Below are 71,897 nucleotides of genomic sequence, written 5' to 3' on the forward strand. Positions count from 1 at the left end.
TGGGCAAATTATTACTGGCTGGCTGGCGAACCCCTTCTGTATGTATATACGTACACGTCGGCTTCCCAAAAAGTAATTTATGGATTCGGGACAACAACGTGGCGTCTGTTGCGAAATACGGGGTACCCCGGGTAGCCTACTTTCGCGAGAAACATTTGCAATGTTTGTGGCTATGAAACGTAATTGGAGATTGTTTGCAGCAGATGGGAACGTAGAGAGCTGCGCGTGTACTTGATAGATATTTAAACACTTTTCTGGGCGAGGCAAGGAACATTTTCGATGTACCTACGCTGCTCGGTAGAGTTATAAATTGTTTGGTTGTACCAGCGGTTAAGAGATACCCTATGTAAAAGGAATAGTCGAAACTCGAGCTGCCGTAAAATTCAGTACATCGTTAAGCCCGGCCGTTACCTTATCCCAGGAAACAATTCGGTCGACGTGTCGTTCCTTGAAAATGCCAGGAAACTCCTAAGATATAACCTTCTTTCGTGGTTTTACCGCCTACTAGACTGCCGTTAGGGCTTCGATCGTTCGGGAGACATTTTTATACACACCCAGTTCTCCTCGGGATGTTCTGTTCAGACTCCTTCTGGATATTTATGTCTCGGATTAAAGGATCCCATTCGGAAATTATAACACGCAAGATGGTTCGAATGGAACAGGTGTGGTAAATTCGCGAGGAACAATTTTGGAAAAGTTAGTTGCCTGAATTGTCTTCGTACCACTGTAAATAATAATTGCATAACGAAAAGTGCGACAGCTCTGACTACCTGTGCCTTTAAAACACTTCCAGAGATACTATAGCCTCTTAAGTTCCAGGAGAATCTTCGAAACTTAGAAGACCTTTCGAAATCTATAAGCACTTAGTCTATGGAAACTTAGAAGTCTGAAACTTCCATTAGAACTTAGAAATTTACGGTAACCCAGCTGCAACTTAAGAGTCCGCTTACATGTCGTTACTACACCGATATCCTCGAACACCATCGAAGATCTCACCTGTGTTAGCTCCCAATCTCATCGCCAGCCACGCGTCACATTGACAGAAGCAAGAAATTAGTCTGAACACCTTCTCGCCTCGGCTGTATCGCCCAGCTCGCTGGAATGAAATCCGCTTAACGTCGTGATCGAATTTCCGCCACGGAGCATCGGATAGGAAGCGAAACTCGCCGCTTCTTCCATCCGTGTAGGTACGTAGTGGCGTTCTCGTAACAATCGGAACAGGATACACCATTCATCGCTTCGGCGCTGCACAAAAGGTGGGCCGGTGTCAGGGTGGGGTGGAAGGAGCAAGAGATGGTGTAACGCCTCGCTGGTCGCCGTAGTTTATCGTCGAAATAACGCCAAGTGTCGGATAGGGGCGGCTGATTGCGCTCGAAAGAAATTGAATTTCGCTGGCAACCGTGAAGAGCCACTGGTGTAGAGGGCCAATAATGCCGGGGGTCACGGCTGATCGGCCGATCAAACGAGTGTGTATCTTCATGATTTCGTCGGTGGTAACGACGCACGGCAGTCGGCCAGGTGCGTCGCAAAAAAAAAGGGGTGAAAAAACACGGGCGGAAAATCGAATTGCGCGGCGCGAGGAGCGACGGCGAATACGGGCAGCGAACGGGAACAGGGAAATAGAATTCTCACCCTCTGGCAATTAAATCGATCTCCTGCTGCGTGATCATCTTGATTTGCACACGGAGCGGGTGTTCAGCGAATCTCGATCCCGGTTACCGTTTTGAATATCGTATTAGTGGTATCTGAGGATTGTTAGTGTAGAAACGGTGGTGGACCATGGAGATTAGAAGGCGGTATTGTTATAGGATAATACTACTGGATTTCATTCGCACTTGATGCAGTCCAAATCGAGTCTCATTATGTCAAGATGATTAGATGGGGACGAAGCGATCGCTCTCCCTTTTTGGGGATAATAAGAGAGTATAGAATTCTGTGGTGAACGTACTGTGTCACGTGGTATCCCCGGCCTCAGTTTCGGCGCTACCAGATTGTAATCGCGCTTAACACGCCTCGCATTATCGCGAGTGCTTGATTAAATGTTAAGCCGACTGTTTAATCAGGGCTCGCGCGAAACGACGTGTGGAATACGGCTCGTGGTTTAATTAAAGTTAGGTATAAAGCAATCTTTATGCGTACCCCGTTATTAGTTTGATTACCATGAAAATAATCGCGGGAGCAGGCGCGCGTAACGAGGAATATCGAGCTTAAAAGGTACGGTGGCGCAAACCAAAGTATTTTCATTCCTCTAAGTATAATACGCGTTTGCTAATTACATTTTCCAGAAGCAACGAAAGTTCGACGATGGTAAGAGTATAGAATATTAATGCAGTTATCTAATTCCCGCGCAAGATATTATATATCCGGAATATTCGCGAGCTACTTCCTCAATGGCCCCCGACGTAATACTTTCATTTAAACGCTTAACGACATCACAGGGGTGCACGTAACACGATTAAGCGCCCATCCACCAAGTCCTCCAGCGCATTATCCTCTGTCTCTATGAATAAATCCGTGCGCTATCTTTCCAAGATTAAAAGGCTCAAGAATGCAGGTCACAGCGTCGCCTCTATTACGAGAACCTTTCAGACCTACATACTCCCTTTAACCCTTATTGCGACGTAACACCCTATCGTCGCAAAGTTCATTTCCTCCGGAAGGGCAGCGCAATTGCCATTCTCACGCGCGCCTCCGTGGCCCGTCATAAATTTCCAAGTACGTATCGGAGGCTCCGAAATTCTGGGCAAAAGTTTATAGAAAATCTTGAGGATTCTGGGACAAAGAGATAGAACGAGGCGCGCATACAAACTTCTGTACGTCTCCCTGGATGCATCGATACTCCGGGATATTTGAAATGTATGAACCTACAGTAGGTGGGATCGTCCGTGCGACGAATGAGAGTTATATCACGATTTTCCGAGCAATTTTAACTTACTCGCGCGAGCATGTATTTTCAATGATCGTTCATTCGATACGTGGGCCATCATACGAATGATTTATTCTCCCCGCACCAGTGTTACAGGATCACCCTCGTTAGCAATGACGATAGAAGGAAAAATCGCATTCGGCGAGGTATTTAGGTCGCACCAGAACAGCTCGCGGGAAAGCACGCGCGCGCCGCGGGACCACTCGCATAAATTATGCCCCGAAACCAATTCGATCATCGGTCGAAAGTCATGCGCGGCCAATTACGCGATTAACAGGCTGAAAACGGAATTACTCTCGCGAGGGCGAGCACCGTCAGCCGGGATTCGGCTCGAAAATTCGACGCACGCCGCGCCGCCCCTCCCGCTCTCGCGCCTCCCCTGGCCCCGCTCGATATCGTTATCGGCGGGCGTCGCTGGAAAAACCATTTGCATGCCGCGCGTCACGCGGAATCGGCCGGCGTGAAGCACCGACGCGTGAACCCCCCACGCTGATTACAGGCCCCTGTGTGCGCGATAAATCTGTACGCTCGATTTATCGGTGTTTACTTAAATTTCGATCTCGATTTAAATCGCGCTGGCCAGCTATTTGTTCGGATTGACGCTCGTAAATCATACGCGACAATCGAGCGAGACTGGGGCTGGCGAACCGGCGAGCTCCAACGTGACCGGTCTCCTCCCGGAGCTGTCGTCTGGACGTTCGATGAAAAGCATTCCTGAGAATCTTACGAAGAGAAGATCTAGTTATCCAGAGGGAGGGCAAAGAGCGCGATACCTTCTCGGTTTCCTTCTGCCTGGAAACTGGAAACGCTCCTCGCGTTCGGGGTGAGAAGAAGGAAGGAGGAAGGAGGAATCCGAAATGGTAGGGTGTCGAGTCGCCCGGTTCGAACGGATCTGGAAATACCTCGGAGCTGGGGCAGGTCGAGGCCCATAAATCTGAAGCCCGTACGATAAAACGCGCTGACACGGCTCGGCGACTGTAATTGCACCGAGTGCCTCGTAAACCGTGCATTTACATGGGGACGCGTATACACCCCGTAAACAGTGTACGCGATGGAACGTCGCTCACGGCGAGCAAACTTTTCTGCTAAAGTCGTTGGCACATGCACACGGTTCAGCCCCATTTACCGTCGAACTTGGGTTGCTCCGCCAATAGCTAGACCCCAGCCCCGGTCCCGTGGTATCCTGTTTACGCGACGGAGCATCTGCTCCTTTTATCACTCCATTCGTGCTTTCACTTAACCCGCAAGCTTCTTGGTCGTTGCTTCTTCTGGCAGTTCCTATCCTCCTGTTTCTGTCCCGTCCTCTCTATCCCACTGCTATTCGAGAATTCATTCTGGAATTGAAACCCTGCCCGGTGCACATACGCGGGGGCCGCCGAGGCAGCGCGCAAGTTTAGGCCGTTTACACGCGACGCCGCAGAAACTGCAAGGCAAATGTAAGCAGCGACATTCGGGCGAGCTTTGAATCGCAGTCGACTCAGCTAGCGAGCGGGGCCGGCTGTCAAAACACTGCCATTTCTCACGGCGTTATGCGCGGTCCATTTAAGGGGGCATGTCGTCAGCGTCCTCGCCGCCTCGCTCCTACACGCTTGGCTTCGTTTCACCCCCTTCGCCGAGGCGATATCTCCAGCGATTCGATACATTGATTCACGTTCATCCGCCTCCTCTGCGTTAGCGAGATTTCTGTCGAATTATTATCCTCGCGTCTCGGATATCGCTGATTGCTTTCTGGCGATACGCTCGAATTCGGCGGACGTGTCAATGCGGGGATGATTTATGAATGATTCAGTACGAAGTAGTCCTGGCAGGAATTTATGCTTAGAAAGGGATTACAAGTGTCGTTCGTTGAAGTTTTTCAGTAGAAACTGTCCTCAATGGTCAGACATCCAGTGCACGGCATGGCCGAGGAAGATTTGATTAACGTGGTGTACAAAGTTCGTCTCTCTTTCTCGAGAATACAATCCAAACCGTGTTTCCCCATAATCCAATAGCCAGAAACGAAGTATATTCGTCAGGCGATGCGTTTAAGGGGGTAGGTTACCTTCGGCAGCCAAAAATCAGGCCCTTTTTCAAACGCATATTCTGAAGTAAGAAATGAATGTAGAGATAATTCTTGTTTTAATTTTTAAGCGTCATTTCGTTGAGTTTAATGCGCAAAAAGAAAATTTCAAATATATTTATAGGGGAAAAAGTTATAAGTATAAATGTGAGAGCGTGTACGCGATGCACCGTTTGATGGTGAACACGATTCCGAATAGGTGAATTACCTAAAACACAAAGTAAAGGCATTGTTATAATCTGCAAGACAGTCTCCATCTTGTGCAGGAGGAAAAATTTTGATAAACAAATTAATACAATTTTTGTGTTGATGTTTCTGATTCTATCCTTTTTTTTGTATGGAAAATATTTATTTTTTTTTTTTAAGAATTTAGTGTAGGAGTTCGATAGGTTAGGAGACGCACGGGGACGGCCTATGGTGCGAGTGAAACCCATAGGTGGCGTCGGTTACGTAGTCAGTTTCGTCGGGTGTTAACAGCATCTAGGAATCACAAAATTTCCTGCACACCGCCGACTCCGGTCCGACTGTTTAAAATGCAAATATGAGCAAACAAAAGGGGATGAGGTGGCCAATTGGTTCACCCCCGGTAATTCCCAAGGATCGTGGAGACGCAGCGAACTTCGAAACGAATAAATTTCCGAGGCGTGTGCGCGGCGTTAAGCCTGCATTCGAACTTAATCCGTAATTTAAGTTGCCCGGCCACTGGGAGGGCCCGAATGTATCGATTCGGAGTCGACGCGGCCGCGTGACCCTCTAACGATCGAAACTTGAGAGAAATTCTGCGAACAAACAGCCTCACCCCTCCTCTCACTCCCCTCTAACCCCAACGAACCGAGTTTCAAGCTCCTCTCAGCGAGTTCCTTTCCATTCTTCGCCCCCCCCCCGCCGGGATGCTCGGAGCTGTGTCGCCAGTAGAAATTGCAGCCCCCGTAGCCAATTTCTCACGGTTGATTTGAATCGTTAATTGGAAGCGCTTATCGCCGTCGCGGCGCGTCGTTTAACGAGCTTCGTGAGTCGGCGCAAACGGCCTTGTACGTGTACAACGTAATCGCGAAGTCCCCCGCCGCCGACTTGCGGCTAGCTTTCCTCCCGCTATCATCCACAGTTAATTACTGTCCGCCTAATTGTCACCCTCTCCGGGAAATGGGTTCGCCTATTAGTCTAGAAAGCCTGGCACGCGAAGGGCATCGAGAACCCCGACGAATTATAATCCCTCCCGTGCTACCGTCTAGTCGTCTCTTTCACCTTCCTCGGCGCTCCGCGCGCGGTAAATGGAAGCGGAATTATTATTAGCCGAATGGATGGATCCACGTTTTTTATCCCCCCCCGCCCCTCCTCCTTCGCCCAGAAAAATAGCCAATTTCCTTGAGTGAGCTGTGCACCGCAACGGTATAACGTCATCAGCGTTACTTTTAAAGTGTATCGCGGTAATATGTAAATTTTCGAGAGTGCACCGATAAAACGTATAGCTCCGCGCGCTCCTCGCGAGTTGCAGAGATACAGGATCGCTCCTGTCTGCGCGGGGATGCTTGAATTCTGATTGGAGACCGGTAACCATTCGCCTCTCCAATTTCGATGTATCCTATCGCTTTTTGATCCTCGTTTTGGTCCACTCCTATCCTATCGTTCTCCCAATCATACACCTCTGAACATTTTCGCCATAGAGGTAATGACGTCGCGGCAGCCACGTCACTCTTTCAATCGAGCGATATCATTAGTCCCCTCTTCGCGAACCTCCTCCCACAGATCCATCCCTCTCAACCTCGCATTCGACTCGCTCCGTGCCTGAACGTGTATCGGCCGTGTCTGCCGGAGAACCGGGGCGATATCTATTTGCACAGCAGCGGAGTCTCGCGCCACGAGGACTGATTACGACGTGCAGCTTCCAGACCCGTGATCCCGGTCGAAAGGTTATTAAATTCTAATGGCTTCTCGCTTCCAGGACCCGTTACCGGCAAGTTTATCGGGGTTCGTGCGACCCGTCCGAACTAAGTTTCCGCATGAACTTGGCGGGACGCGAGCCCCGTGTCTGCCGTACGTCACCGGAAGCTCTCGAGGCTCGCCGGATAATTGGAGTTTCGAAGTCAGCCGATTGGCCCCGAAAGGATGATTTATCGGTGTCCCGGCAATAACCGATTCGTCATTAGCGGAATCATCTCAGACGCGCTTTATCATCGATTAAGACCCCCGACTCGCGCGCTAAACCGTCCCGCGTGTTATTTAGTGCCGCGTATATTATCCGGTTCCCTCGATTGGCTCGTCTTCCTGTGTACGTATCCAGTAATTTACTTGGGAGCGCGTTTCGTGGATCGTTGCCAGTTTGAGGTTTAAGGAAGCATTCCTGGAAGGACGGGCGAACAGTTCGAAGAACTTCATAATAGAATAAACATCTTGGGAACTGCAAGTTCCTTCGTTAACAATCCAATGATCAACCAGTAATTGCGTCCGGGCGAGCGGACTGGCTGCTCGATGGTTCGGCATGATTCAATTTGAATGCAGCGCGATAGGACTCTAGATCCCGATCGAGACTTCGCTCGCGTCAGCTGTTCCATCTACCGAGGACCGTAATCTGTCGAGCCTGTTAACTGGTACACAGCAGCTGAGATGAAATTACCAAAGCTGCATGTCCGTCGGAGTCCCCGAGCCAACGATCTTCGCGGAAGAAGCTCCGAGAGAAACTTCGACTGTTCTTCGTCCGAAGACTTCCCTTGATTGCAGAGCGACTGCCGAATTCAAAATCCCAAAATAGAAAAACCGTTCAGCTCGTCCAATATTGGCTCTCCCTCTGTTCGGCGCTGTTTAAAGAAACGAACTTTATCCCTAGTTAACTAGCAGCTGATCCACACTCCGAAGTAATGCTGGGTTTAGTATAATCTCCATGGCAGACGACTAGATGGATCTCTCTGTAGAGTGTCGAATTCAGAGAGATCTTCACAAGAATCGTTCTTTCAGCAGGAAGCTCTTCTCTCTTCAGAGCCATAGAGAGGGATCTACGATCCACTGAACATAGGTAACTTCCACTTCAGAGTAATTACATACTTGGATTCCCCTTCGAACGGACGCAAAGACCCGATCTACTTTCGAGTACACAATAACTCACTGATCGGAACGTATCCTCAACTGTCCGTGACCGCGTTACTCCTCGGGAACAGTAAATTCGTCGGTGTCAAGGAAGACTTAATGGAAGAAGCGTAGCTGGTAACGCGTCTACCTCCTCTCGTTCTTTTTATTTCCCTACCGCGTTCCGGACCATCTAGCCAGGGCTATAAAACGCTGCTCGCTTCAACCCTTCTTCACCCCCCCCCCCTCCCGCTCCGCGCGCTCTCCACCCACGGCTTTCGATCTTGCTCGTTCTTCTCGCACGGTCCTCTATCAGTCAGCCTCCATCTTTCTCCCTTAACCTGCATCCAGTGCCGTTTTACAGCGACGTTAGCCCGTCCGGTACGTCCTCGCTTCACCCTATCCCCATCCCCTCTACTTCGTTCTCTTTGGTGGTTTTTTTCACCCTTCGTCGCCTCGCATGGGAGCAGTAAAGTCCGTCGAGCAAATAGCGAGATATTCAAGGGACGTTCACAAGGGTCGCGATACCGTCGCCCAGCTGAAACTCCTAGTTAACCCGAGGACCGAAAAACCACCCTCCCTCTTGCGATGCCCGACGGCTAAGCGATAAAGCACTCGGTGTAAAAAAGATTTCAACGTCCCCCGGTCGGAAGAAATGGCGCAGCTCTCCACTGCTTCTTTGCGAATTAAACATTTTTTCCAGTTCCATGTCCGACACGGACTTTTCGTGTTTAAAACGAAGGAATTTATGGTACGGGGGTGATAAAAAAAATAACTCTGCCCGTTCCTCCAAGTTGCAGCTACGTCCCCGTTACGCTACTACTTCGTCCGACTTCGAGGAGCGTTCTGACTTCGCCTCGACCACGAGTCTAAACCTAAGTCCACGTAGAATTCCCATAAAATCGTGCCCCTATAAAAATTACTTTATCTCCTGTCATCTACCGCGAATGGAACCCCCGAGCGATCGATTCCATCAATACCGTTCGCACGAGAACCCACCGTGCACGGAGACTTGCCGACCGAAGTCGACGTCTGAACAAGATTTCTCGAAAGGAGCGCGAAAGGCCGAGAACACCACGAGCCGAGCGCGATCGATAGAGGGGCGTAATCGAGAGGCAGATCTCTTCGAGCGTCACGGATTGGATGGCACCCCGGTGTTTCGTTCCGAGCACGGAAAGAAACCCCGAGGAATTTTCCTCGGCGAGAGTGTACACAGCGCGCGGGGGCTATCGTATCGCGTTCCACTTACCTCTGGTCTGGTTAAGGGAACGGTTGTGTTCCACCTCCCGGTGGATAGCGGCCACCCCCTCGTCGAGCGATCGTGGCAGCTCCGTCTGTGGCATGTGTTAAACCTACCTGGGGAATTCTTTACGTGCAGCCGTGTGTTGGACCTCTTTGCATGCCATCTTCCCGATGCATGCACCACCCTAGCTTCTGCACAGAGCCTTGCTGCCCTCCCTGGCCGCAGTTTCGTTTCGCCCACGCAGCCTCCCGGGCGGAGGGGAAGAAAGATGCGCATTACGAATGTAGAACTCGAGATTGCGGGCGCACGGGGGGGAAAGAACGGCCCTGTCTATGGGGCAGCAATTAATTCCCAAGGATAATTAGAAATTCCGCGGGGAAGGAATTACGTGAACGGCAGCACAATGGCGACGAGTTTAGCGGCACGCAATTTCCGATGCGAACTTGTCGCGTGGGATTACACCATTGTTCAAACGCCTGGGATTGTACGCCACGAGTTGATGAATATCTGCTTCAGCTTGTAAATCCACAAGTTCTTTGCTTGATAAGTGACCTGCGCGGATGCGCGAATAGTTACCCGGCTGCAGAGTAAGGATGTATGATTGATTCGACCTACTGGAGTCCTGGAGCGCGCCGCAGGAGCAGTGTACTCGCGCAGGGGAGTGGGTCGGCGCTTGGTCAGACGTGCCATGCAAAATACGAAACTAGAACCGCATCTCCCTGTAACTCCTCAGTGGTTCATTATTCTAAAAATTGACTTCGGTAAAAGTTGGCTACCTTGATAAGAACTTCGCCATAAAATTACGGTTTTAACAATTTCGTTTAAGAGTCATTCAAGTAAGACTCCCCAACTTTTAAACAGAAATGTACTCTGCGTTCTGCTTCGATCCTTGCAAGCTCGTTCCACGGGCGACTTTTAATACACCGATGGTTGGATGCGCGAACGATTCCAAATGAAATGTGTATAACACGATCCGGCTGGTACTCGATGGAAACAAGTTCCGCGGAACTGGGTGGAAAGTTCGCGCGAACCGACTGCGTGGAAGGATTTTTTTCCCGCTCTGTCCGATCCGAGTTTTACTTGGCCGATTCGCCGGTACTTAGTGTTCTTTTGTTCGACGAGTTGTTTCCCCCGGTTCTATCCGTTTGGCCCGAAAACACAGTTCTCCACGGTTATCCGCGCTTCTGGTTCCCGCGAGCGTTAAATCTCGCCGGGGCGCTGGCAAAAACCTTGGAAAAAGATGTCTCGTCCGCGGTCAGTTAGCCTTAATTTGGAACGCGGCCAGTTTGGGGTTATTAAGAACCGGCGGACCGTATCCGTGCCGCTTAAAGTTTCAATTTTCATACTCTCGCGAGCTCGTGGGCTCCAAGACAGGCAAACATTTTTCCACGCTTTTCTGCAGCGTCCTGCACGGAGGGTGCAAAAAGTAATTCCACGAGACAGAACGACATCGCGAGAGAGAAATGAATTCTGTTTTAATTTTGCGCGTAAGTAGAAATACAGGGTCTTGTAAAAAACTGACATGGTCCAAGCAGGGGCGTGATCAGGGTGATTATAAACGTTACGTACCTTCCTGGCCGGAGTGATCTAGCCCTTGATTGGCGAGCTGCTAGTGGATCACGTAACCAGACACGAACTAATGAAACTCGTTGGTTTTTCTAGCCCGTCTCGGTTCGTTGGAAAGTTTCCTTTAACGAGGCGATCGATGACGATTCACAGCGAGCTCTCTGGATGGAATCGAAGGTGGAGACCCCGAAATGTCTACCCTTCGAGGTGCACCCTCGTGGTGCCGTAGGTTAGAAGATTCCACGGGGCTGGAGAGGCTGCACTAGAATTCACTTGGTCCCGATGTTTGGTGCTCCGTTCTGGTTAAGGGATCGCCGCCAGGAGCACAGAGGACGCATCGAAGTGGCAGTAACGCGGCGTGAAAAGGTGTCAGGTAGGTCCTAAAGCTCCTTTCAAGCTCGTTAGTTACTTATCAGCGGGGCAAAAGGGTCGCGAGGAAAGTCGGAATAAAGGCTCCTCCAGGAGGGTTGCGCGCTCTGCAAAAGCCGCCGTCCGTCTTCCGGGGATCCTCTCGTTCCCGTTGGCCGTCCTCAAAGACAGAAATCGCGACAAAGGACACGGAGGGAGGCTGAACTCGAACGGAACCGGGTTGGCGAGCTCGCGGAGGCGCTGCCTGCCCGTCGGAAAGTCTTCTGGAAACAGCTGCCAAGCCCTCCTTTCAACGCTTTTATTTAGTAAACATCGTAATGACATAGTATGTACAATAATATACCTATCTAGTCTAACGATATCACTGCGATTACAGATTCTGTCCGTGTTATCATTCTCCCTCTCCTCGATTCTTACGCTCGTCCGCTTCAGCGCCGTCGATTAAGAGCTACAGGTTGCCGAGTGTGTCCGCGACGCGTCGTTTTCGTCGCGTCCCTTCGAATCTCTCTTCTCCAACGGCCGTCTCGCGCTTGGCCGACCTATCATCCGTCGTTGATGCGATAATCGCCGAGGGACCAGCCGAAAGAGAGGCGGCGCGAGGGCGAAGCGGGGCTGGTTTTTGTGCGAATCCGATCGCTCGTACCGATGTCACTTTTCGTTTCTCTTTACTGGGCGAAAACGCCGCCGGCGCGGGAACAAAGTGGCGGACAGGAGGACGCGGCGATTTGTGCACGGTCACCGGAGCGAAATCGAAACCCGGGGTACGACGATCCCTCGCAGCGAATTCTATTCGCGGGTGGAATTCGATTCACGACGGGCCCGGCCAGCCGGAACGAACAAAATCCAAAGAGTTTGTTTCAATGCCGGCTGTTTCTTTGCTTGCTTTGCCCCCCACCCTTCTCCACTTTGTCCCGGTTTGAACGTGCAACATTTACCCCGTTTCGCGTTTCATAAACCCTGCAAAGCGCGATATTTCAGCCTGGAAAAACTTGCGGAGCGCGGATGCGCCGGCTACCCTGAAAGCCAGCCTCCTTTTCAAGCATTTTTGTTACCCATTCAGAAGATACGAACTCTGGATACGTCTTTCGAGGGTCCTCGTTTCCTTCGTCCGATTACCAATTACCTCGCGGCGTGAATAGAAAGTTGGTTACATGCCCGCGGCGCTTCGAGTCGCGAGCAACGGCGGAGGCGAGCATTTTCTTGATTGCGCATCCAGCTCGGTGCTTGAAATTTCAACTGAAATCGAAGATGGAATAATAGAGGTCGTTTTTTGTTTCAGAAATGATGGATTCATCTCGTGCGCGTAATATACAGGAATAACCGGACTCGAAAGACTTCAATAAAAATTGATTGTAACACCGGGAAACCCAGTTACAATGGGGGGACGATATTTGGCGGAACTCTACCTTGTCGAAGCTCCGAAAAAAGCTTCGATACGAAAAAACTGTGGAACGCGATGAAGCTGTGTTAAACTTTGAAATACGCTGCGTCCAACCCGCTTTGTTAACTCCTATAAAAAAAAACAAATAACAGAAACGCGCACCAGATTCCCAGCCCTTTGAAACTTCGAATCGATCACCCCGATAAGTAATAGGATTTTGTGCGGAGTTAGTTAGCAGCGAACACTATTATCAATCGTTAGCGAATGAACAAAACTTCTGATGGGACAACCTACCCTCCCAGTCTCCCTCGAACGCGATTCTTCGCGAAAGATCCGAGGCTTCTGCTTAATGGGCCGCGTTTCATTCGTTACACGTAATTTCGGCTGGGGGAGAAAAATCCCGAAACTTTGACACCTCCACCCTCGGTGTATGCGACTATTTTGTCGAGTTCGCGGCAGCGAGGTGTATCGACTGCTACCTCCACTTCACCCTCGCGAAACTTCCAGAACGCTGGCTGTTCTCGTCGGATCTCGGGGCCGACCCTCCCTTTTCTCACCTCTCTTTCGACTCGCTTTCGCGATGCCAAGTTGGAGAAACGACCGCCACCGTGGTAGGAACACAAAAGTGAGGAGTATTCGATCGGTTTTGCTGCGGCTACGAACCGCAGCGATACTTTCGTGTCGGGCTATCTGCGAGAATATCACATCGAAACACACACAGAAATAGAAAGTGGAAACTGCTCGTCGTGTTTGGCGTGTCGCGCACGGAGTGGATCCGGGCGTAGGTGGTCCGTCAAACTTCCCGCGATCCCGCGACCCTCTCTGCTTTGCAGCCCTTTTGCACAGTGTCACGTACGCAGAGTTTCGACGGGAAGCCTCTTGGAAGGAAGGAAAAATGTACAAAGTAGTAAAAAGTTTGTCAGGGCTCAGAGAGGGGAGAGTTACGTTGAAGCTCGCGGCGCATGGTTTGATGACCACCGATCGGGAGGAACGATCGAGATTTCCGAACTCGGAGGGTGACCATCGCTCAATGTTCGCTGCTTAATCGGAATACCTTACAACACAGATTGCATTTTAAATAAATCATCATACTAAAAAAGTAACACCCGATCTGTACACCCACAATTGTCTGGGCTGAACAGTCAGCTGATCTCACAAGTCGTTCAATATTCCCTTGTGCGAGCATCGTGCAAATAGAGTACTATAAGCATGCGGAATGTAAAATAGACTGCACCGTTCCCAATACGAAGGACTTCCAATAAACCAGCACAGAGGACAAACTATACAAAGTGTCGAGCAAATCATTTTCATTGCCGTGAATGAAAGCAGGGTATGATTTTTGCAAGTGTAGCGCCAATTGTCTGAGCGATGGCAGCAGGTTCACCTTTCAGGCCGCCCCGACGGTCCCTCCCGAAGAAGTTTCGCCTCCGAAATTAGCGGGTGGCCAGGCCAGAACCACTCGGTCCGCGAGACTCGATTTCCACGCGGTAAACGCGATTAGATAGATCCGCTACAGATCCATTGCACACCGGTATCTGGTGAAAGAGGTTGCCGCTTCCGCGCATTTACGCTCGTACAGCCGGCGCGTGACTATCATCACCCGGCCACAATTTATAATACAGACGCTATGTACAGGTTGAGTGTTTGCTCGTCGACGCTAATACCCGATCGTCGAACTGCAAACAGATCTGGCGCACGACGACGTTTGATCGCGGCTTATTAGGTTTCCATTCGAACATCCTGATGTATGTCCTCGTGCACACGCGATTAGTCGAGTTTGCCGAAGCGCGTTCAAGCGTGCAAGCGGAACGACGCTCGCTGTACATCAGCTTCCTCCTCTTTAAAGTCACTACGGAACTTCCCCGTCGCGTTTTCCATACGCGCTCCTTGCTTCCGAGACTCGTCTGCAGACTTTACCAGTGGAGCGCGGCTTTGAGACCGTCGGACAGAATTTGAAAGAATTACTCCCGCCGTACACTCCCCGAGTTTTGTAATTGGTTGTTACAATAGTCTGCCTGTTAACCTGCCAACAGTGGAGAAATTGAATGATCGTTCGAGAGCAGTGATGCTAGGTGTTTGGCAGTCGTTATCGCGTCGGAAGAGTGAATGTATCATCCGTTTCTCGTTAGCATCGCGAGAGCATTTTATTTGCCAAATAACTGGAGCCAGTTAACAGGTTACAGAGACTGTTCAAGAGCCCGATGCTAATAAAATCGAACGGTGCAACGTGCCAGGAATAATTTGTAAAATTTGTCGACCTATTGGTGCCGACGCCGATCGACAAACTGGACAAACGAGCACAGTGAACGAAAATTAGAACGTGACCTACGAAATCCGCGTGCTCGGGACGCGGCGATTGCTTGGGACCTGGCGCGTGCAATAATAATTCCCCCCGTAATTGTTCTCCAACGTTTGCAATTCTGACTGTTAATCGGCTGGAAGGGAATTGCGAGGGTTTTTCGCCGCGATGATGCACGCCCGTTCATTGAAAGCTCCATCAAAGCCCGCCCCGAGTATTAACATTTCTATCATGCGGACCGTCGATATTTCCAGGTCGCGTTTCAGCGTTGCTGTATTTACTCGGGGAATCACAGGATAATTCGAGGCAGTAAACGCGGGCGTTACATGTCGCCTCTGCTTCCACCGCGGAGGCGCGAGACTCGACGGTTTATTAATCGATAGGGACTAGAGATTCCGATTCCACCCGCGGGGAAACTTTCCTCACGGTTCACCGAGTGCCCTCGATCCAACAACCACGGGGCTCGAGCAGTCGAGTCACGTTTTATTTCCCACTGGATGCTGTCTCGCGCTCCCCGCATCATCGAGATTCGGCCGATCGTAAAGCGTACCGCGAGACGGTCGTTCCTCGCCTTTACGCCTCGCGTAAATCGGTTCCCCTCGATACGAATTACCGAGGGTAGCGCGTGGATTCCCCCTCCGTGAAAGGAAACGAGGCGCGCAGAGGCCGGGCCGATCCTCGGCGGACTTCTTCCGGTATTAGCGTCGACGTTCCCTTAACTAAACGCTCCTCGACCGAGACGCGATTGTGGTCGAAGCTCGGGAGACGCGTGCCGTTCATTTCCAGTCTAAAATGCTGGGGACACGATCCATTGAGACCTCTGTGTCATCGGTGCCCCGTCGCGACAGCTCAGAGGGCATCGGTTACAGAGGAAACGCGAAAGTTCTCGGTTCTGTAATCAGTTGAGGGCGAGCGTACGCTCTGCCGCGAAATTCAACCCTTTGCCTGCTCGCCACGTCCTCCAGTGATCACTGACGAACCAGTGAGCGTGTATGGAACTTATCGACGAATGGAAGTTTGCGATGGCTCGCTGTCGCCAAAGTGTGCGAGAGGAGAGGATCTAGGCGTCGCGCCGGTCGGTGGTTAACGCAGAGAGCTAATTTTCGCCCGCGGGATCCAGTAAATTGAGCACGATCGTGTGTACTACCGATCCTTCCCTCCATCTCGTTGATCACGACGAATGGTCGCGTGCACTTAACGAGAGCGTACCCCCCGACCAGGCTCGAACTTGGTCTAAACGGCGTGACGGCGATGCTTCGTGTCGTTCGTTTACACCGACGATATGTACAAAATGATCAGAGACACCAAAAGACAGCTCGAGGATAAAATGGGTCCCGCCGTTCCGGTCTGCATCGCTTCCGGTCGTTCGCCTGCAACAGAAAAGCCGCTCGTTCTCAACCACGCATTTAGCTGCAGCGCGACAGGCAAGAGAGGTTCGCGTTCGCAGGTGAAATTCGGCAGAGAATGCTGGGGGACGACGAACATCCTTCAGCTTCGCGCGGCCCGTTTTACAAATGCCTGGAGACGCTGCTGCCGGAGTTCCCGCTCGTCGTGTTCTTTCCTCGTTAAACGTCGCCCGTGGCGAATGCTTTATGCGAACGATTGAAATGCAATTTCCGCCGCGCCCAGACCTCGCGGGGAGCTCCTCGACCCGTGAACGCTGGACAAATTTGTCGCCAACGATCGACGACCCTCATTGCCCGACCAGGAAACGTCGACCCGGCTCTCAAAGAACAACGGCGTACCGCCAGTGCCGAGGGATTTTTGCCGTTAACAAGGGGGAAACTTTCATCCCGAGTTGTTCGCGTAAATACGCTCGGAAATAGGACGCGGCCGGAGTTTCCGTGGAAAAATCCTCGCGAAGAATTCCGGGGAGCGTAATGAAAATCACGGGAAATTTCGTTCGACACTGCATAAACGGAACTATTCCGCGCTAGCACGATGACAAACATTCGCCGGGCCCGCCGAAGCTCTCTCTCCCTTTAGCGGCGCTCGCTGAATACACACGCGGAACTTCGCTGATGCATAATCGCCGTGTTCCGGTAAGCCGATTGCCGGGTCCCGGATGACAGTGAAATTCGAAATTTTCGGGAGCTCGCGCGCGGCGAAAGGCAACGGGGCGAGCCGAAAAGACGCGCGCGGTAGGTGATTTATGCGGCCGGCGAGAAGCTTGCAGTCGCGTTATCATTCCGGGGCAAATGCTCCGCCGGTAGACGCGGGGGAGGCCGTTTTTGATGCTTCAATCAACCGCGAAGCTCGTTTCCGTTAACGATAGAGCCCCGGCGACTGGGACGTCGGTTTTACTACTCGGAATTGTTTCGTTCCGTTTTTATAACTCCCTCGCAAATCGCCGTCGACGTTTCGCCCGTGTGAACCGCGAGAAGAGACTTGGACCGTAAATAATTCCGCAACGGTTGCAAAAAGAGAATCTAGCGACATCGTTTGTTTGAAAAATGTTGTCCCTTTGCGGCACGGTACACTGGTGCAGTCGCTGGAAAGTGTACCGTACATAGTTAACAAATGTATAAAAAATTCTGCCCCCGGTTTTTACATTTTCAATTCAGCATGGACGTTTCCATTCGCTTCTTTCCGGGCTATAGTCCGTGGCACGTCAAATGGTCGCTCTAGACTGCGCGTGCATCTTACTTACCCGCCACGTTTGCTTAAAAAATCGAAGGGCACAGCGATAGGGTGGTAGCTAAAGCTTTAGGGTACTAGGCAGTCCTTCCTGTCTAAAATGAAGCGTTTCTGTTTCAATTAATTACAAAGAAACAAATTGAAACTGAGACTTGTTCTTTGGCACGAAGTTTATTAACATTATAAGCTTTAAAAGAACTTGTTTGTTTAGTCAAAAATATGTTTACAGATGGATCATTAAAGAGGCTTTTTAAAAAAAGTTTCTTTTGGTTTGCAGTGATAAATCAAAAGCGGAGGTTCCAATCGATACAAAAGAAATTCGAGAATCATCACAGAATGTGTAGTTTCGGACCAGACCTAAATTAAAGTTAATGAAAACTCTTATTCTTTATGAAAAGAAACTAAAACCCCATTGAGAACCCATTGACGAGGTTTTACCACCCCGCAAGCCCCAAAATATGAGGTCTTAGTTTATTTTTATAAAGAATAAGAGTTTTCATTAACTTTAATTTACGTCTGGTCCGAACTACACATTTTGTGAAGGTGCTCGAATTCGTTTTGAATCGATTGGAACCTGCGTTTTTGAGTTATCACTACAAAACAAAAGAAAGTTGGTTTAAAAATCCTATTTAATGATCCATCTATAGCGTCATATATACTGAATATTTTTTACTAAACAAACATGTTTTTTAAAGCTCATGATGTTAATAAACTTCGTGCCAAAGAACAAGCCTCAGTTTCAATTTGTTTCTTTGTAATTAATTGAAACAGAAATGCTTCATTTTAGACAGGAACGTCTGCCTAGTACCCTTAAGTTTGTAAAGCTTCCGTAGCTACCTGGAGCGACCATTTGACGTATCTCCTCGCACATAGTCGCTTCGAAGGGAACTCAGAGAAAGACCGCACGCAGGTTTGTCGCTGGCGACGCAGCAGCCAACGGCCACGCTTAATCGGGGAGCCCCATAATCGCGGGTGCAAACACTCACCATTCAGGACGTGAACCTTGATGGACGCCGTATTGGCGTTGCTGGGCGTGCACTTGTATTCCCCAGAGTCCGAGGGCTGCGCCGTCTGGATGAGGAGCCACGAGGTGGTTACGTCGCCACCCTTCTCGGTTATCACAGAGACGCCGCCCCTGGGACTGTCGTAGCTCAAGACTTTCTCATTGTAGTACCAGAAGATGTAAGCTGGCGGCTCCGAGCTGAAGTGTATGGCGCACGTCAGGTTTATCGTGCTACCCGCTCCCACGTACAGATCTGGACCACCCAGTATCGTCGCTGTCGGCACTGCGATAAAGAACGAATACTCCTTCTTTCTTTTCCTTCCTCCGCCACACACGTCGACCCCCACCGCGCCGCTCAACCGCCCCGTTCGCGACACCCGCTATTTCGGGTCGATCCTCGAGCAGCTCTCGCACGAGGAGCCTCTCCGAACCGATACTCGTCGAGAGGGCCGAGGATGGTTCAGCGATCCGTGGGCGTTAACGAGCCGAAGCTTGTTACAGGGCCCAAGGTCATTGTAATTGAAATAATGAGGCCTGTGCCGCGGCGATGTCGCGCGCTCCGCAATTAGTCCTCGGAAGTTTCTCTCCGCGGCGTCGTTAACGGCCGATCCGACACGTTCTAACGCACCCGCGCCGTTATTTCGCGGGACGTTTCGAGAGCAATCGAGAACGCGAAGGTGGGGGGCCTGGCTTCCGATTGACGGCTGATATTCGGTGCAGCGGGCGGTGCTCGTCGGGAATGAATGTGAAGGTGAGCTGGGATAAAATGAGGGTGACATCGGGGGACTGAATTCCTCGTTTCTATAATGACTGTGGATTGATTTCATGCAGGAGATTTCGTGGAACGAGAGGTCTCCGTGTGTCGGATTAGTAAACTCGGCCGCGACAAAGAAGTTCCTCGATGATTCTCCCCCTCGTTGCAATCGATTAATGATCGTTGGAAGAGACTTACCGACGACGTTCAAGCGAAACTGATGCGACTTGACGGGGATGGTGGAGATCTGACACTCGTAGAGTCCCTGGTCTCTCTGCTGCGCCCACTTTATGCAGAGAGTCCATTCGGACCACTCGCTGTTTTGGCCTGTGTTTTGTCCGAGGTGCACTTGGAACCGCTGGTCGCTCGTGTACGTGTACGCCCCCGCCGTTAAAATGTGAATGTCCCTGTGCCTGACCCAGGATACCTTTGCAAACGGAATTTCAAAGAGGGGTCAATGATGGTTATCGGCAGAGGGGACGGAGCGATCCGAGTGCTTTCAATAGTCGCGTCTGATCGCTAAGTGAATTCGCCGATAACAGGCCGCGTTTGAAATTCGTCCGATGCCCATTCTCTTATTTAACAGCGTATCTAGAGTCCACGAAAAGGGCTGGGCATCCAGGCGATATCGTTATTAGCGAACGAGGAATTTGACGAACCTTCGCGGCATAAAATGGGAGGCATTCTGCTGGCTCGAGCTGAAAAACAAGCTCTCCAAGCGTGAGCGACGAACAATCTCGAGAATATATTCCGTGAAATTCTTCATAGTGCACCGAAGGCGACACGAATCAATGTTTCACGTTCGTCTCGTCACTCGGTGCCGTTAAATATTTCAAGAAGCGGAGGCGCGAGGTCAGAGAGACTTGCTTCGCTCTCTCCAGTATAATACATAATTCGTCTCGACGAAGGGGACATTTAAACTTCGGCCCTAGTGAACTTTGACGTCTTCGGGGACGAGGACGGTAATTTCATCAGCCGTGTGTGTGCTCGCGGCGACGAGAAAGTAATCTGGTAAACTCCGGGGGCAAGCCTGCCACGGCGAACTAAGCTGCCGTCGCGCGGGTTTACCCAGATTCCGAAACCGTAGCCACCGAGGCGACCAGGTCAGTCGTCCGTTTCAGAATCTGTCTCTACACCGCGAGGAACGATAACGCGCTGCTAATAGTCACTTTCCCGCTCCATCTTCTTGCGCCTTCCCCGCGAAATAATCCCGCGTAATCCTCTCTGCTTGGACGAACCGGGGCAGTGGTCGAAGCCCCTCTCCCGGGGCAATTATTTCGTTGCCTATTGGCGCGAGAAATGAACTTTTACGTCCAACTATTAACCGCGGCAACGGGCGAAGGTAATCGGATGATTCGTTCATCCGGCTGCGTAAATTCAATCGCTCGAAAGGCAAGGCCGAAGCACGGCTCGCCCCGGTGTTCGTATTTAATCAGACTCTGATAAAAGGGGCGCCCTGCCCTTTTGTCTACGGACCACTCCAATGCCAGGATCCATGGAGAGCCAAGTTCCTTTAATTACGTTCTGAACAGGGGACGCTCGGACATAGCGACAGAGGAGGTCCCCTTTTATTCGTTCGAGCTCGACAAAAGTTCGAAACTTCCGGGCGTTGAAGTTTCACGTTCAGCTTGAACATCTTTGACCCTGCAGCAGCTCCTCTTGTTACGACTTTGTCAGCTGCTAAAGAGGCGAGGTTTGCTGGGAAACTTGCCCCGCAAGGCTGGCAAACGTGCACGCGCGTAAACAATCAAGTTTCATTGGATCGCTGGCCAGCGGCGTGCTCGAGATTCGACAAAAACCCTTCACAATACCTGTCACAGCAGCGGCCGGTATTGTAAGCTCGACGTTGGAAATTCGGGTAGGGAAGAGACGCGGTGGACAGCGAATCGATCTCAGTCATTCATCGACCTATCCGCCATAATTCATCCCCCGATGCGAAGCGGAAAAGGCAGCTGTCTGCGACCATCTCGCCCGTGTGCACGCGCGCGCTCGCGCTGGCACCACTTAGCTTATTTACTCGGGCAAGTTTCCGTCTCGCAGCGTCTGGCTAGCTACGTCTGCCGCTACTGCGCCAGGGAACAGAAGCAGTTTAGCGCTCCCGAACTCGGCCATCGAGACTGCGAGGCGGCTGAGACACCAGGGGGGAGCGAAACTACGGGAAGACGTCCAAAATGATGAATGCCGAACGTTAAGCAAAACTGCTGCTAGCGTAACTGCAAATGGACCCGCGTATTGTCTGCCGCGCGAGCTCGCCAGCAGCCCTCCGCACGCTACGATGATCCGCGCTCCTCTTTTTGCCGTTGCTTCGGCGGCGTCTCTGGATCCGTTGAAACGAGAACAGATAAAGATGGATTCGTTCGTGACACGGGAATACTGAATTACCCTCCCGAAGGGTCGCGGGGAATAGGTTTGCAAATTCTAGAAGACAAGTCCGCGGGAATAATTCGACGAAAGCTGGGTCCTTAATTAAATACGACAAAGGCAACACGGTGTCGTAAATAGGGTGTTTCGTAGAAACCACCCTGCTGGAAGTTTGCAGAGAGCAGCACAGGTTGAACAACCACGTCGACAAAGCCAGCTATCTTGATTGCTCTGAATCTTCCGCAGAGTTTGCCGAGCGAGGTAACTGGTATCAATAATTCCGCGCGGGAAGGAATGAAACGCCAAAAGTGTCAGGGACAGCATGCAAAACGGCGAGAATCACGTATCGAGGAAATCCGTGTGACCCAGCAATTCGGACGTCGGGCAAATGGAATTCCACGGCTGACGCGGAACAACGAATGAAATTAAGGTACGTCTGGCCCCGACTGTATAATGAATTCGCTTAATACGGTTTACACACTCGGAAATGCCGAAATTGAACAGCCTCATTTCCATGCTCCCCCATTCCCGGTCCCGTGCCCCTCCCTCCCCCGCGACCTTCGTCCCGATCTTCTCGCGAGCTTCCCCCCGAATCGCCGAACTTGGCCGAGAGGCTGCACGAGTTCCCAGTGATCGAGGAGTGGCCCGATCGAAAGAAGACAGCGCATAATCGGGATCGACTCGGTTTCGAGGTTTTCCCAGGATTTCAATGGCTATTGCAAGAAATTCCGATCTCCAGGCGATTACTGGGGAATGATAATGTCTCCTCCGTTCTATCCCTTGATTGCGAACTTCGAAAGGAAATTCCAGCCCCGAGACGTCCCAATAGGGGAGCCAAGAAGAGCCACTTCCACAGAAATTCATGCTCATTTGTCTGAAAATCGATTCCACAGCCGCGTGCCTCGGCCCGGGAGCGTAAACACGTAATGAAACGGTGTTTCTCGCGGGAGCAGCCGCCGCCGCCTCCGAGGAAACCACTCATCCAGAATCCTCTTAGTTTTATCGCGGCGTAACGTCTGCCACGGACAAACGACATTTTCCGCGGACGTGCGACCGCTAAAGGCTGAGTCGCCTGACGTACAGCAACGTAATAATCTGGGGGCGAGCGTGATCGCGAGGCCGTAATTCGAGTACCGTGTGCTACCCCCGGCATTACTCTCGATCGACCAATAGCTGCAGCGCCGGTACCGCGAGCCGCGATAAAATTGAGTTTCCAGTTGCCTTGAAGGTCGATTAACGTCCAATCGAGCCCGGGCAACTCGATTATTCCTTGCAAATCGCTTTTCCTAAGGTCTTTACGAAGACTGGATTTCATCTCTCACTCTCTCTCTCTCTCTCTCTCTCTCCCGTGCTCGGTCAAGAGTCTATACCGCTCCTTTCTCTGGTAATTACATTTCTGTCACAAATTTGTCGAAACCCCGTGGAATAACGTCGATGGAACGGCGAAAGCATTTTTCTGAAACATTAAACTGTCTCGAGAAATTTTTCGCGTTACGCCGGCCGGAGCCCGGGGCTCGCTCCGCTGCCCGGTCGAATGGAAATAAATGTTCGCGCGGAGGACTGGAAATCTGCCGCGATGGGAACGTACGTACTCGTTCCAGGCGAACGGACAATAACGTGCAACGATGCTGGACTGCCTTACGGTTTTGTCGCCCAAGTTGCGCACCCTACACGTCAGATAAGCGGGCTTCCCTATCAGGGCTGTGACGTTGGTGCTCTGGGAATAGTCGAACGTAGGCTCGGCTTTCGGCTTCAGGTCGGAGGGGTCCACCAGCAGCTGGTTCCGAGGCTTGCTCTGGATCGTGTGCCGATCCATGCTATCTACCGTGCGATCTCCTAAACTGAGCGTATCTGCAACATAAAAGACGGAATCGTCGGTCAGATCGGGCTTCCTGGCAACGCTTTCGCCCAACCCAGTCCCCCTTTGTGACACGATAGCTTCGATCCGAAGGACACGGCGCTAGCAAGTGCACAGGGTGTCCTTGCAGATCGAGTAAACATCTGAATCACTTCGCTTTTACTTTGTTCCTTTTTCGTGCATAAGAACCAATGCCACTGAAAATTTTGGGACAGTCGCGCTTCGGTGGCGTCCTTGTGTGTATCGAATCCTCGCTTGCTTGCGTAACTATTTCACTAGCCACTCAGTTTTTTAGTAAATTGGAAGTGGCTCTGAACCATCATCCAAATGCACTTGCACATTATTCTCTCGTATCTAGAGACATGGTAGGGTCGCTACCGCTATTATTTACTCGAAACACCGCTAATCCAACCTTACCTGAAACTTATTTCATTAATATCTCATCACGCCTGCAATATTTTCTAAATTTAAAGGTATTTTTTTATTATGTAAACCGCATATAAGCTTTCGAATAAGACCAAATTCAATAAAATCGGTCCACGCATGACAGAGATATCGTAATATCGTCTCATGGATCAGTCGGAAACGGTAAGATTTTTCTCGTGCACATTGTTTGTTTCATAGTTGTTAAACTTGCGTACAATTTATCCTTAATTCTGTCCTGTGATTATTACAAAACACCTTTATGTACTTGCAGCTCATTTTGATTTCACATTTTTTTTTATATTATAATTATTATTATCTTCTACTATTTTTATGATTTATTTCTTAATACTCTCTTCTGTCCTCGAATTTTTCATATACTTGGCGTAATTTTCTTACTTTTTTGAAGTTTTTTATGGGGATATTCCTCTACTAGAAAGCGTTTTATGTATCTGTATTTTTATTTAACTGCTTGTCTCGCGAACATAAAACAGTGCTGTGCTGTACAAAGAGCCAAAGCTCGTTTATCTATCGATCTTTACGTACCTATTCCCTCGCTAATCTCCCCCGTGCCCTCCCTCTCTCTCTCGACTTATCGCACCCTCGAATCCGTCCTACTCCATTTGTTTCCCCTGGCCATTTTCCTTCGCCCACTCGCCCCCCTGTCTGCTCCGCGTTGTTCCCTCCCCTTGTCGCCGCGTCAAGAGCGAAACAAGTATTCGACGCGCGGGAATCGCGAGAGCAACGATGCGTTCCGGGCTCGTGCATCCGTAAAGGGGCCAGAACGAGTGTTTTAATAGAGCCCCGAGGAAAATGGAACGCATCCAGGGATAATTTCCGGCTTTCAACCCCCGACGGTGCACCGTGATGCGTGGGTAACGATGAGCCGCAACTTTCGCGAACCACTTGCGCCGAAATTTTGCATACGTTTCCCCCGTAATTGATTTTAAGTGCGACCGGTACATGCCAGCCTCTGTTATTGTAGGCGTACCAGCGGCGACAGATTTAATGCGACTCTAGCTACAGCGGACACAGGATTTCACGTGCGCGTTACCTGTCAAAACGTCCGGATAGCGTTGCCTAAACCCCAACAATGAATTCCTCGCGTCTAAGAACAGAGCGTTTCCTCCGTTTCGCTGTGTCTCCCGTAGCCATTGCTGCTCCCAATCGCCAAGTTGAAAAATACCTAATTCTGAATGCTGTGTAAAACCCCACCTAAATGTGACGCCACCTCGGAATACACAATTGGACGAAGCTACCCGAGAAGAGTAGATACACGAAGTGAAAGCGTTTCCCTGCGATGTTAGCGAGGAATTCTTTAAAAGGACACAATGTAGATAAGACGAGCGGATCCTTAAAAGTACCTAGTTAAATAAGTTGTTGGGGGGAGGGCAAGAATAGAGCTGCTCGGTGAATAGGAAAGCGCATACAAAGTGCCTATAGCTCTCTCGTCTGCGAACCATAATAGCCGCGGGATGTAGCCACGGCCAGAAGGAGATTGGATGGAATTAGATTAGATCAGAGCTCATTACACTCTAGCTTAAGAGTGAATTAGGTAGAGAATGGGTTGTTGCGGGGGAGGAAAGCCCAGAGGGCTCGTCTCGTCCTCCGTTGTTTTTCTTGTGATCCATCGCAGCGAGGGAAGAGAGAGGCCGATACGCTCGAGACGCGTATGCAGTCGGGCGCGTTATTAATACACACGAACAGAAGGCGACCCTCCTATCGGTGTCCTCTTGCCATGGTAATTTCTCCGCCGCGCAGTCGGCCGTGAGTTACTTTTTCAATCGAGGGAGCGGCCACCCCTCGTGTAACACAGGCGTCGCTTGTCCGCGATATCCACGCCGTGGACGTTAATTCGACCCTTAATTTATATTCACGGAGACGCGTAAACCCCGTACAAGGAGCGCGGGATTATTAATGGCAGCCACTTCGCGGCCGTTAATTGCTTTTCTCTTTCTGCTCCCATCCCCCCTGCAGGCCGCTCACCTGGCCTCTTCCCTCAACCCCGTTTCGCTGGTATTTAAACGAAGCGAGTGATCAGGAGAGTGGCAGCAGGATAAATCCGTCGCGTGCGTGGCCAGGGGTCGACTTCAGATATTTTATGCGCTTTACCTCGGTTTAATTAATTCTGTAGCTGCGACTAAGCCCCCCGGGGCTTATAACGAGCTTTTCTGTGCACGCCAGGGGATACCTCCTTGGCTTTACCACAACTCTCGACCTTCTGCGCTTTCAGCTGGTACATTCGATCTTCCAGCGGAGTTCTGGATCGAGGAACATGGCATAGCTGTAATCCACCTGACTTTTGTTCTGTCCGTCGTCTGGATGGGCCGAATTAGGGATAGTGGAAATTTGATGATCCATGATGTAGCGCAAAGTATCAGGTGTCTTTACAGCGAATCGAGGTCGAGGGAAAGAGGATCTCCAGGCACGTATAATTTACTCGCTATAGTTCCATTTATCTCCGCAGACGCGTGGTAGCAGGCTTCACCTTAGGGGCTCATCAATATTTATAGACAGATGATGGCGATATAATGTTATGGGCTATCTAAGCGCGGTGGCTCGTACAGCCGAGCCGTAACGTGAAAAAATATTCTCCACTTTCCAGAGAGAATTGCGTCCGGAATGCATAGATCTCGCCTCGAGACTGCCACGAAATGATAGTGCATGCGTTGCGTGCAAATGCTCTCGAGCGTGCCCGCAAAAAATCTGAGCACTGGGATCGTTCGTTGAATTATTATTGGCAGCCGCGCTCCGTCTCTGATCCCGCGAAATTGTTTCGAACATTCTCGAGGAACCGCGAACACGCCGTGAGACGGCAAATATCCCTCCGCGAGCGCGGCCGCGATCCAGATATTCGTTTATTCAAATGGCTGGTGTTTGCACGGCGGCCTGGAATATCTGAGCAGCGGATACACTCGAAATGCATTTCATCGAAGCGAGATCTACGACGATCCACAGAGTTGCCGAAGAAACTTGCTCTCGACGCGGGACCAGCCTAATTGCCAGGATGATCGAGCGCGGTTAGCATTCCTTGTCGCCGTTGGGTCGCGTCTAATAGAAAATAACGGCTCCAGCGCCGTGACGGGGATGAAAATAAAATTACTCCCCGCGGTTAGTCGCGATAAATCGCGATGACAATATTCGATGACTTACGGGCGGGTCGCGCGACAAATTGCTGCCCATTCGTTCCCAGCCGGCCGAGAAAAAGCCGGATTCTCTTTCTTCCACGTCGACTTTCGGTAATTGGACTCTCTTATAGCACGGCGTCGTTTGATACGGATGTGAACACGCGCTGTGACAACGAAGCGCGGGGTTAGGAGTGCTCTGTGCACTCGGTGCAATCGCGTTCCTCGGTGCAGAGAGGAAGAAAAGCTCGCGCTGCCGTGCGCCACGTCGAGCAGAAATTCGGCCGCTTTAATTAGTGAAAAAAGTCGCGCAGATCGGACAGAGGTTAGCGAGGAACACATCGAGTGAAATCGTCCTCCCTTCGTCGCGAGCAAAGAGGAATTATCCCGTTGTGTGTCAGCCGGAAAGAAAGTCACGCCGCGGGGAACAGTCGGCGGGAGAGCGCGGATAGATATTGCAACAGCTGCGGTTATTGCTGTATCATGAGGTGCGCGACGATAGTAGGGGTGCATAACGGTGTTCCTCGCCGAGGTAGCGGAGCTTTGAAGATGAGATAGTGATGCGATACGTCTCCCGATATTCCCGTTTTCTTCGCTGCGATCACGCACGATAGTATACTGTGGTCTACCTTTTACCAACCAAACGCGTCGCGCTCCATTGTCTCGCGTGATATGCGAGGATGGGGCTGGTAAATTGGATATATCGTGTCACTTCCATTTAGGTGTCTGAAGGGTAGCAGAGAAGGGCTATTGGAGGGTCAGTGATGATCGATGGGATTCAATAGGTGTGCCTATTTACTTTATTGCTTTAATCGAGGGGACTTCTCCCTCTGACAGCGAGTCTGGACATCCTACGGTGTAAGTGATTTGGACAAGTGGAAGCCCTTGACAAGCTACAAATAAAGAGCTCGGCATAGCACACTCGCCTCGCGATGGTGCTTCATTCGCTCCGAAGGTACTCAAATCTATTCAACAAGCTGCTACGTACTTCGTTCCGCTTTCACAAGTCTGACAACACCACGAAGATAATCTTGTCGCCGCCCCAAGGGGCGCGTGTCGAAGATCGGAATTACTTTCGACTGGAATCCCCGATTCGACTACGTTATTGCCGTACCATGGCCCAAAGGATTTGCACGCGAATCACATTGGCGTTTCGAGATTAAGGTATTTAAGGGACTCTGGGCTGTGGCTTCGTCCCATTCGCATTTCGCCGCAATTTCTAGGCAGAAGGGACCAAATAGGAAGGAGAGAGAGAGAGGGAGAGAGAGAGAGGGAATTCCGGCTTTCGTCGCCGGTGATCTGAATATTTAGATCGTTCTGGACCTCCCGGGAGGGCGACCTTTAGCGGAGCGTGGAAAGATCGTTTTCCTGAGAGTTATGATCTTATCTCGAGCACTTGCTGCTCGTGCTTTCCGGTTGCGTCGCGGGCTAACTCTCCAACGAATTTAACGGAGTGTTCGGGGGACAAGGGATGTGAAACTGAGGGGACTCCTTGAAACCTATTTCGGGCATCTCCTTTCTAAACAATTTTAGGGAATTTTTATAGATTAATGTAATTGCAGGTAAGTATGCCCCACGTTATCAGAATCAGATCGAGCTGTCGTTAGTACGTCACATTCGGGGGAAAAGCCACCCTTTGGAAATTTTAATGAGAACAGGTAGCGCAGCCGGCAATCGAGCTGAATAACTTCGAATAAATTCCGCGGATGATGTGTCTATCGAAAGTTATGTCGGATTGCGATTCTATAGTCAAGCGAGAGGCATTGAATCCGCTCCTTTCAATCCAGGTCCAATCGAACTTCCTTTCAGGAAAGGAATCGAGCACTGAAGAAACACTGCAGGCCCTCTGCAATTTCTCCCAGGATTCGATTCCAAGCACACAGCCCTATGAAACGTTAATGCGAGCGTAACGATAACGTCGGAACGGGAGCAATTTGCGGAGGGAAAAAGTATCGGCGTAATTTCTGGCCCGGCGAGGCGGTTGCAGAACGTAGGTAACGCACACGGTGGCTCTGACACACGATGAAACAAATCTATCGCGGGGCGGCTGAGCTTTGCGATTTAGCGTTGAATTAAAACAGCAAAAAAATAGATTATTGTCGCGACGATAAAACCAGAGACCGGAGGGCGGATTTCCTGTTGCGAACCGATCGTTTCGCAGCACCAAATTCCACAGAATTCAGAGGAAAAGCACAGTAGCCTGGATGGAAGAGGTAGAATTATATGGCCAGCGAAGGAACCCGCGTGGCTTATCGGCGCGAATACAGGTGTCAAGAGAGACCAGTGCATGCTGTTCTTTCCAGGTCGCGATTAATTACATCCTGCCTGCTCACGTGCCTGTTTAACGTAAATCAGAGAATTAAATGAGGCTAGATGAGCCGACGAGCGGGCCCATCGGTCTCGAACAGGCCGAGCCACCGGTAAAGCTCGTCGTCCCGATAAATAAGTTCGATAAGGCGGCGCCTTATCTTTTAAATAGGCGACGTAATTTAATCACGCGTGGGGGCGGTCGGTCGCGTGACCACCCCCCGTCGCAGATTTGTCTCTGCAGGCAGCCCTGGACGCGAGGCTATGCGGCGTTATTTTTTCTCCCCGCCGCAGATTGCAGGAAATAAATAGCGCGGCGTGGAACGCGTACGTGGCCGGGCGGCATAACTTTCGCGGCCCGGCCGCCACCCCTGCGCGGGGGGGCATGATTTGTGGATGGGAACAAGACGCGCGAGCAAAACGACGAGGGAATATTGATATATACGCGTCGCGATAAATTCCCTTGGCTCGTTTCAATTTTCGAACGACGACCGCCGCGCGATGCACTGGCGAGTACTGCCGCGGCCTGTTACGGAGGCACTGTGGATAGTTCGCACGATCGTTACCGCGCTTCAGACGCTTTTCCTGGCGAGGATGTATGCCGGTGCATAAGTTATGCGGGGCTCGAGGGGGCTCGGGGATTCGCGTAATCAGATGACATTGATTTCGACTGCGAGGGGAGTTCTGTTACCCGAAGGAAGTCGGAGATTTACTGCTTTTAAGGGAAGATGAAAGAAGCTGCTTGATAGAAATCCTTGCTCGTTACGCTCGGCAGCACGCCCAAAGGAGAGCATCCCCCGGGGACAGAAGCAGACAGGACGTTACACGTAGACGGTGGTTAGGAACGGGATAACGTTAGTCGTAGTTATCATAAGTGGAGCTATCGTAACCGCTTACGGTACTAAAATGGTTATGCATTCAATGAAATTCAACGAGGTACGCTTACGGTGAATGGCCGTTCGAGTGAACGAAAGGTCGGCTTGCAACTGGGATATTGTGGATGAACGGTGGATCCGTTTCAATTCAGCCCGGCAAACCGTCAGGGGATTACCGAGGGTTTGTAACAACGCTATGGGTCAACCTTAATGGAGACTACATGTTCGAAGTTGAAGTACACGAAGTGAGGATGTTCATCGCTTCAAGTTTGCCCGTCGATGGCTGGAAGCAGACCGCTGGAGGAACGCGAGTCGGGTTCGCGCGATAACAAGGCCGTAGACGTTCGCAGGGCACGTAAATGAAAGCCGCCCGTTTTACAGTCGGAAAAAAAAAAGCGAGGAGTGAAAATAAACCAAGGAAATTTGAATAACAACGACGAGGCGCTTTTGTAATTCATTTGGCCGAACAATCGCTGTCCACTTTTCTAGTCGCGTTATTTGTTTCGTTCGCGCTTTAAAGTTCCGCTGGCTGAGCAATTATAGCAACAACAAACAAACAACTCCCTGTCACCGCGGCTGTACACTCCCGATCTATTGTCAGGGTGTTTTAAATGAACGGCTCCCTCAATTTTCATTTAGGCAACAATGGGAGGAGGAGAACGCTCGTTCTCTGTTCGACGAAAATCGAGTTCACAGCGAGAGGATTCTTAACGATCATTTAACTATTTATTTGAAGAATATTGCCACGCTCGCCGGTGGGAGGAATTTCAAGAGCTGAATGGCCATTTCCCAATCATGGAAAAACCATTTCCCATTCCCTGCCGCGGGTATCGCGTTCCATCCGCAGAATTATTCTGGGAACCACGAAAACAATAACAGAGTAACGAGGAAACTCGAGTAACGAATACCGTAGAATGCCATTACAGTTCCAAAGAAACCGATAACAATGATAAGAGAGCAGTACAGATAATTAAGATCGGCGGAGCGGAAAACGGGAACCGTTACTGTGAACAACATCGCTGCTGCGAAACCCTACCCTGAATCACTTCTGAGAATCACTTCTGAAAAATCCGTCGAACGATAAATCGCCCTATTGCCACGAAGGCGGCCTGTGAGCGTCAGGGAGCGTCTCAACGCACGTCCTCGCAATTTATCGGTGCATAAACTGCATCGTATCGGCTCTATTAGACCTGTTAACGATCTCGGATCAGATTTCATTGCTTCGTCCCGGCTCGAAATGAGCTGAGTCGCCATTGCTCGGCTTGCGCGAGCGAAATAAAGAGAAAAATAATGGGGATGAAGAGAGGCATGCGTCGCTAAGAGAGCGAAAGAGAGAGAGAGAAAGAGAGACAAAGTAGCAGGGAGATAAAAGTAATTAATTAAGGCTCGAAGCCTCCCTCCGTCTTTCCCTCGCGTCCACCCACCCCTGGCTCACCCTTTTTTCTCCCTTCGTCGCGTAAATCCAGCGCGCAAAGGTCGATCCTCCCTGTCTGCCGTGAAAACGAGCCGACGACGCGCGACGTGTATCCATTATAGGATAAGTGGGCCACGTCGCGAAATAATGGAACGGCCATGATTTTGTGAGTTTATCGTCAGCCGTCACGTGACACGGAAATGCAGCTGGGGAAGTGGCGCAGGCTCCCGCGGCTTAAAACGGGTCGAGGGTGCTCGCGCTTAGGCTCGTAATTAAAACACGCCGGAACTTAATGTTTCCTACTCCACGAGGGCTTCGAAGTAACAAGCCTCGCGACTCGCCCGCACACGTGTGCCCGTATTTCTCGCGCACGCCGCTGGAATTTCGGCCGGACCGTCTGACTTGTCAGGCGTTCGACTACTTGTCGCGGTAATCGAGCACTCCGCACATCGCGTATTTATATCGGAGTAGTGTTTCTATCGTCATTCTGCAGGATCAGTACATAGACGCCTCTGAGAATTGAATGACTTCGGGTACATAACAGGCTTAGGTCACGGCACGTGTAAGGTTCAAGAGCAGGTTAGGTATTCGTTATACTCTACTTCGTGCCAGCTATCTCATCCTAATTACTATCATCTAGCAATCTAAATTTCGAGACGAAGGGAAATTAATTACCAAGCACTTTATCTTCATTCCTCTGTCGCGTTTCGTTCGGTGGCTGTGCGGAGGATCGAAAAGGACTTCCGGTACGGGTAACGAGCCCTGCTCCGGGCTACGGGACGCAACTCCCGCAGAACTCGCCGAGGAAGCGGCGTTTTATTATTGCGAGAGACAGAGGAAAAGGGAGAGAGAAGTTATTTCAAGGTTCGTCATACTTTCCGGATTTCGTAGCGGCCGCCGAGATAAAACGATTTCGCCGAGAACGAAGTTTCTGCCCTCGGTTTCTCGGGGGGGAAGTTTCCGGATTGACGGAGCACCCTTCCATCCGCCGAGGGGCGGGTAGCTCCCTTTAAAATAATACCGCTTCCGATCGGCTGGCGGTCGACGCGCGAAACTTCGTTCGAATATGAAATTAGCGGCGATAATGGAAAACGGCCACGTGAAATAGATTCCCCGGGTCGCCAAAGTTTCCCTGCGGGGTCGGCGTCCGCGCTTTTCGCGATTCGACGTCTCCAACTTTCCTAACGACGGAGTTATGACGATGTAATTAAGTCGCTCGGAAGCGAGCGAGTTATACCGATCGTCGCGCGGATAGAATCATTTTATTCCGGGCGTTTCGGCTTCTTCCCGTGCTCGACTTTGCTGGGCGATGGCTGTATTTCTGCTGAGCCGAGAAACAAAGGAGGGAATAATATAATACGGAGGGAGCACGGGAATGTTTCGTTGTTTTTAACCCCCCGGGAAAGTGAAACGAAGTCCTTGCAGTTGCCACCTGGCTAATCCCCGTAATAACCTTTTTTCCCTCTCGACTCGACGCTGAACCGGGTGAATGAAGACCGCTCTTCGCTGTATATTTACCTCATCTAGAAACAACGCACGCAGCGGATCCAGGGGAACAAACGTTGCGTACTTCGCCGGGGAATAAATTTCAAGCACGCAGGCGTGGCCGCGTCGCGTTCTGTTCGCGAGTCGATTTCTTCGCCGGGGCAAAGATATCGCTGGAAAATTATAACGATTCATCCTGATGCAAAGTCACGACCGTTCCTCCCCCCGTGCCCGACGGAAACGGGATAGCCCAACTTATCATCCAGATAAAGGAATCGCGACGGTTCCTTCGTCGACCGAGTTCGATAGCGTGCAGGGAAACTCGGCGGCGACGAAGCGAGGCAATAAGATAAGATTTCCAAGAGTTGTAAGTTTGTTTGCGGACAGTCAGCAGGAAAATCGCGGGAAGACGTGACTACCACCGCATGGCAACAATAGTAATCGCGCACGACCTCTCATAGAATTTGAACAAAGATACAGGTTGTATAGCTTCTTTCCTTCTGCGGTAAATTCAGCTGGATATTCTTCCGTGGAGCCTGAATCCAGCCGAGGGTCAACGGGGATGTTAAATGCTTCTGGAATTGTAATCGAGAATGCGCGAGGAAAAAACGCGTTTTCTATCTGTTCTATCTGGCGAAGCTTTTTGACTGAAAATGCTCTTTTCAATTTGCACTTTTATTGCTCGCGAGAGCGCGGAAATTTGAGCATTTTCGAGACAGAAATTGGAGCAAATTCGAAAGGAAACCTAATCGATTCTGCTGGTACGCCGAAAATTGTTTTTTCCGCGGCGGTTCTTCAATTTCATTGCGCGAATCTTTTTATTGCGTGGTTATTCTACTCGGTTCGCGAGCCAGGAAACCACGTTCTGCGGAATCCCGTGATTGTACAATTTCCTTCTTCGTTTTCTCACCCTGAATGACGCAACGACTTCTACAGTATCCATATGTGCTATTATCTGTTCCTCTGGTCATGCTGTCTAGTACAATTAATTGTCATTTAATCTATAAGTGTCCCACGGGAACGAATACTTATTATCGCTCTCTGCTGGACGCATTTCCCCCGCACTGTTCGGAATCAGTTAGGCAGGCTCGCGTAAAACGGACGGCATGCATAAAATGGACGGGGCTTTATGCCGGCCATTATCATAAAGTTTGTCACCGTGCTACCTTAGCAACATTGCGTCATAGCCTGGAACGTCCCCGCGAACCGACCTCGACGATGCCCTCGTCGCTGCGAATTTCCGCGGAAGCTCATCTCCCCGGCGGATGTAAACGAGATAACCGCCCGTAATTAACGAGCCCGCTACGAAATACATATTTCACGATTGACGCGGTATGTAATTAGAGACAGACGCGCGAAACGGACTCGTCACCGAAATTCAATCGGAACGCGGCCGTTGCGCGTGTCAAAGTCTCCATAAAACGGCGGGATTAAATGAAGCGGAAGGATCGACGCGATTAGCCGCTGTTAATTTTGCGCGATAAAGATAACGCTCGCGCGGAGAAATGTGTCAGTGGGTCGACGGTTTCAGTGCCCCTTACAGAGGCAGTCGTTACTCCCGACGACGCGTTCGCGGAATTAACGCAATCGCGAGTGATCAGGCGTACCGCTTTTACGCAGCAGCGGCCGAGAGGAATTCGCGATACACCGCGCGCCACAGTTACCACCACCGAGAGCACAGTTTTTTGGGTAACGATGTACATACGAAGCGTTAAGAGCACAAAAGGCAAAGCCAACGGGGCGGTTATTCGAGGAAACTCGCCGGTTCTCCGAGGATACGTTGGAGCCTGGCCACTGTGCGCGGCGTTTAATTTCCAGCATTTTCCCCGGCGTTGATATTCGGCGCCCTGTTCGCTGTTGCGAGAAGCTGCGCATTTTTCCCCGTTGCGGTCGAGGGGAAGGCTCTCAAACAAAAGTCCCAATCCGAAGATTGAAGCGCCCTTAAACGCTAACGAGTTGGCTGCATTATGCAACCGTTGCAAATAGCCCGGACACCGGGACAAAGGGAAAGAATCGCTGGAGTTTCTCGCGCCGCGGCTGCAAAGAGTGTTTGTCGCGATCCTCGACCGCCCCGGTGTCGAAACTCGCGCGGCGGCCCGAGACAAGCGTTCAATTTACCGAAGCAAACTTGGAGCCGCGAACAAAGTGCGGGCGTGTGTAGACATCGAAGGAAATTACCGAAGTTGTTCGCCCAGAAGGACAATGGCGTAAACGAGGTGTAAAGCGAACGGCGCGGAGCATCGTCGTCGCGACGACGGTGCTTGAGCCGCGCGTTTCGTGAGCGTTCCGACGCTTGCTCCGCGTAATTAGCTTACGAGATCGATATTAACGGGCCTCCGCAGTCAACGACCACCGTGTCGCTTTTCACGGCCGGAAAGAAAAGCTCTCTCTCTCTGGCTCACCCTGGCTCTCTCCTCGTGTGTATCATTCCGCAGAGGAGGAAGGCTGACTTATGAATAATGCATACGATAAATTCGCGTCGCACGCACGCATGCACGCCGGTAATTCCATTAGCTGTGCCATTTCGTCGCTCGATAGCCGCTACGTATTCGGTCCAACTGTTCTTCTACCCGACCGTTTGCTGGATCAACGAGCGTTTCGACGCGATTAGGTGCTTCGGCGATCGCTCTGCCAGATTGTTCGTACATCCCCCTGGCGATCTAATAAGTTTTCTACGTCACTTGAATCGCTGCGTTGCCCAAACGCTGCGTTGCCCAAACGCTGCGATAAATTTTAATCTCCACGACGAATTCAACGACGAAGCAAGTGCGACTGATTCTGGGGTAATTGTTGGTTATAGTTTAAGCCAGATGTACTTTGCTATCCAGAAGGTTAAGGTAAGTGCAAGATGGGTCGTTTGTTAGGCCTGGGAAAGGCGAAACGTCACGTCTTTCGCTTCGTACACGTTCGAATGAATAGGTAACGCCTAGCCCGCTCCTCGTTACGTGTAAGTGTCATAATTACCTTCTGTACACATGAAGAGTATGGCAGCAATGGACAGCCTCGCTTGCCACCTCAAAGCCATGTCCACGATTGTTTGATGGCGCGTTCACTTTGGTGCCGAAGCGATTCACATCCTCTTTACTGGATGACTACGCACCGTCCACTCACTATCGACCATATATAACGGCACAGCGCAGGAAATCCTTATGGAGACCGCGCTTTCATCGCGCTAAACCGGACGCACACTGTTCAGCAACAAACCACGGGATCCACAAATCCGGAAAACTCCACTCCGAACACCTCTAGGCTCTAATTGCCGCGGCGTCTAGCGTCGTCGCCTCGGTTTTCCATGAGCCACCGCTTTCTACGTTCACACGCGGCTGGGGACGACCGAGAACACTCGCGGGACCCGACTGTGTTGTCAAAGTTTCAATGATGTCTCCTTACACCGTGACCATCGGCGAATGACACGAGTGGGGGACGCTCGCCGCGAAAACTCTGCGCGTAAACCGTGAAAGTTTCAAGTCGATCGCCGTGTCAGGATGATCCTCAAATCCCTTGAATCATTCGATCGACCGTTCTTCGATCGGTATTCTCTGGTCCCTCCGAATCGGGGATATCGATCGCCGAAATATCCCTCCCGCGGTAAACAGCTCAAAAGAACCTTGCCGAACGCGATCTCCGAGCGAAGTAGAAGTAGCCAAGATGGTCAGACGCGGAGGAGAGCGTTCCTCGCGCGTTCCAGAGGCTAGGCCGCGCGATCACGTTACCCCTGAAGAGGGCTCGGCTTGTCCCGAGATGGGAGCAGCCTCTAACGCGTTGTTAATGGGCTCCAAGTGTCTCGCTAACTCGCCAGGGTATCTTTTAGCGTTCACGGATCCGTCCGCGGCTCCAGTGTCAACAGATCGAAACTTGCTCGTACTTAGATCCTCCGCGGCTCACGGTGGGAAGTGTCAACTGCAGGAGGGTTGTTGTCGAGGGCAGGCCCAGTTCAGGGCCTACACCAGTCCTCCCTTCATCGTTTCACGTGATCGCGCGCGTTAGTCGCGCCTAAAACTCAACTCTCTCGCCCCGCACGAACTTCTCCGCGCACCTCGTTCAAAACTGTTAGCACAACTAGGTCCGTGGGAGCGTTCCCGTGGCGATGGCCGCGCGGCTTCCCCTCATTTCCGAGCCAGTTTAATTCGCTGCTGGAGCGAGGACGGCTATATTCTCAACGCGAATCCCGCGTCTGTGTACGCGACATGGTATATAGAGCGACGCGACACGCACCACGTCTTGATTCGGTGGCAGATTTACCCTGACTGGGGAGATTCTCGGCCGTGGGAGCATGCGCGCTTCCGATCCACCTCCTCTGATGGTGGAAACGCGCAGAGGGTCCACGAGCAGGGTCCGCGCACACGTAAGGTCCTCTCGGCACACCGAGACGTCCGAGGTGCACATATCCACGCCGACGGTGCTCACCGACACCCTCGCGGCCCTCAGCGTAGCTAGTAGCCCTAAGGGTGGCCCGCGTCGGTCACGACGTACGGCTCCGTGTGTCACGGCCAGAAAGTGTGGCTGCTCGTGCGAGGAGTATGGAATCGTGCTACCAAACCCACTGCTATTGTTCTTCCGAGTTACGCCCTCGGTGGACTTTGGGATTTAACGCGTGCCCCACTTAAATTCGAGCACCCGGTTATCGGTAACGGTCTGGCCGAGACGACAACACCAAGGATGTACGCACGCATTCCGGGGTGGGTGGCGCGCGCTGATATCCCCTGCACCGTATGCTAATCCGCCTTCTACATGATAACGCCGCAATAATAAGAAAAGCTACGTAATTGCTGGGTCGGCCGTTATCGGAGCAGCGCGCCGACAAGTGCAAGTTCCTTGGGCTTGTTACGAGCTCCCTTCCCTTTTTTCTTCCTCGCTGGGCAACCAGCACGCGTGACAGGGGGCTGTAGAGACATGGGTGGGATTTTTAAAAGCTTCGCTCGCAGCGAGATCTGGCGATAGCTGCGTGGAATGAAACACTTCGAACACTTTGTACCAGCCACTCCGTGTCAAGCTGCGCATGCGATGCTGATTGTTTCTGAACGTATAACGCTTGTTCCTAGTCCCGGGGGACTATTCAAGCTGGCACACGTGACTAGTGTTCCTGATTTCTCCATATTTTTTGTTTCTCGAGAAATCAGAAACGAGATGATATTTCTTGAGAATTATCGAGAATTCTCGAGAAATTGACAAAAATATTGCAAAAATTATATTTTTGGAATAATGTTGATAATATTTATCAACAACACATGAAAACTTTAACTAAATGATTAGTACTGTCTAATTTATACACAACTTGTGTAAATGAAAAAATAGATATTAAATATAATTGGTAAATTTATTTATTTAATACAAAATTTGTACAAAGCGAAACATTACTTTTTGGTTTTAAAATTTATTTTTAAATAGCACAATGCGTCTAATGTAGCGTCAGCGAATTTATTTCTTTTTTGTGGCAAAATCTGTTACTATTATATTGTGACGAAAATAAATGAGATTTATAATATTTTTCCTAGACTTAAGTTTCTCGAGAAATTATAGTATTTCTCGAGAAATAAGGACTAAGCAATTATAAAATTTCTCGAGAAATTCTCGAGAAAGCATTCTCGAGAAGGAACACTACACGTGACTTCCCGGCTACTTTGAATAAGCGAATGTTGCAGCATTCAGTTCTCATTGCTTCACGAACTCATTCGGTGACAATTTTAGAAGGAATGGCGCCTAGTTACGAGACCTTTCTTTCTGGAGGGGTTTAAGAACTAATTGACACGTCAAGGGAGCTCGAAAACCACCCCCGTCGTGTGTGCCTGATTTTCAATGCCGCGCGGAAACCACACACGCCGTCTTCGGTTTCGCTCGCATAAATCTGTCGCGATGATCGTCGGGCACGCTGTTAGTGCACGTCGTTAGATGAAGCAGATGAAAGTGGACACGCGAGTATGTATAACGCGCTGGCGTTACACGCGATGGCCGATTGGCGCTCGGTGATTAGCTGAACTCGTTCAGCCTCTATCGCCCGTAACGGACACTCCACTTTCTTCGTTTCGCCGCTCGCTGCCGATAGCATCCTGTTTGTCGCTCGATATCGCTGCAAAATTGATGGGATATTAAAATGTGTCGGTAAAGAGTCACGTAGAGAGTCGACGCCGTCAATAAGCAGCGCAGGCGAGCGGAGGGTGGAAGTTAAGGTATTTCCCAGGGTTAAAATGAAAATGCCAGGGGAAGGTGCTCGTGTAACGTTGCGCGCGGATCACGAAGGGTCCTTGTGTGCGACAAGCTGAGAAATCTGCTAGTAATTTTAATTCCCCCCCTGCGTCACGTGCGATCAGATGCCATTAGACGCGCTCGCGGCGTCGTCGAGCGTGTATGCACTTCACGGGACCAGCGTGCATGAGAAATATGTAAAGAAGGTGTAATATTTTGACGACACCGGGGGAACAAATGACGCCGGCAGGGCTCGTATTACGTGCGCCCCGAGCTTAACAGCTATCCGGGAAAGTTTGATGAAATCTACTTTATAACCCTCGCTTTGTGAAATATTTGCAGGGGGGAATTTCGCGCACGTGTGACACTGATGCAATAACTTCTGGTTTTCGCGCGGCGAGCACACGTCCCACGCTCGCATGCACCGGCGTATCGAGTGACGGGAATTATGAACCGACGACGGTGTAATTCATTCGCGGAGGCATTCCCTCGCTAAATTGTAACGTTCATCACCGATCGGGCAACTGAATATTCCATTAAATCGTCCATTTATATGAAAATGAAGCGGCCGTTACATATATTCATCGGCGAAGGGTGGTGGAGGAGCTTAAAATCGACGAGGCCAGTCATTTACCGTCGCAGACTTCGCGCTCGTTTCACGTGGCGACCAGCGAGAAGCTCGTTCAAAAAACCGTCTCGCTCGGCGCACAAGCTTCCAAGGCAACGTTATAAATAACGTTTCGCGTGACGACCGTGCCTCTGCAGACGCGGGACCATTCATCAGCTACGGCTCGCGCGTGAACTCGCCGATAACGACGCCCTGTCGGCAGGTTCGATCTGTTGGGTGAAAAGGCGCCCCGTCGAAGTCGAACCGCGGATCGGTTTCGGCGCCCCTGTCCGAGCTGGCTGCTCTAGCATTGTGACGTTTCGGGGCGTGGCGCGGGAAATGAATAGACCTGTACTTTGACCACGGCGAACGGAGAAGCACGCTGATTTGCTGCGATTTTTTTTAAGTCCAGCTACGATCCCGCAGGTTTTTGTGGCCAGAACGATGTCTTTTATATTTGAAGGGTGTAAGTCACCGACGACACAATGTCACACTCCGTGCGGTTTCTTAGGCCAAACGAGTTCACTACTTGATGGTGATTGAGTTGTGGAAAGTTAGTGGTGAAATCAAACACAGACTCTACAGCGCGCAACAATTAACACTTATGATACATTGAAACCAGAATGCTGGAAACTTATTGTCGTACAGAGTTGGTTGTGCTGGCGTTATAAGCGTTATACGAAGTGATTGTAATGGATAATTTTCGGGTTCGGGATCTTCCCTTGTCAGTCTAAGAGCCCTTATTCTACGACGCCGGCTGTAAATTACAGGGCCCAAACTGTTAGGCCGGACGGACAGACCAAATGTCTGCCACGTGCGGATTGACAACGCACAGGACACGCTTGGAGTTAAAAAGATACCATCGGAACGCTCAGCACAGGTCCTCTTCTGGAAACGAGACAAATGGAGTGGCTTCGCTTCTCGTCCCCTCCATTGACGAGCTCCCTGCCCTCTCTAAAGCGAATTGTTTCGTCGAAACGGTGCTTTGGTGGGCCACCGCGTTACATTTTGCCTGACCTGTTTCTTTTCTCCTCGCTAGCCCACTTTCAGGCTCTGCCCACGGACTTGGGCGCATCGCAAATTAACGTGACAATAAAGCCGCGCATAAAGTGCGCCGCCGAGTGAGGTAACCCCGTTGGAAACCGGGCCGTGGTCTTACGGAGCCATCGTTTACTCCGTAGAGTCGACGGTTTTTCGGTGGCTCAGCAGCAATCGTTCGGTCAGTCGGCTCGCGGTTGAACAGGGCCACTAATTCCAGGGCGTATCGGGGCAGCCGACAATTACGCCTCGTAAAGCCGGCCGTGTAAGATCTGCCGTATAAGTTTGCCGCGATAAAGCCGACGATAGCGGTGTCGGCATGTGCGCACACGAGATCCTCGGAAGGGGAGCGGGCTTAAGGGCTGGTGTCGGCCACCTGGCAGCCAGGTAAACGTTTGTCTCCACGCAGAAGCTGTCGACCTCCTTACAGGGGCTCGAACACAGCCGCGCGACACGCCAAGATTTTCGATATTTCGAAATTGATGCCGATAACCAGCCACCGTTCGCCCGCGGCCGCTCTTGTTCCCGTGTTGTTTTATCGGCCCCACGCACGAACATTTCCGCACGAAATTGAAAAACGCCCTGGCCGCGGCAAGCACGTCAGCCATGAATTCTTGCCCCGACAGCTCACGAGTCTCCCCCTCTTCCGTTCGTTTCGGCCAACAGATCCCAAATTGAATTCCGGTCCGCGCCGCTGGACGATTCCCTAACTCGCGGGCCAGGGTAGCCTAATCGCGATCACGAGCGAGAAGGAGCAACCCTTCGGTGGGTTTTTACGTCGATGGATCGACGAAGCGGATTTAACTAATTCCCTCGCGGGAATGAACGTCGAGGATATAAATTGAATTTTATGCGCGAGTGAAACTTTCTTCCAGGAGTTTTTGCGAGGCCCCGTGCCAGCTATCGTTATGGACGATAATACTTGTATTTTATAGTCGAACGTCCCTCTGTCCAGGAAGCAGGCACGTGCACGGAGTCTTGCTTCCTGGCTGGGCTCCAGGTGCGAGTCTTGCAGGGGACGTTACGAATGCCCTGGGCGTTTGTTTCGCGGGGACGTTTGCAGCTTAAGATCTTCATCGATACGACGCGAAATCACTCCACGCTCTGACAGAAGCTGAGTGACCGGGAGCTACGTATCAAAACGTAACTTACTTAGACACGATTCCAATCCTTTAGCAGAGAGCAAGCGTAACTGAAGGCAAAGTATCGCAGGGGTATAGAAACAGCTGCATGGAATAGTGAACGAGTAGACGGGGAGTTCTGGTCGCTGGGATTCGACTAGGCGAAATGAAATTGCCTGTAGGGAGTGATATCGAAGTTACGCTTCCGATAGATTTGTCCCATGCATGTCTATCTATTAGCGACGACGGGAAACGTAACTTCCATCGTCGTCTCTCTATCAAAGGGCCGGGGCCCGTTGTATCGCAGAAGTTGAGTCTGGCTGAGTTTCAGCGTTCCTCCGGCTCCCTCTGTTGACCAAATGACGGTCGAAAACGTTACACGGGTATTCAGCTTGTTAACCAATCAGCCAACTTGACGGAGTAGTTTGCCCCGCTTTCTGCGTAGATTCGACTCCTTAGATTATCGATTTCCCACCCTTTGTCCAGCCGTGTTGAAGCACCGTGTTCCACGTAGCGAATTGCCACCCAGCCCCCGCCCGCGTTCACCCCCTCGCGATCGCTTTTCCGGCCGATCTTTGTCATCGTACACGCGACGCAATTGACACCGTTAAACAGGGACGACCCCCTTGCTCCCGTTAACGGAGGACACTCTTTTAAATTAACGAGTTCCACTTGAATTAGCGAGCCGAGGGGGTGTCTTCGTTTTACTGCGACCAGGTCGAATGAAAGGCAGCAGCGAAACGAGATGTTAGGTGAAGCTGCATGAAATATCCTGCGCAGAGGTACGCGGCTGCTGTGCGTTCAGCCGAGTGGTCGAAAACAGGTCGAAAAACGGTGGGAACGGAACCAGGGTGAACAGCTAAAGCGTCGAAGAGAAGGCTGGGTGGATGGATAAATAGGAGTCCTCCAGTTGTTTCACTTGCCCCGTCTCCGCCGCAAAATACTGCCCCCTCCCCCCCATCGCGGTATTACTTTGAAACGTAAATGGAATCTTGGGATGTATACCTCAGCGTGCACCGTTCGTCCCGCGGTTTGGAAATTATCCAAGAATCTCCGCCATATTGAATTAATCTGGCCGCCGTGCCCCTCTAAACCGGAAACTTTATCCGCGGGGTTACTACGTGTGCCTCGTTCGCGTTAAATATAAGAATTCTATTAACTGCGCCGCCACCGTCGGGCGCGGCCAACTTTTAAGTGTTGAAACTTCGATGGGTTTCGAAAGGCTCGGCTTTCCCCCGGAGAGTTTCGGCTAACGGGGACGCCGAACGGAAAACGTTTCGATACGGAACTTCGCGACGCGCAAAAATTTCCCGGCCAACTCTCTTCTCGAGAAAATCACGATCGAAACGCGGCTTACGCGTCCTCGGGGTTCATAATACGGTGAACTAAAGCCCGGGTTAACGGAGAGGAAGGGCGCGACAGGATTCATATGGATTTATGGGACGAAATTACGAGATGCGAAGAAGTTTTTCAGGCAAATATACTTCTACACCATCCGGTGAAACGCGGGGAATTGTAATTTCTGGAACCGAGAAGAAATCACGTTCCTATCGCGGACCCAGTTTCCGTTGTTATTCTTAGCGTCAGACCGGAGGAGGAATGAAAATTCTAACCGGATTCCGTGTCCCGTCCGCAACACCGCGGCCCGAGAGTTATCATTTTTGATATTCATGCCTCCTAAAAGATAATGCACTTAGCTTCCGGGCTCGGCGTAAGCCCCGAGCTAACAACCTTAGCTGTTGCTCCGGCACGATGGTACTTGGCCCTTGGAGGGGCTCGTTCACCGAGCACCTCCGACCCGCAAGCTGTAAGCTAACTGAAAATTACCGTGCCAGCGAAACCCTTAAAACCGCCGGGGATCTACGTGGTTGGACCTCGTTACGCATGCATTTCGAGGGGGCTGGTTCAATCGCAGGATGGAGCTTTCGTAGCGGGCCTCTATCTCGATCTCTCTGGCCTCTAATTCGGTCGCGTGATATTTCTTTCATGAAACCCTGTGTTCGCGATGCCTGCTGATGCCCAACTTTTCCATCCAGCCGTTCCTTGGAGCGACTAAGTAGTTCTCTGGCCTGCTTTACGAGCTTCCTCGTTCGGATAATTGAGGGCTGGTCGCGATACAGAAGAACGATAAACCTGAAATAATTTCTTCCGGGAGCTGGAACGCGAGTTTTCGAGAATTACCGAATCACCCTCGCACCTGTTGGTTCGGACGCACGAAATTGCAGGCGACTTGAACGCGGGGAAATTGTTTCACCTGTCAAGTTGCCGAACAATTTCAGCCAGGCCCGCTCCTCTACCGGGGGACGCGTGGAGTTTGCTTCAAGTTCACTCGAGGATCGTTCATCCCGAGAGAGGTTATCGCTTCGTCGAGGACGCGAGCAGCCTCGGAATTCAGACGGATCGCCCGTCGATATTTCTCGCGCGCGCATAGAAACGAAACGCGTGCAAAGTACCGTGCGGCAGGGTGCGAGTAAAAATGAGGACGAGAGGGCTGGGAAATATTTCACCGCGGGCATACAATTTCGAGAACGATGCAAACGATGCTGTTTCGGTCCGTTATTCCGTCGGTGTCGCGGCGCGTCGTGGATATTTTTTTTTTAATTTGCTCGCTCCTGAGCAGCGGGAAAATGCTTCCTCTGGAATGAACGTCAGGGGTCGCGGTGTCCACCCTCTTGAAATAACCCGAGCACGTTGCCATTTCGATGGTAGGTAAATGACTTCGTTAATAAACATAGAAAGCCACGATCATCCAGGAACGAGAAACGATTGAAATTATATTCATAACCGAATCGATCGATTATCAGCAGTGTCGCGGGAAGTTTTCGCACACTTGTGTGCAGATACTGTATCGACAGTCGTCATGGAACACCGTGGTCCGCGCAGACCATTAATCACGAAGTTGTAACACGTCGACAGTGCATATTGTTCCGAATGTCACTATAATTCGCGACAATAATAAACACGCTTACTTATCGATCCATGCTACGCCCGACTCGCGCAAATAGTCCGAGTACAGCTAATCTGATCTTCCGAGGAGGACTTCCTCCATAAACTCCCGGACACGTTTCGATTCCGAGGCTCCTCCTGCTGGACGTATCGCAGAACTATCGTCAGCGAAATTCTTATTTTCCCCCGGCAAAATAAACCGGACGAGCTCGACCTCCCGTAGACACTTCGTTCGCCGTGGGCAAATCGAATCGGACGAGGTGTACCGGGGCCCGTTTTCGTTCGCGGCAGCTTGTACCGGGCTGTATCTGATCTTACGAGGAAATCGAACTTTAATCAACTCCCGATCGTTCCCGGCGGTTTCATTCCGCCGCGAATTTACAGCGCTCGGGCGCGTACCCTCGCTGCGTTCCCCTGAATCCAATGGGATTCCAGTGCACGCGCCTGGAACGATACTCTTTCCTCGTCCAGCTCTTCATTTGTCTCTTCTTCCCAGCCTGTTGTTCAAGTGGTATATTGTAGGTCAAGCAGTCCAACCGAGCGCGCTCACCTTTGTTCCCGATGTTATCCTTCGGCTCGAAATCCTTATCTTTCCTCCGGCTCCTCGAGAGCACGCTTTGTCCCGCCCGGACAAAGCTGTTTTAATGAACGAAATCTACGGGGAGGAGTGGGTCGGAGGAAGAATCGGACGTACCGTGTACACGCTTTGGAATTTTTTTTCTTCTCTTGAACGTTTTATGGCGAAACAAAGCGGCTCGAGTGGCATCGACGAAGAAGGAATCTCTTTAGAAGTGATTGACACCGAGACGGCGGTGCATTCAGGATTCGTTCTACTGATTGTGAGAAACGCTGGCAGAGGTTCCCTGGTGAATAGGAGCGTCTCCTTATCTCGTTGAGGCTTCCCGCTGAAAAATCTCCGGCCAGACATGTACAACATTCCTTTCTTCCTTTGCCTAAAGTCGCGGGCTTTGATTAATTTCCTACAGGCATCTAGATCCGCCGGAACACGACAAATATATCCGCCCCGCCCCCCATGTCCCGCCGCCGCGTCCGCATTTTTCTTCCGGCCTTCTGCCCACTTCCCGGCTGCTCTTCCAGCCACTCAGCTCTCTCGTGAATTTATCATCTCGCGAATTTCTCCCTCGTCTCGTCCCCTCCTTTTAATCTCCTCTCCTCCCTCCCCCGCGCGCGACCAAGTACTTCAAAACGTGGATAAACGCGCGAACAGTGAAGCAAAGGTGGAGTGTGCTCGTCGAGCTAAGATCGTGTAAGCGGTATTTTTTCAGCGTTATAATTACGACGATGGTCGAGGGAAAGACCGAACAGGGATGGTTAGAAGGGTCTTCTCGCTCGTTCGCTCCTCTGGAACGAAGCAAGCCTCGAATACCGTTCTTAGAGCAATTTCGATCCTCCTTGGCCATCGTGTAACGATAAATTTCACGTGATTCCCGTCTTCCAGGAAGCTGTATCTTCATTCTGGGACGTCCTCGGTGTCTCCAGTGGGAAACTGGTCGTGTACATCCGGTCCCTCGTTGATTGGTACATCCCTCGGACTTCCCAGACGCCATTACCCAGCCGCGTTTCGACGGACGACAAATTTATTTATCCATCTCCCCCGCGCTATTCTCTCGTTGCTCTCTCAACCACTTGTTCGGCCGCGTTTCGTTCCAGGCTATTTATTGCGATCCCCCGGCGCGATAGCCCTTCCTCCGCACCCTCAGCTTCGGTCTCCGCGTTGCCACGGATTTTTTCCACCCCTCCGAAGGAGAGGCACGCTCAAATTGTTTTCCGATTCGACAACCGTCAAACATACGGCCGCGCGAATTCGTCTTCCTTTACGTCTCTCCGTGTACCTCCATTCTCGCTGTTTTCTTTGTGCCCGTCCTCCGCCGTCTTCCTCCTCCAGGATTTCCATGCTACCCGCCGCGGCCTTTGTTCCCCTTTCATCTTCCGGAGCGCGTTTCGCCAGCTCGTCCCGGCTCCGTTCCCTTTGCCATCGTGCATTCGGAACTGGAACACGCGTGCGTTCGATTCGGTTTCAATTTTCTACAGACGCTCGATCCAGTCGTTCCATCGGGTACGCTCGACGATTAGAGGGAGCAGAGGAACGCGCTAGATCATTCTCCGTTTGTAATCTGCAGGTAGGATATCTACGATGCCTGACTGGGAAAGATGTCGCGAGTTAGAAAAGTAATTTTGGAGGCTTCGGCTTCGCGAGTTTTCTAATTAGCCGGAAGCACGCTGTGCGATCTGCCTTCGTGGTTGAGGGATTATTTGAAGCTACAACGCCGTGCAAAGTCCGCCTCGATACCAGTCCGACAGCGATCTCTGGGTTCGGCGATGCAGTAATTACGGCCGCGACAAATTGGAGACTGATTAAGGCTCGACTGCCGGTGACAATCGTCTCGCGGCGCGAACCAGGTCGCGATCCAACCCTGAGCATCGAACCTCGATACTCGCGTCGCCCTCCAGACCGCTGGAGTGCCCGTGTCGAGAAGCTGAATCGCGAGGAAAGACACTCGAGAGACGGGCTCCGGTTACACTCTGGTCGTATAACTTGCTCGCTAGACAGCTCTCTCCTCCGCTCGCGTGCCCCGCGAGAATTCTAACGATGTAATCGTTTAATGGACCTCCCCTCTGTATCCTCGGCGCCCCGGGAAGAATTTCGGATGAGAAGCGAGAAATGTGCGAGACGAGCCAGCCCCCTCGTGCCATTACGTCGTGATTTGCCTGGCAGACGGGAGCTGAATAAACCTGGGCCAGCGAGAAACTTGTACTTCCGACGAGCCCTTTACTTTCACCGCCAGCCTGGTTACGTCTCTGTGTTTCCCTCGTGAGTAATTATCGTTTCGATTACGCGCTAGAAAAGAAGGGGGGAAGCTTAATGTAATGCAAACTCGGGATCCGCTTTTCTGCGTATAGACTGTTAAAGGAGAGTGTTTCGCAGGATCCTCGAGGGGCCTCCCCTGTATTTACGAAAAATTATCCTGGATGGAAGTTTAAACGCTCCCCGGTACACGCAATTTACGAGCGTCCGACCTTTTCTATTCCGCGCTACTTTGATCCCATAGGCTTCCTCCTGCTGCTTAGCAACATTCACAACGGAGCACTAGTACCCGGAATTATCGCTCGCAAGCATTCATTCCCGTAAATGCACTTAATTAACGAAAATTGTTCGGCGGAGCAAGCAGCGCCGCGATACGCAGCGAGCTGTTGAAATGATTTGCTGGTCTGCGATAATTGATCGAATGTAACACCGCGAAATTAATATCAGCCCGTGTAGCACGTGCACTCCGGCGCGAGTGCTGATTATATGTATTATAACTATTTACGCATGGAAATGCATCTGCCATAGCCCCAACGATATTGCCTAAACTACATCCCCCGATGCGAGTCATCAGGAACTCGTGTATTACGTTCGCGCCGCGTTTTTGTCGTGCCTAGGATTGGTCCACGTAACGAGAGAGCTCCGAGGTATGGCTCTTTTTTTTGGGGGGAGAAAAAGAGAACGCCGGGCGGGAATTCATTTTATTTCGGGATCTGCCAGTGGCAGGACGTGTTAGAATTTATAACGCACACTCGGCGAGGGCAGAAGGAAAGACTGACAGTAACAGATCCGCGAGATTCACGTGCCGCGAGCCTTCATCCGGATGTCCATGGTGCAAAATTTATTTAAAACTCTACAAACGTGCTCCCGTTCCAGCCGACGCTAAGGTGCTCTATTAATGTGCCCGCTGAACTGGATACTCGAAAACTGTCGCACAGTAGATAAGACACGAGACTTGGAAGGTACCAAGGGCTTCGAAATAACTTTATAACTGTTAATTACGCGAACAGGTATTCTCGAACACCATCTGTTCAGAAACAGCTAAGGGTATCCCGCACCCTCGTTTTCTACTGTCAACGCCCTGGAACCCCAGAGAAATACACACCGAGAAGATTAAGCGATCGATCAGGGTGGAAATGTCCACCTGTTCTCGGCCACACTTGGGCGCAACTACGCCGGCCAAAGGAACCAGGCAAGAAGAACGTTCGTCGGGTGATTCACGAAAAGGAGGAGGGAGCGTAGCGGCGGAAAGTGCAGTTGGATCTAGAGCCCGCGTATATCGTTGGCGGAGTGCGAGAGGGGCGATGTAAACAGCGCGAGGACGAAGGGATATCGGTGTCGTAGATCGAGCAGGGTGGAGCGTGTGCACGGAGCCATGTCTTGTGCCAGAAATCTATCCCCGTTGGCCGTGGGGTGGTTCGGGGAAGCCCCTGGTGGTCGATACGCGGGTCAGCAGCATGCTTCACTGACAGCGCCAATGGGGCGGTTTGCGAGATCCTCGAGCCGCTGCGATCCGTGTACAAAGTATCCAGGTGTCAGGAGAATCCTACAAGCATCGGGATGAAGACCTCGACAATGGCCATAATTAATAACAGTTTCGACCCCTGCCCCCTGCCCCGAGGGGATGCTAATCCGGCCCGCGAGATTCTCTGCATTACGCTGCCATGAATTCTGAATTTGCGGATGGGAACGGAATTTGACGCGAATGGGGCATCCGTTGAATGGATGCTCGGGGTTTAATAGAAATACTGAAAGCCGCTAGTAGAACCACCCTGGAATAACGCGAAACAGTAGCTGACCACTGACAGCGCACAACACGAGTCACTGAACCGTTGACAGTAAAGTTTATTCTATTCGAGGAATATCGACGTTCTAATCCCTCGCGTATGAGTCTCGCGGTGCGCGTGCCACTCTTAGCGGTGCCGTTGTCTGCGGTAAATCGCACGTAGAATTGCTCAGAGCTTTCGGGGTCATTCGAGCTCTACCTGGGGCGCGTTGTTGAAAATGAGGAGTACTTAAGTGGATAATAGAGTGGCGCGACACTCTCGGCTCTGAAACCTGATCAGGGATTAATTCGACTTCAGCGTTCGAACATCATCGATCCGTCGAAGCCATCGCGGCACGAGGGGCGTGATGCGGCCTGTCACTGTTAATATCCAGGATACTCTGGCTATTATTGCTGACATAATCGTGATTCACGCAAGTGCTGCCTGTCGCTTTTAATAGTCGGCCAGCTTCGCCGGCCTATCTGTCCGTTACAATACTGCACGGTGACATTCTTCCGATGGCAGTACACTCCAGTTTAAGGGAAACAACTTCGAGTGGCCCGACGCTTTCGTCGTAGAGTCTCATTCTTGGAGGATATCCGCTTCGATTATTTGCAAAGTTTTTAGAGTCCCCCTGCACAAGATACCCTATCGAAACAATTGCGATTCTGCGCACGGAGGATCGCCATCACGGACAACGCGCGTCAAAACTGCAACCCGGGCAAGTTTCAAATCCCGCAGAAGATTGACATTCCGCCGTTGAAGCGGAGTTCCCTCGATCCGGCCAGCTACCACGTCGGTTTTCTTAACCCCGAAGCCACCTCGTCCATTTTCCACTTTGCGAATCGCCGGAGCGACCTAACCCCTTCCGCGTGCCCCTGTTCTTCCCGCGGCCCTTACCTCTCTCCACTTTCCTCCTCTCCAACTATTTCCTTCCACCCACTTCGCTCTCGTTCCGTCGATCTGATCAACGTCGAGCGTACGGTCTGGCAGGCGAACAGGAGCCTGACCTGGGCAACGTTCGAGCGCGTCGGATCCAGCCAGCCGCGCGGGGATCGATCTTCGACGGGGCTCTCCAAGACGGACGGCCGTTCATTTCTGTCCTTTATTTAATTGACCGGAGGACTCTCGACGGGAAGAAATATTTTTCGTAGGCCAAGTCCAAGCGTGCTCGAGCTCTCGGGCTCCATTAGACAAATTGCTGGCCCGCAGTTTTCGAGGAGCTTTCACAGCGTAATTTGTTGTTCAGAATTCCACTTTATCTGTATCGATGGTTGAGGCTTGCTAGAGGCAGCGAGGCCGTTCAATTACTGTATCGATTATCAAGCTCCTTTTGTTTCTATTCGCCGGCGCGATAATGAAAAACATCCCTCGCAACCACGAGTGGAGCGGCTCGCATAACCACGCAGCTTTATTAAAAGGATTAAAGCCGGCTGCGAGAAATTTTAAATATTTAATGAATGCGATCGATCCCCGGCTGCCTCAAAGCCGCGCGCTCTTCTGTTTTGTCCTCCGCGAGTTGGCAAAGCTCGCGAGCCCCTGTTATTTTTCGCCGTTCCATTTTATTTACTATACACTCGACGCGCTTGGCCCTTGTCAGGGCCGCGGTTCAGTCCCGTTAATTTAAAAAGATAGCTGCCGGCGTGGCTAGGTAGGAAACGGTCGATCTGGCGATTCGCTTAACCGCTTAGCCAATCTCGTAAAACAGAGCCTCCCTGTGAAAAAGGAGCGTTTCCATTAAATCTTTAACAAGGGGGACGCTTCAGGGAGGACGTCTTTTCCTCGGATAGACGGCTTTGAGGTCCCCGGATTACGACGCGACAACTGTTTCCTCGGCGTCGGTAATTGCTATGCAAGTTAGCCCTTAATCCATTAGAAAAATTGAAACTCGTGTTACCGCGAACGGTTTCCAGGGGATCCACTTTTGTTGAGCTCTTTAACCGTCGAGTCACTTCGTCCATTTTCCACTTTGCGACCCGGCAAAGCTTCCCCTATCCCCCTGCCCCTCCCTTTTCTTCCTCGCCGTCCTCTCACATCTTATCTGCTTCGCCTTGAATCTACGGTCTGGTCTGCTTCAGATCGAGACGGTACAGGCAGCGGATGAAAGGAATCCTGGCCACGCAATCGAGTCTTTCGATACATAAAATTGCAATGAATAGTTGCTGCTTCACACAGCCTACAACACCATCGAGAAGTTGAACTGCGTCTTTGCGACGTTCGTACTCGGAGCTCTTGAACAATTACCAGTAGGGGAGACCGGAGCTAGTTGACTAACGAGGTTAGTTGACTAATTCCCTTTAATTGTTGTATTATGTTATAAGTTATGCTGCGATTCGCGATATTGAAGCATATGAATGACCAGGTTGCCATTTAATTCGTCTCACTACTCTAAATATAATAAAAACTGCGACCTAGACTGAATTAAAACAATTTTAAAAATTAAGCCTGTACACTCAATGAAATTTGTAAACTTTTGGTATGCAATAAGTCAACGCAATAAATCAACACAATGGTCTATTTATAAAAAGTAGAAATGTTAAAAATCAGTCTACCAGCCCCGGTCTCCCGTACCCCTAACACGGAAGTAAATATATTTTCCCCAAACCACAAATAAACCACCAGAAGAATTCCATTGAATCTCAACCCTCGGAGAACAAACTCAACGGTAGATTTCGCTTAAAAAAACTGTTGTTCCACCGAGTCATCGTCGAAGCTTCCGCCTTGCTCTGCTCTTCAATTCGTAGCCACCGGTTTTCCGCTTCGCGGCCTGCGGAACTTTCCCATCGCTTGTTTTTCGCGTCTCCTTCCACCGCCAAGCCTCTCCTCGGATCTGCATCTCTTCGAATTGGAAACTTTTATCGCGTCCTCTTTGGGTCCCTGAATTAAGAACCGATCGTGTTTCACGCCGCTGGAACCGTGTGTTCGTATTCCCAATTTTCCTCGAGAAAATGACGACGGCTCCGCGGCTGGATCCTCCAGTATTTACCGCCTGGCCACAGCGAGCCCGAGGCCGGTTCCGTCCATTCTCCACTTTTCGACTCGGCGAATCTTCCTATCTCCATCCTTGTACTCGATCTTCGGCGCGGCTCTGTCCCATCTTATCGAGTCTGTGCCGAGTCAACAGCGGGGATACCTGACCGCGGGCGATTGGAAATCGATTCCCGCCGCGAAAGTAATTCGCGTGGAGACACCCGGTTTCCGGTGGCGGCACATAAACGTCCCTCCTGTCTCCCGTTATGAACGGTCCCGGCGAAAGGCGACTTACCTCGAGATGGAAACTGTTGGCCCCCCGGGATCGGAAGTGTGTCCGAGCGCAGCGAGCGGAGACAATTTTTTCCCCGCGAAAATTGAGTTATTCCTACACGCGTGGTGAAATTTCGAGAACGGAAAGACGGAGAACGGGAATAAGGGCATCCGAAGGTATTTACGCGATGAAATAGATGTTCTCGAAAGATTCGAAGCTCTCCCCGCGGAACTTCGGTGCTGGACTATCCCAGAAGGATATCAGAAACATTTCACCAGACAAAAGATAAACTTCGTGCATTAGAACGGAAGTCCGGCGAGGAGCGGGGATCTTTACTCAGTCAGATAAGGACTTGTTCGACTGCGAGCTTCGTTCTCTTTACCTCAAGCCCCGATCTCGCGGCGGTTGAAGGAACCTTCATCCGCCCCGGTGTAATTTCATAAGGAGCGTCGCAATCTTCCCGTCGAGTTAATGCCAGGCCGCGGTAAGGACCGTTCAGACTGTAAACCGCACTTTGCTATTTCAGTTACCGTGCTTGTAAATTGTTTTTCTCGATTCAACCGTCGCGAGGGCAAGGAACTTTGATCGTCTCGCTGGAAGATTCCGTTCTCCAGGGAAAGAGCGCGGAAATTTTCACGGGAAATCCGAGCTGAATACGCTGCTACAGAGGCACGGTTAATCAGCCAAAGCCACAGATACCCGAACATCCGGTTGATCAACGATCGAATCTTCTTTCCCATCCCTGCGCTGCGGTTCCCCGTGGATGTAAGCCGGGCGTCTCTCGCGCTGGAACTGCGGTAGTTCCAACATCGCTCGCTACCTAACCCACTCAGCCCCGAATAGATACACCGGTGCGCCCAGAAGCCGTTGTACGTGTTTCTGGGTGCAGCTGTGAATACAATGGGGTTTCACGGTGAGCGGACCGTTGCCGCTCTTCAGGAAGACGTACCGAAAATAAAGGCGGCTCCCGGTGTTGCCTTTGCCCCGGATACCTCGCAGCGACAGTGTTTAACTTTGCCCTCGCGCCGCGCCTTTTGTACGTGCCCGTGTGCCTAATTGTGGTAAACGACGGGGAATCGTTCAGCAAACCCCTCCGCCTACTGCGGATTAAAAATACTGGCTGTCAGCGTCGATCGTGCCGTTGCCGTTTCGAATCGCAAGCTTTGATCGAGCCAGTGGAAGGATTCAGTGCCGCGCCAGACGGACGATGAATACGTGATTTCAGTATTTACCGTTTTACATGGATTTTTGTAGAATGAGAATGAAATTCAGTGGCAGAATTAATCAAGCGACTCTATTTTTCATGCCGCACACGTGCCCGACTACGTACGTGTATTCCACTTGCCCGAGCGCTGGAAATCACGGTCTATCGTTCGCGTGTCTGACCATGTATGCACTTACACCACTTCCCCTGGCGCGCGGTTCTCGCGGTAGGTAAACGTTACAATTCCGTGCGCTTTGCTTCTTCTTGAATTTATCAGAGCCTCGCTTCTAGAGGCGACCAGCTTTCCAATTAAACGGAAACGCCCCGTAGCCACGCTCGGCAGGTCCCAGAAGATTTTTAACAGCGTTCAGAGAGGATTACCGCGAAGTTAAGTGGAGCACAGATAGAATAAACATAACGCCATCAGAGGTATAACCATTTCCTAATCCGTTCCTCGTGAAGGGAACTTCTGTACGAGAGTTATGATAATGTTTATCATTTTTAATATCATCGTCAGCTTCAATCTTCTCCCACAAAATCGATCGTAATTCTTCAGAGACGAACGGGGAACGCTAATAAAGTCGAAAGTCTTGAGACCGAGTAAATTACCGTTCCCACCCGCGAATCTGGATATATTTCTCGGTTTAGCGGACAGCAGCGAGAGCCTCTCTCTCTGGCGCGTCTCTCTCAAACCTTTTAGCGTCTGTTTGCCGAGAGTCCCACTCCCACTGGCAACTACCAAAAACAGCTCGAAGGCGGCGCACGGTTTCCACGGCGCTTCGTGGATAAATATACGTTGCTACGCTTTCATTCGTCGAACCCTTCGCTGGCAGCATCTCTGTTTCAGTCGGGGGAACTTGAAAAAGTTACCATTGTTTCTCCGCGTTCTCTGATTTCTGGCCACATTCAATTCCCTCTGTTAGCGTTCACCCTCGCCTTCGGCTTTAGCGAAATTAATGTATCTCTGCGAGTATTGGAAGAACGGTTGCATCTGCAGCACCACAATGTCGCGAGAACATGGAACAATAGAGCTTCGATTTCATTATTTAGAACCGGGAAAGTTCGTTTGTGAACCCTACAAAATTTTTGTCCTTCATGCAGCACCCAATCCGTTCCCCTAACAAACTTCAGAGGATTTTCGTCAAAAATTCATCTGCCTGCCAGGACTCAAACAAGAGGCCGCTTTAAATTTACATTTTCCATATTTTCTGGAGGCATACAGGGTTGCTGTGGATGGTGCACGACAGCATTGTAAAAATTGAATCTATCAAGCTGAATATCGAACGCCGCTCCATTCTGTTTGAGCTTTAGACACGGGCCATTGACGTAGCAGCGGAACGCCGTTATCGATACAAAAGCCTGGTCGATTAATGCACCGAATGTACATGGAATAGAAAACACGTTTGTCCCTTTTCGCGAGGGCAGGGCTGACAAAAGACAGGGAGCGAAGCTTTGGTACAAAAGAAAGGACAAACCCGCGCCATGGCTACGACCTCTGAACCTATTAATTAGCAGCGTCGGTTAATAGAATACTTTGACACTGCTTTATCTGCTTTGGCATTATTTGCGTCAATTAGCGATAACTACTGACGAATTCATCGCTAACGGGGATTCTCCAATTTGTGTAGCATCCAATCCTGATGGAGATGGACTATTCAATGATATCCCCCGTGAAACACTTCTACAATCCCTCTCCGCCTGCTACTGTATCGAAGACAGATATTTTCGAATCATCATTGCGAAGAGTTACATAGAGTTTTCACTGCCTGCATCTAGAAGCTGTAAAAATATGGGTCATGGAATATCGAAATGCGATCGAAGGCAATTGAGGTGTTTCAGGCTGAACTTTTACACCCCCCATGATCGTCAACGTCCACGAACGACGCGATGCATCCGGAGTGACTATATGTCGGTTGAACACCTGCACTGCTGCGAGAAAAAGCCTTCGAGGAAATTAAACGAAGATGAAGATTTCACTGCTGTCGTTTAGCTGCTAGAATTTCTCGTAGGACATCGTTAAATGTTACATGAGGAGACTTTAATTCGCGGAGAGTCGTCAAAGGGGCCTTAAGGGGTTATACGTAATCAGGCGGCTGGAAAGAAACGAATGTTTGTGAATTTTTTTTGAAAAAGTAAATGCATATTTTCTTTGAAAAAGTAAATGAATTTCCGAAATTTTAATTTAAAACAAAATAGCGGCTATTTAAAGTTGAATGTCCTGATTTTTTCGTGATTTTTGCAAAGATATCGGAAATTCCCTTTGTTAATCAGAGGATCAAACGAAATCTTTATCGGAAATTTAATCGGAGGATACATTCTTATACTAACGAAATCGTTTTTTGGTTGTCGGTTGTTACTTTATTATAAACCTAAATATTCTTGTACGAAAAAATTACCAAATGTTCTTTAAGTATTGCTCTTTTGAGTGCAAAAAGTTCTGTAAAAATATATGTTTCTGCATTTTCAAAAAAAAATTCACAAACAGTCGCCTCTTTTCGGCCGCCTGACTAAGTATAACCCCTTAAGACGTCAAGGAGTGACATAAGTTGTTTGGTGAGTGGATTGAAGCTCAACGGAACCCGTACCAATTTCCTATCGGTATCGTCAGAAGACGGTCTCGTTCTTTAACCCACATCTCGCATCCGTTGCAGAGAAGATACGTTCTCAAAAATTCCATAAGCTGGCTGACCATTTTTCCCTCCCTTCACCCGGGGAATCGCGCAATCTCGCTCGAGACGCGACAGCGTCCTATGCGTAATAACCTGGATCCTTGGAAGTTCTCCTTTTTCTTCGAGGAGCGTGTCCCTTTCGCAAAGGCCGGGCAACTTCCTCCAATCTTTAAATCGAAACTTCGTACCGTTTGTCAGGGAGGGTATCTCCAGGAGAGAGTTAGTGGACTCCGGGACGCAGAATGCTTTTCGAAATAGCGTATTTTCTTTTTATCTGCCGCGATACAAACTACGGTAATGGTTTCTCAAGTAAAACCGTAGCTTCGATGAGACTATTTTCTATTACCGTTAGCATTCTGCGAGTGTTTCGCCTATTTGCTTTGGAACCAGTGGCAGTTAAATCTGTCCACACGTCGCCGGAATTAATCTACTTTCTCCGCAATCCGGCAATCAACGCCCCTGTCTCCAATTTCTCCCGTGGGTGCCATTGGTCCACATCCCCGAATTTACGACGCAGGCTTCGTCGATGACAAATTAGGTTCCTGCAGCGCGTCCAGTCGTAAATAAAATACCGCGTCCGATTGAAGCGAGAATCTGCGTAGCCGAAGGAACCAGATACGTTAACAACTTCATCCCCTTTCTCCAAAGGGACGAGGATTGAAGAAGCCGACACTTCCAGTGAATGAATCCGGTTCGACAACGAATGGAACATTTAATTAACGCTCGAGATTTCACGGCGATTCGCTTAAAGCGATCCACCGGTGCCTCTCGAATCTATTTATGGTCACTCGCTACCGCAGTAGACCTTCAACTTGAAGTTGTGAAAGCGTTCATGCAAATTTTATGGTTCCGTATAGCTTGCGTTTGCCTCGGGGTAGGTAGTAATACGAACACGTGTTTTATACAGCAATACTAAGCGACCCCGCGCAGATAATGGCCGTCTATAGCAGGCATGCACGCAAGAGGAGCATTCATGTCGCCCGCCCTGCTATATTTCTCCGTCTTTTAGAGCCAGATTCCATGCGCCTCGATGGCATTTCTATATTACTATCCCGTTTTATTTTCTCGGCGACGTCCCGATCGAAAATCAGCCGATAATCGACGAGGTGAGCGCCCGTGGAATTCCCCGTCTGGGGAAAAGGATCGTCCTCGCGGGTCGAATAGCGACGCGACGAAATATTCCACGGCGTCGAATTATCTCGCGACGCTTCTAATACCACTTTACCGTGCACCGAGGCCGGATTACCGTCTGGATATCGAATTAGCAACGTGTTACGATCAAGGTGCGGGCATTAAACGACGTTACGTGCCTCTGGCCCCGTGCGCTATTATTTTTAAACGAGCCCCGACATATACGGTGGGCATTTTATAGGGATGGAAGCGGACAGGTCGATCGATCTGGAACCGGATGGTTTAACGTTATTGGGCGCGGATCCGATAGCCTGCAGCCATCGTGCACACCTCGGGGCAAAGTGAGAAATGTAACTTCCCCTGTGTTCTGTTTCGAAGCTCGATTGCTTCCTCCATAATTCCGATGAGGTGCGGGCTCATCGGCGGCGTATACTGTCTGCAATCTGTCTGCTCCGAAACTGCGGCACGGTTCAGCGAGTTTCGAGTATAGGATTTAGGGCAGCAGAGTATTGTTGTTTCCCATTAGCGCATAATTTAACATACATTTCGCGTTAGACCCACCCCGCTCCCGCGGCCAAGACCATTTGTGCAGGTAAGAAAATCTGAACCGCTCAGTGTCTCCGAAACACTCCGAAAGATCTGCCAGGGGTCCAGGCTCCCGTTTAGAGACCTCGAACTAGGTTAAACGTTCGCTTCGCCGCGGCAAACAACGGCGCCGATTAAATCAACAACGCGATAGGGCTGCTTGCGATCGCGATCCGGTTCTCTGACACGCGGTGGCTGGTCTCGAACCTCCCTTACTTTGTATCCGCGGCGAATACTTGCGCGGACAATTACTAAGCGGAAAGAGGATACCGATGCTAGTCGCCCGGAGCGATGAAGCTCGACCAATCGGACGGAAATGCGACGCGTATCGCGAGCCGCCTCGCGCAAAACAACCGTTTTACCTTCGAGCGGACTTGAACGGTCCTGGGCGAGTAGACTTCGCGGCCAGAGACAAAGCGAGGGACGAAACGTGGTTAAAGAACAGGCAAGGAAGAGCGAGGAAGAGCGGGACGAGCGGCAACTTTCAGCTGCAGCTAAGCCAAGCTACCCTCTACTTCCATCCACCGTTCCCGGTCAACGAGATTTATATGTTTACGCGCTCCCATGGCAACTTTCTATTTTCTCGGAGTCGCGACCACCCTCGTTTTATTTCACCTCGCCTGCCCCGCGCCCTACCCCGCTGGCCCATTTCCGTTCGCGCGTGTCTTCCGCGATCCGGGGGCCGTTTGACGTCCCCGTCCGCGAGAGGTTCGTTTGGCGAACGGCCAGCGACCGTCACCGGCCGAAAACTGTTTTCGACAGAGCCACCTAAACGATATTTTTCCGCTCCTAACGTTCCCCAAGCTCTGCCGTTAGCCAGGGCTCGCTGGCCGTGCCCACCTCTCCTCTTTTTTAACGTCCGCGTCGCTTATTTCGAGCGCGTGTCTCCGTTCCCATATTTCTCCCTGGTCCCTTTCCGTGTCGCTCCATCCATTAACCTCTCCTTCCGCGAGCTGCAGGACTCGAGTCCGCCGGTCTCGCCCGGGCTGAGGCAGCCTGCAAGTTTGATTAGAACGGAGGGGAAAAAAAGCAAGTGGATGGGATTCGAGCGCGGAGTGCTGGGAAGAGGTGCGGTAAATAAAAAGGGCGGGGAGCGAGGAAGGGTGGATCCGTAGATCCGAGCGCGTCAGAACGCTTTAAAACCTGAACATTCGCTGACGTGCACGGCTCGTTTACTCTGTGTCTCCTCGCTCTCCCGCGAAGCACCCGCTGGAACGCTATTCATCGTCCCTCTCGGACGGGATTCGACGTCCTCTTTTCCGCGCATACCACTCGAAGCGTCTTAAGCGCGGCGAGAGGCCAAACCTTCCGTTATTCGGCCCTCCCCGAGCGAGACGCAATGAATTCCAGAGGGCTCCGCGCGCGCGCCTCCTCCCTGCGATGAGAACGGAGCCTCGCCGTCGAGGGGTATTTGCCGCGATCTCAGCAGGGACTGCATTTCGAAGTTGCGGAACGGCTTGCGTCTCCGTCTGGCTCGCGGGACACGACTTAATACCCCCGATTTCGCTGACACCGGCTGCTGCGCGCGGCAGCGGGGGGAGACCAGCCGCGATTTAATCCAAAGCGAGACGGAGATTGCGCAACCCTCGACGGGTAGTTTACGCTGCCTCGGTTCGAGTTCCGCTGGCCGAGCTTTAATTCGCGCATTGGCAGGATCCGAATCGAGAGACACGCGAATAGACCCGGCGAAATTGGCCGCAAACGTGGACCAGTTAAACGGACGATCCTACCCTACAACGCGATAGTTTCTCGATTTACCGACACACTCGCCTACCCTCGTAGCCTCTTCCTGGGAGCCTGGATGCGAGACGATTTCTCCAGGCTGTATCGTTATTAGATTTCCTGCGGTGGTCGGTTATAACGCGCGGACTTTGGGTTTTGCGGGGCGAAATTTCGACAGCAGGGAGAAAGATGAAATCGCAAAATTTCCCCACTGTGGCCCGTTTCGAAGATCGAGGAAGAAACTATGCGGGAAGCTGTAGGGTATCTTCTCCCCAAGAATCTCACGCAGCGCGTGCAGGAATTTCAGTGATTCGAAGGGAAATCACAGACCGAGGGGTATGTACCTGGTTTTTCCAAAAGACGCGAATAACCGGGCAGATCCTCCAACATTTATTGTTTCGAATATGCGCGAGGGGTCGCGAACCAGCAACACGTAATAGATAATCCTCTCTCGCGCTGAGAACGGGCAGACGCAGAGCCGGCTTTATCAGCGCGCGGAACGCATAAGCCGCGGCTTTTCTCGTAACTATTGTACAATTACCGGTAGCTAGAGCGGAGCCGGCTGTACGCCCGAGCGTGCGAGGCGCGTTCATTGAAATTTCGGGCCGAACAATTCCTCTTTGAAGGGGAAAACCCGACGGCGGGGATTCGTCGCGTCTGAAAGGTTGCACGGACACGCATATATTTCGAGGCCGTTTTGTTGCCGCGGTCGGGAAGTGGCAGAGACGCGGCAAAGGGGCGGAGAAAGACGCGGCGAGCTGTTTGTTCCGTGTAATTGCTACGCGCGCGGAGGCGTTAAAGGGTTTTGTGCCCGTCTCGCGAGCCGGCGCCACGTGGATTGCTCCTCTCCGTGCTCCTCCGGACGCGTTTTTCCTTAATTGACGGTGGTACGAATCCGTGCTACGGGAACAGAGCGCCCTTATCTCGAACGCGTGCTGCGCCGCTTGCGTTTCGCCTCTTCTGCGTGCACGCTGCCGCTGCTGGGTAATTTAATGAATTAATTTCGGAGCTTTCTTCCTCTTTCCACTCTGTTTCCCCTGGTCCTGCACGTGCCGGTATGCTCCCATTGGCGGGACAGCGAGATGCCAACGGGTTAGAGATATTGTTCCAGAAAATGCAACCCACCCCTTGCGGATGCAGCGATTCCGAGGTGAGATGGCAAGGGAACACTTCGATTAGAAACATTTCCCAGCGATACGAGTTGGTTACTCGGGAAGAGGACGGGGACTCCTTGATGTAAGGCGAAGTGTATCTCTAGGAAGCATCAATAATTGCGTAGAAGACTCGGTGCGTCAAACAGAAGAGACTACAGGATGCAGTACCTACATGTCTTGTTTCTCCATCAGACTCGATGGTCTACTCGCCAGAGGTCGAACACTGTTTGGCTTGTCAATATTTCCTCTTAACCCTTGCCGCGAATGCATCAACCAACGAGTTCTTAATTCTTTGCTCGATCTTCGCTTTCGTTTATGTTGGACAATCAATTTACCCTGGCAACACAAATAGCGCTGACGCTCCACCGTACTCACATTTCGCCCATTTGAAATTCAATCATTTTACTCCGCTGCGCCGGGTACTGGCGAGCATTTTTCATTCTCGGGTTAACTCAATATTCCACCAGCGAACAATTAAAAGGAGCAGGGAAGAGGGGCTTGAGAGCACAAGGCTATCAGTCATAAAACAGCGCACGGAGGCAGGAGACCCGAAAGGTGCAGCCCGCTCGCGTTACCGAAGGCGAGCTGGAAGACAGCCGCTGAAAAAGGATAAAGTGGCCCGTGCAACGGGACAGAGTAGCAATATTCCACGAGAACGCGGGGGCGAGACTGAGAGGCTCCCTTTAAAAGTGAGGAAGGAAAGGAGAAGGCTACCGGCACAGAACGGAAAGAATGTAGACGCACGTATGATACGATGTAAAGAGGAAACCATTTCAAACGTGTCGCGAGGATCCTTTTATGCCTCTGCATTCCATGCCTGCGTCTCTTGCCAAATACTAAAGAAAATTACTCCTCGGGAATCTTGGTCTGATTCGAGGAAGCTCTAGAGCTGGAATGTGCCGCTCCAAAGGACGAGGGCTCGCGAGAACGGGTCGCGACGCAGCATGGACAAGCTTTTTCAACAATTCCGTGCGTGGAGAATACTAAGAGGATGACAGTGAGTTAAATAAAAGCGGAGTGTAAAACAATCTTTATTCCCCGCACAATCCCAAAAAGATTCCAATGCGTTTCCTCCGAATACTCTTGTCTGACTACTGTTCGACCGTTTCTACTTGCCGGGCGTTCATGCGAATATACCGTTCCTGAACATTACGACCGGGAAATCTGTTGCACGCCCAGGAAGCTTCGCGCTCGACTCACTTTTCCTCCGCAGCATAATGCTGCGAAAGCTGTGCAAGCCGCGGTGGCAGGTATAAAATCAAGATAATAAGAAGCGGACGCGGACAGGCGTCGAACCGTAATCCCGGGCAACACCGCAGAGCCCAAGGAAGCCGAGGCGCTGCCCAATGAAAAACGAACAGCCCGAAAAACGAGAAGCCCGCGGCTGGATTCAAGTCTCGTCTTCATTATGCAATCCGCGCTCGTAGGGAGTCTGAGGCGCGGAACGCTCCTATTCTGCTCCAATCGTCTGTCCCGCTTTTCTTCCGCGATTTCAGCAACAAACTTCAACGCTGCCACGGCCAACCGCGCGATGACAAATCGTATTATTCGCGGGTGCCGCGCGATTCTTCGCGGCGCGAGGCATCCCAGAGATCCGTTTCCCAGTTCCTTGCCACGTCGCGGGATCCGTTGGGGTATCCTGCAGCTCTTCAGCTTTTGTTTCCCTCTTCCCCTACGGCTTCCTCGTCCTCCTGTTCTTTCCTCGTCCTCCTTCTCTCCACCCCTCCCCGGCCCGTTGCGCGCAATTCCAGCATTAAGCGACGTCGCTGAGTGCCCCGTATTAATTCAATTTTGCTTACCTAAGGCGGCCGGCTCGGGGGCGAAGACACTAATTGCGATTTTTAATTAAGGCAGTGATTCGATTACGCGACCCTTTATCCACTCTAATTATTAATACCGGCACGCAGAAGGCCGAGGACGGCTCCTCTCCCCCATCCTAATGGCGGCTGATGAATGGGCCGCAATTTTGAGGCGGGATCGTCGAACGACAGAAGGACGGGCTCGTTACGCGGAACGCGTTGTAATTCCGCTGACGCGAGTTTAATCGATTGCGTCTTGTTACATCTGCGGCTTTAATTGGTCTAGGGTCGCTGGACCCCGCTCCTTCCTCCCGTCTCCTCGTTCCGTCCCATTGTATCGCGCCAAAGTGGAAGCAAATTTTCGAGCAGCCGCCGCGGCAACCTATTAATCGTAATCCCGTTATAACGCCCAAAGCGGGCGCACGGTTATATCCCGGCCGGTTCCTCTATTTCGCCCCTCAGACGAGTCGTCGCGAGGCTGGCTGATCCGAGCGAATCCGTGGAAAAGCGTGATCCCAGCCGATTCGTCTCGTCGATCGTGACTGTCATCCATTTCGGGCCGCTGTTCCGCCGAGAACGAATGGGAACCGGCCGAATTCAACGGCGCACGTAGAAACCAGCGAGCATGCCGCGCCGAAGGTAGCTATTACTTTCCAGGCAAACCGCATAAATAGGCGACGGTCGCGCGCATAAATAGTTTCCCTTGGTACGGTGCCCGCGGGTTCGGGGCGAAATTGCGCGAATCACGATTGGGATCGGTAATCCGTAATCAATGTCGGCCATCCACCCTCCGTTTTGCTTCCTTCCATGCCACCACACCCACTGGGGACACGACGGACGCGCTTATGCGAATCTACGCGACGCTGCGACGCGTCCCATCGACGGTCTAATTCGCGCGATCGCATAATTCATCCGTGGAGGGAGGATAATAATCGATACAACGCCGGGAAATTGGACGTTTCGTCCGCGTTAGAGGGTGATGGAGAATGGGGATTCGAAACGAATTGTTCGCTGGTGAACTTGGACAGATGCCTGGTAAGAAGTTGTACCACAGGGAACCTGAGATCTATTTTATTCTAACGTGATTTGATATATTTGCGAGGAATTACGTCTATCTTCAGTGTGCGCAAAAGAAGGACGAGTTGGAACTGCGTCAGCTGATTTGCATTTATTAGAACATCAAGTTGATAATTGCGACCGATAATCGTGGCGCTTTCCCGTATCGAATTCTATTGCAGTAGTAAAATCGATCGTACACGCGGCCGCTCGCGCAGAGCAATCGCCCCATTTTCGAAAATACTACTTACGATTCTCGTAACGAGCTTATTTCTGGCTGGAAATGTGCAGCGTCGCGTTTACGCGGCTTCGAATCGTCCCTATAATTGCAGCGAAGTATTGATTGCCGGAAGAAACGACTGTCACCGCGATAAAATGACTGGAAACTGTTCGATGGTCGAATTGTATTACGAAATCAAGAAGAATACAATCAGAAGCATAAAGTCCGATAGCACAAATGGGAACGCAGGAATATCCTCTAAAATAAATTAATTAACTCGTCAGAAGCACCTTCAAGTACCTTCGTTCGATTATTCCATTCGATGAGCTTCTCACTTTCACTTCCTCCTCTCTGTTACCTTGCTGATCGTAGGTACAATCTATCAACGGGTATCGTCGCTGAATCGTTAACAGACAAAACGACGGTGAAAATGATATTCATAGGAAATGGAACGAGTATCGCGTGAGGCCAATTCGAACGGTTAATTCGCAAGCATCTCGCCGAAATATTATCAACGGTTCGCGCATAACTGGGCCTGGTGATATTCAACGTTAATGCTACTTAGCCAGAAAAGCTGGCACGGCCGGGGAATCTGTTGTTTATGTAAATCCGCGAAACCGTACGGCTGATGGGATATCGAATGCTATCGGTCGCTGGCTGGTAAAAATACACTGCCGGCTCTAATAACGCAGATAGCCATTTCCAGGGAAGATTATTAACAACGTACTATTCGATTAGATTGGAAATAATATGGAGGTTCAAATAATCCCACCGAACCGCGATCGATAAACTTCACTCCCAAAGTTTATCTTTCGACTGCATAGAAAGCTAGTTTCACTGCCAGTAAATTCGTGTATTTAATTAACTGTTGGAAATTTTATCTAGAACGTCGAGGCCCCAGCAGAAGTGTATACTAATTTTCACATTATTTTTTTCTTCCACACCGTGTATTCAAAATTTATCGTGCCTTGTTCTACTGTTTCAAAAGCTTCGCAACTTTCATCAAAACCTGTCGTACTCCTCTGTCTCTACGATCCCGAGATTAACGCACAAATTGCGGGTATAATCATTGCTAATAACCACGATTCCTTTTAAATTCGAAGATGGTAATGCATTTGAAACTCTGTTTAGCACTCATTGCTTCGAGGGTTGTCGTTGCTCCCGCTTGCGACTTTCTCATCGAAAAGCGAAACGATTTCACGACACGGTGACGTTTCAAGCCTGACAGCGAGGAAACTTCAGAACGACACAAGCTGCTTTCATTTGATCTGCCTGGTTCATCCAATGGTTTATCCCCGGCGAGAGAAACTGACGCGCGTGCAGCGATATGCAATTAACGAAGCGTTTCGATGCACTTTGATTACAGGAAATCGATATAATTTTCAATAACGCATCGAGGAATATTTTAATTCGCCTGCCTGCCCGTCGCGAAGTATGCGAGTGGAAAATAGTAAAACGAAACGGAATATTTCCGCCGGAGGATAATTTGTAGCTGAACTCCCTTTAATCTGTCGTTCTAACTTCGTTATTCAACTTTCGTGTTTCCTCAAATCAGATTTCGCGGATTTGCATTCGAAGGAATGGGAACGAAACTAAACAAGTGGAAAGTAGCGTCTCTAAACAGACGGGAAGTGCCGTGGCTGGGGCTCGAGGTAGGGAGAATCGAAGCACACTACTGCTCAAAAGTTTCGCCGCAGGGTCTCCGAAGAATAAAATTGGCAAGGTGAAATCGCCGTACGAACAACGCAGGTCGCGCGACACTAACGTCCTTTTCATCTCTGTCCACCTCTCTTCTTTATTATTATACTACTCTTCAAGGTCCTCGATTTTCATGGAACTTTTAAGTAGGATCAGCGCCATTCAACCGGTGACACATTCTTCCATCTATCTGGATTCAGAATCCTTCTTTCCCTCGTCTCCCCGGAGCAGGATATCGGAAGGCAACCGAACGACCCGCCTTCCTCGCTTGCATCCGCGATCCAATATGCAGGCAACGCAGGTGTACCGAAACTTTTGGTAGACAGTGTAGGGGGACCAGCCACGGATTCGAGGAAATTTGCCTAATACTCCGAAAGAAGGAGAAGCGGTTGTCGAAGTGGCGCTGCCGACAAACAGACGGCCAGACAGACAGGCGGAAAGGCGAAGGGAAATGAGAGGCGCCCCGGCGGGGGTGGAAAAGCGGAAAAAGCCGCGGGAACTCTGGCCCGAGCGGAGATTTGCAATGCTAACCAGGGACTGCATTAAACGGGAATTAATTTCTTGCTAACCGTCTGGAGTAGCTGTGCCCCCGAGAGCTCCCTTCCTCTTTCTTCGATCCTCGTTCGAGCTCATTGCAGCCGCCGAGGGTATTACTGCAGATAATCTTGCCGCGTTTACTGAGCCACCCCTCTGATGACCATTCGGATGAAGGGAAAATGGATTCGTGTACTTTTCCAGACGGTAGTCGTCTTCCTGCAGCGGCTCCCCAAAGCGAGACTCAAATACAACGCGTTTACAAGTATTCGCCATGGTAAATTCGCTGATTTCTGATTACCTTCTAAGAACGAACTACTTTCAGTAAATTTTAATCTTCCGGGTGGGCTGAAATTAATAAGATACTTGGGAAACGATAGCCGCTCCGCAGAATATCGCTGCAAAGGGCAGACGAGGACTTTGTCCTTTGACGCTTTAATAGATATTGTGCCTTTAATGGAAATTTAAGGAACGTTTATACCTGGGTTGCTTAATTCCATCTAAGAAACCAGAACAAGTGACCACATTCCCATCGGTCGAAGAGGAATCCTCGTAAATGTACTACCCCAAACTACCATTGTGTATCTAGAGAACCGTCGCTGGAAATGGAAGAAAAAGCTCAGCAGTGGAAGGGACGAAGCACAGGATTTTCGAGGTAAATCTCAATCTCGAGGTTAATCGCAGGCGTATCTTCTTGGGAATCTAGCCGTGCTCCATTTTACCATACAATCCCATTTGCACGTTTGCGTTAATGAACACTTGCCCGCGCAGAGCGGACCGATAGCCACGCTACGATTCGGAGTTTTTAACCGGCTGCGTGGATCCCGTCGTAGATTAATGTTTCCTGGGCGATAGCCGTGGCCGTTCGATATTTTTCGTCTGCACGCGGTTGGCATTGATGGTCCTCGCGATTAGCGCGGACACACAGCGTCCACTTGCGCGCCGGCGAATCGCGGGGAAAGCCGGGCACCGGCAACGGGACCGACAGCGTGGACGCGTGACTAACGCAATGACCCATCGACAAATTGATCTGGTGAGATCATTAACGCGGCTAATGCGCGGAAAATTTTGTTACCGCGCCCGGGTGCGTGCCGGTTACGGTGTCGAGTTTACGCGAAAATGTCGTGGCCAAACGCGGCGTCATACACTTTCACCAACGACGTATCGCGTATCACGCTTGGACGCTCTGATATTCAATGATTTTCTCGGGAAGATGTTTTTAGCTCAAGACAGTTTAAGTAAATAGTTTTTAGTTTAGGAGGCTGGAAGAATGATTTGGATTTTCTGCGATTCTACTGCGGACAGGAAAAAGAAGAAAGGAGATTAATGTAACCACGTCTGAAGCAGTTCAAGAGCTTCGTAAAAGGAAAAGAAAACTGAATTTCGTTGTATACATAAATTTTTAAAATCGCATACCGACTTTTCTTGAATTTCCATTAAAAATATATTTATCCACTTAATTCAGCTCTGCCCAAGATTAAACCCTCAGACTTTCAGTGTTTCCTGAGGAAAGTAAACCGTCGTGTTTCTTTGCAATCAGGAAGATATCAGTATACTTATATAGAGTGTCCCTCTAGGGATTATTCTATACCGACGATCGCAGCCTTTACGAAGCTACAGACGAGTATTGGAAACAAAGGGGGCGGCGAGCGCCGAAAGAAGTTAATCCCATAGTCTCGCACAACGAGCCACTTAACCGTTTCGCGATCGCTGCTAACCACCTGACGCTCCTCGAATTAAACTGGGAAAACTCAGCTCGCAAGCACGGGTCGTTAATGGGTCGCGTGGCGAAAATGTTCGGCTCCGCCGAAAGCTACCCCGGTCGCGCCAACAACACTTTCCATTCTCCGTTGCTTTAATTCGCGCACTTGATCGTCGCTGTTCTCGGAGCTCGCGCGATTAAGAGGCGCCGTACGAGCGTTAAGGGATTACCTCTGGACAGAAATTGCATCGAGTTTATCAAGCTCCGCGGAACAGGGGCGCGATAAACGAAACGAATCACGCCGCGTCTCGGCCGGAGCAACGAGGAACGCCGCGCTTTTCCATTCGCGCGGGTAGCGGCTCGCTCGCGTGCGCCCACGTTCTCCCGCTTTCGAGTGTTTCCCACGAGAGAGAGCTGGCGATACGAAGTTGTCACCCGCCCCGGCGTCTTGAATATCGCTGAAAATTACTCTGGCGGATTTAATTCCGAGGAAGTTGCGACTGCCTAGCCGCGGCTGGAGTTCTTGCTCGAAATTCGTGACGGCTGAGCAGCCTGAAGAACTTAATGGGGAGGCGAGTCAAGGTGTAGCGTCGCGCTCGTGTGCGAGAGGAGCGACGTTCACGAGTGGAAAGATGACGATGGATAAGAAACGTCACTGGTCTGCCTTTCAAAGGTGACGGCTCGAAAAGCGAAGGCTAAACCGTTTGATTGTCGCGTGATTAACGAAGGCAGACGCGAGGCGGACCCGTCGAGGATTCAGTCGCCTAACAAGGATGGAGGAGCGGCTGCTGAAGCGGCACGGAGTCGTCGAACAAATCCGAATAAAGGACCTGCTATCCTGTTGTATCCCTCGCGGGGATTTACCACCGGGCGTAGCTGAATGCGACGCGTGACGACGCATATTCATTCGCCTCCCCCTCGGCCCTTTGCGAGGCTCACCGCCATTTCCTGCGTTCTTTTATCCACATTCGTCCCGAAGTTTGCTCGGCTACGCGTCGAGCTGTGAACGGCTTCGAGAAGGGATCGAGACTTCCTCCTCAGACATTTCACGGTCGAGCACTTCACGCTCGCGTAAAATGGACCTTTTACCCAGGAACGAAGAAAGTTCACGACTCAGAGGACAGAATGGCGGCAGGCTCGAAATACTTCGTGACTCGGCAAGCGTTGCTTCCATTCAGGGACCTCGTTGGTCGTAGATTCTCGTTCGCAAGGTGAATAAAAAAATGCCCACACGCAAATTTTCATTCACTCCGGGCACTGTTTACCCCGGCTTTCGATTCGATGCGAATCACCTGTGAAACTGTATCGCGCAGCGTCATCGGTGTCGATAACGTGATCTGAATCTCGCCAAAGCACGCGCGCGGTGGAAGCGTTGTTTGGTCATTGAATAACGAGCGACTAACATCTCGCCTTTTAATTAAATAAAATGAAAAGCGCCACGCGCGTGAAATACTAACGCGCCGATGTTTGGAGCGTTTCGCTGCTCGCCAGTTAAGTGCGTACCTGTGACGAACAGACGGGTATCGAGGGTTTCGCGCAGCCGATGTTGCGGGCGGGGCTCTGTGCACGGATTGAAGGAAAAAATCTTGGAAAGGGGTTGGGAAGCGAATCCGTGGCGGGCTGGGTATTCGTTCCTTCGATTTGGAAATCGGCCAACTTGCGTTCAGGCTGGATAGGTGAGGCAGCGATGACATTCCTCCTTTTTCCAGGGGCAATTGAATTTTTATATCTGCCGTGTGAGAAGCGGCTGATAAAAAATGTCGAATGATTCTGAAACCCGGGCGAGAATGGAGGGCGCGGAAGACGACGCGGCAAAGTGTCATACGTCTAGCTGGCTTGACGTTTACGACGGCGAATTCTCTCGTCCTCTCTGCGCTTTCCCTCGTTCCCAGCTGAAGGATGGTCGATACTGCGTCCTGCGTGAAACGCAAAAATGCTCGTCGGGAAGGTGGAAGCTCGTGCGATAGCATGCGTGGCGAGAGCGCTCATTAATACATGCCGAAGAGATTATTTTCCCTGGTTTGCCTCCTCGCGATCGATTTCACGTCGTCGGGAGCATCTTCGGATGCATGAGTAATTCAGTAGCCAGTTAGTATTTCATGAACAGCTCCCCGAGAACTGTTCCTCCAGCGAGGAACTTTAAATATTCAACGGCAAATTGGGATGGATGGTGAATTTTAAAGAGGCAACCGGCATGGAACCGCCGATCCCGATAGCCAGGTGCATCGAGACCCATCAGAGCGCAGGAATAATGGCACACCTGTCCAATAAGCTGATCATTTGTGACAGAGTCACGCGTGCTTATCTTTGCACGGTCTCAGCTCGGTTACTCCGGGATCGCCAGTTCCCGTCCTGGGACACGCGTCTGGGAAACAGTCCCCGAGCCATGCGGGGTTGGAACGCGATAGGAGGGCTCCTTACGCCCTTACGCCTTGCGATTCTATTCCCCATCGCGATTTACCCTTTCGTTTGTCAAAACAGGCACAAATACAAGCTCCTTTCTTCCTCAAATCGTAACGCAAGCGGGAGCTTCTTTTTCCAAGAAGGGTACCATGCTCGGAGACAGTAACTCGAAGAATAGGATTGAATTTTTGCCGCAGGACCATCGGCTGTCCACGTCGTCATCGGCGGGACGAAGTTTGGAAATGGTTTTCCCGCCGAGCCTCTGGTTGTATGAATTATTAATAAGGGAGGCGACGCGGGTATCGCTGCAACAAAACACCCCCGAGTCCTGACGATGCGTCAAGCGTCTCGAAAACCCATGCGGCACGGTGTGTTTTATGGTCTCGTTACATCGCAACTTTATTCCCGCGCTTACGTGCTGTAAAGCGGCCGTTGCCCGAAGTTTTGCCGGGGGTAAATAAATTAGAAACTTGCTAACACACGGCCAACAGATGCTTAACTCGTCCTGCAGTTAAGTACCTGCTGGCGCGACCGACGATAGCGTCGTGCTCCAAACCGCCTTGATGTTATCTGCTCGCGAATGAACCGTGTCTGCTGCCCGCTACCCAATTGATAGGCGTACGCGGCGCAAGATTACATTTCACGGAAGTGCAGGATGATTATTGGAATCCGCTATTCGACTGCAGGCGGAACGTACGAGCTCGGGTAGAGAGGATCGATGGTATCGTTTAAATTTCCCTCGTTCTTGGCTACCTCCGTTCCCTCGAATAGAGAAACAGGCCCGAAAAGCCCCGGAGATTCCATCAGGATCGCTTGAACTGTTGAAAATCACTTGCACGTAATCGACAGCTTAGAATCACGGAGGATGACTAACGCAATGCCGGGAAGAAGTGCGCCGCGGATCGCGCAAAAAGGGATTTCGAGATTGCGGCAAGCCAACGTCAACAGGCTTCCCGTATCGCCCGCAGCCGTTTCAGGTGCGAAGCTCTGGATCCTCGCGGGTGAAGCGAAAATCCTCGGTCGTGGGCCAACCAAGGGAGGAAGACAGAGCGTGGTCCCGTGGGCGAGCCTCGATCCGATATCGCGAATCCCTCCGCGAATATCGACGATTCGCCCGCGCGTACACGCCGAACGCCGCTGGAA

The 71,897-nt window shown here is 50.9% G+C and overlaps 1 protein-coding gene across 1 annotated transcript; it reads right to left on the reverse strand.

Moving 5' to 3' along the window:
• Positions 1-11,507: 11,507 nt before the first annotated feature.
• LOC143376179 (zwei Ig domain protein zig-8) lies at positions 11,508-37,375 on the reverse strand. Its single transcript, XM_076826133.1, has 5 exons — positions 36,110-37,375; positions 23,301-23,509; positions 19,496-19,724; positions 18,527-18,826; positions 11,508-16,273 (listed from the first exon to the last, which is right to left on the reverse strand). Exons 1-5 carry the CDS (start codon positions 36,168-36,170, stop codon positions 16,173-16,175), a joined length of 900 nt encoding a protein of 299 aa, XP_076682248.1. The 5' UTR covers positions 36,171-37,375; the 3' UTR covers positions 11,508-16,172.
• Between the last annotated feature and the right edge of the window lie 34,522 nt (positions 37,376-71,897).

This window comes from Andrena cerasifolii, chromosome 14 (genome assembly GCF_050908995.1).
Source record: "Andrena cerasifolii isolate SP2316 chromosome 14, iyAndCera1_principal, whole genome shotgun sequence".
NCBI lineage: Eukaryota > Metazoa > Arthropoda > Insecta > Hymenoptera > Andrenidae > Andrena > Andrena cerasifolii.

Coding starts and splice junctions, on each gene's coding strand:
- LOC143376179 (XM_076826133.1), bottom strand. CDS start 36,170: ATGGCTTTGAGGTGGCAAGCGAGGCTGTCCATTGCTGCCATACTCTTC. Junction 18,827..19,495: donor GTTTCGCTTGAACGTCGTCG/GTAAGTCTCTTC, acceptor TCTTTATCGCAG/TGCCGACAGCGACGATACTG. Junction 16,274..18,526: donor CAAGGTTCACGTCCTGAATG/GTGAGTGTTTGC, acceptor TTTCTGTTGCAG/GCGAACGACCGGAAGCGATG.